The 72089-nt window shown below is 35.1% G+C and overlaps 1 protein-coding gene and 4 non-coding genes across 5 annotated transcripts in view; 1 reads left to right on the forward strand and 4 right to left on the reverse strand.

Annotated features, from left to right (window-relative positions):
* Positions 1-6534: 6534 nt before the first annotated feature.
* Positions 6535-6641, reverse strand: LOC121228346 (small nucleolar RNA R71). The gene has a single exon (XR_005925922.1). It is a non-coding gene; the product is annotated as a small nucleolar RNA R71 (small nucleolar RNA).
* An 11469-nt stretch (positions 6642-18110) lies between these two features.
* LOC121228770 (small nucleolar RNA R71) lies at positions 18111-18216 on the reverse strand. The gene has a single exon (XR_005926345.1). It is a non-coding gene; the product is annotated as a small nucleolar RNA R71 (small nucleolar RNA).
* A 13713-nt stretch (positions 18217-31929) lies between these two features.
* On the reverse strand, positions 31930-32036 carry LOC121228375 (small nucleolar RNA R71). The gene has a single exon (XR_005925951.1). It is a non-coding gene; the product is annotated as a small nucleolar RNA R71 (small nucleolar RNA).
* Positions 32037-41202: 9166 nt separating this feature from the next.
* LOC121228736 (small nucleolar RNA R71) lies at positions 41203-41308 on the reverse strand. The gene has a single exon (XR_005926311.1). It is a non-coding gene; the product is annotated as a small nucleolar RNA R71 (small nucleolar RNA).
* A 30177-nt stretch (positions 41309-71485) lies between these two features.
* The window catches only part of LOC107948915 (NADPH-dependent aldo-keto reductase, chloroplastic), a 1950-nt gene continuing 1346 nt past the window's right edge, over positions 71486-72089 (forward strand). The window contains exons 1-3 of the mRNA XM_016883578.2: positions 71486-71730; positions 71842-71889; positions 72083-72089. The exon at positions 72083-72089 is cut by the window's right edge and continues 70 nt beyond it. Of these exons, the coding sequence (XP_016739067.1) occupies positions 71602-71730; positions 71842-71889; positions 72083-72089 (184 nt within the window). The 5' untranslated portion in view covers positions 71486-71601. The remainder of the gene's footprint in view (positions 71731-71841; positions 71890-72082) is intronic.

Consider the following 72089-nt stretch of genomic DNA (forward strand, 5'->3'; position numbering starts at 1 on the left):
TTTGGCAAGAGAGTTGGTGATAAATAGATATGTATCAGTACAGGTTTGTACTGAAAACTATACATGTAACGAGATAGAAGAAGTTGAGCATTTATGAGTTAGAATATGGTTAAACTTTATGTTAGCTCATTGATTGATGCTTTAAATGTTAATTATGTTATCCATTTTGAAATGTTAATGAATGTTGTGATTATTTCATATTTACATACGAACTTACTAAGCTTTATAGCTTACTTTGCTTTATTTTTGATGTTTTATAGTTTTACGAAGCTAGCTCGGATCTATGGATCGTCAAAGACTTCATCACACTATCAGACATCTATTTGGTACTTTTGAGTTGTGTAAATATGGTATATCGCATGTATAGGCTTGCGTCATTTTGGTATGTTTGATGGACATGTATTTAGTCATTTGAGTTGGCATAAGATGATGAACTTGATGATGTTTATATATGTACAAATGGTTTTATATTGTGTGATTGAAGTTGATAATTTGGGAAGTTATACGATTTTGAATTGGTGGTTGATAATGTATGTTTGGAATGGTTTAACTAAATGAAATATATATGTGAATTATGTATAGTAAGGCAAGTTGAATTAATTGGTATTTGACTAGGTAAATGGCATTGAATTGGGTATTAATTGGTTGAAATGAATATAGTATGATTGTATATTGGTTGATGAATTTTGGTTGTATATTTGTGTCTTAAAATGGTACCAATTGATCTTGTATAGGTAAGTGCAAAATGGGTGGCAAAATGGCTTGGTAAATGGCATATTGTTTTCCACACAGGCATGTGTCTTAGTCGTGTGTGGCACACAGTCATGTTGCACGGCCGTGTGTCCCCTGGTGTTGAAATTGAATTGAAGTCAGTGTGTTCCACACGGTCTCACATACGAGCGTGTGACTGGCCGTATGGTACAAGTCAGTATACTCCCTAATTGGCTCATGGCCTTGCACACGAGCATGTGACTTGGCCGTGTTGCATAAGTCAGTATACCCTACAGTTTTGACACGGCCTTGCACACGGGCGTGTATGGCCTTTTCGAAGGGTGCATGGGCTAGACACATGGGCGTGTGGTTGGCCATGTGACCCAAGTCAGTATGTGTGCCCTGTTTCCACACGGCCTGAGACACAGACGTGCCTAGAGCCATGTGAGGCACAAGGCCTGTTCACACGGGCGCGTGACCCCTTTATGGTTGAAATTTTTCTAAGTTTTCAAAATTTTCATATGTTATCGGTTTAGTCCCGAACTACTTCTAAAGCATGTTTTAGGCCTCGTAGGCTCGTATAAGGGATAAATAGATTGAATTTGAATGATGATTATATGAAATGAATGAATGTAAGAGAAAAGAATGATTATATCTTTTGTAAGTTCGATAATTCTTCAAAACCTTATTTCGATGTTGAATACGGGTGAAGAGTGTTACACTCTTCCTAATAATCATTGGCAAGTGCCCCATGGATCCATCACTTTTCTCAACCCAGTCACAGTTTCTCCATTAATAGACAACCCTTGCTGGATTACTACGTCTTGCAGCGTGATTGTTACCTCTCCACAGGGGAGATGGAACGTGTGTGTCTCCGAACGTCGTCGTTTAACTAATGCTAATATTAAACCGACCCGTAGATCAACAATCTGAATGTATGCAGCTACCCCAACCCTACAACATTAAAGTACGGCATAACTCTCTAATCCAAAAAATATCTCGGATCATAGAGTCGTGGTCTAACAATCCGGTATTGTTCCTGCAAAAATAGTAAAAATAATAAGTTTTAATTATCGTTTAAAAACAAGATATTATCAATTAGTGAATATTTGTTTTAAGGCCAATTAGTGACTATTTGACCGTATTGTGAACAAATTTAGCAATGTGATTGTCATGCTTTAAAAAAGAATTATCATCCATTCCGATATCTGCATAAAAATGAAAGAAATTATCACGAACAATATAAATAATGAAGAAATTACTAGAAAACATTCAAAATTTGAAAAAGGTTGCATAAACTTTCAATTTTTAAAATTGTAGGAAAAAATGAGGGAAAAAAACCGATTACTGGTGTTGGTCGACGGTGGTCGACGACGACATACAGTGATTGACAGTGAAATTTGCACTGGTGAGACAGTTGATGGCTCACATAGGAAATTTATAGAGGAGGGACAATTAGAAAAGAAAAAAATTAAGAAAAAAAGAAAAAAATTAACTTGAAAAGTCATGTAACCCGTGACTGATGGGTCACATCCGTGCATGCCTGAAGCCGGCAACCAAGTGCTCAGTTACCCATTGACAATGATACAAGCCAGACACTTAGGCTTGAAGCTGGGCATTGCATAGCCATGGCCTGACACACATAGGCCTGCTTCTAGGGCCTAACACACATCGCCTGAAGTCAGCCACTTACTTCACGGGCCTGACACACACTATTTCATTACTTTATTAATTTTAACTTTTATACTATTAATTATTTTATTTATTTTACACAATTTCATTTATCCTTTAAGTTATCATTTATTTCATTTATACTTTTAACTTTTACTTTAATTCATTACTCTAATTTCATTTATCTTTTAATTAAACTCTTATAATTTTATTTTTTAGTTTTAAATTAGTTCATTACTTTATTTATTTTACACTATTTCAATTTTTCTTTTTAACCTTATTACTTCACCGGCCATTTTTGGCATGTTCCATCAATTATTTATTACTTTTTCTTTTTAATTTTTATTACTTTATTTATTTTTTTAACTTTTAACTCATTTTTTTTAACTTTTAACTTCACTACTTTATATAATTTATGCTTTTGAAATATATAATAAGGGTGTGGGTAAATAAAATATAAAAACTCCTTTAATTACAAGTTTTTATAATAATCATGAAATAATAAAAAAATTACTTATCTTATGTAACAGCTAGATTTTAGCCCTAGTCGGAATAGTAGTTTTGAAACCACTATTTTGGGGCTAGGGAAATTATTTCTAATGTTATTTTATGCTTTATATCATGATTATATGAGTGCATGACAATTTTGGTGAAATAATTTTAGCGATTCCATGCTTAATTGCGAAAAAAGACTGAATCGCATAAAGGGCAAAATTTTGTTTTGCTAGCTAAATATGTTAAATAGCTAAAGAACCAAAATTTGGGGTGTTTAAAGTGCAAATAGACCCCAAAAAAGGTGCTTGGACGGACATAGAGAGGAAGAAAGTAGAAAAGTCAAAATTTGGTGTGGTTGGTAACTTAATTTTGACTAGAAATAGAAAAAAATAAAACGAAAAGTATCATCTTTTTATCTTTCTTCTTCCCCACATAAAATGGCAGCAAACAAGGGGGTTTTAAGAGCTTAATCTTTCAGCCACTTAGTTCTCTTGCAAGCAAGTGATTTTGATGACTTTTCTTGATGATTTTTACACTTTTGGGACTCTTATAGCATGAGCTAGCTAATGGGGGGACTATTTTACAAAATGGTTGAAAGTATAGGGTTTTTTGATGAGAGCATTGATGTTGTTTTCTGAATTTTTATGAAAGAAAATGAGTCTTGGTTGTGTAACAAACAACTTTTGTGAAAGAAGTTTGCATGAAAACACCTAAAAAGGGGCTATTTTGTAAAGTTATAAAATAAGTTGTAAATATGTGAAATAATTGAAATTGTGAGTTGCTATAGTTATAAAAAGGATTTGGCTAGGCTGGGTAAATGAGGAAATTCAATAAAATTCGATTTACGAGCCTAAGGGAAAAATCGTAATTTTTGTAAAGTCTAAGGGCAAAATGGTCATTTTGCCAAATTGTGAATTATAGTATGTTTTAATTAATGTAAAGATTAAATGAATGAATTTCATCATGTTAGATCAAGAAAATCAAGATTTGGGCTTAAATCGAAAAGTACGAGGTTGTGGACTAAAATGGAGTAATTAGCCGGAATTGCATTCGAGGTAAGTCCGTGTGACTAAATAAGTATGTTATCCATATTGTTGTTAATATACTTGAAATCTATTTTGTTATAATTGTATTGAATTATAAGTTGACGGAGTTATGTATGAGAAAGTGATGCCAAAAGTTAATAACACTCATATGATGATAGAATACATTATAAATTTGATGAAGTATGATACTCCATTAAAATGAGTAAGTTGTACGTAAATAATGCAAATATAATGTTACCATGTATTGAATGATTAGTATGGCTGAATTGTTGACTTGCGTTGTGAATGTAAATTATGAGAATTTACGTAGCAATAACTCCCGGTTGAACCTTAGGAATAGATTGTGATATTCATGCCATGACATTGGGTGATATGTGTGCTAGTCTAAGACATGTCCGGGACATGCATCGGCTACATTATGAGAGCCAGTGTAAGACATGTCTGGGACATGCATCGGCATTGAGACGAGAGCTAGTGTAAGACATGTCTGGGACATGCATCGGCCTCGAGATATACAAGCTAGTGTAAGACCTGTCTGGAACATGGCGTCTGATAAACCATAATATATACATATTTTTTACCCCATGTTTAACATATTTATGGATGATTTTTCCTTAGTTTCATTGAATTCGATTCTCCTAATCCTTTAATTTCATGTTTTATACTCAGGAGAGCTTAGGATAGCAAAAAGAGCATGAAACGGGCCAAAAACGGACAAATTGGGCCTAATTCAATGTTTCACAAGACCTAGGCATTTTCACACAGGTAAACCATACGCCCGTGTGTGACACACGGGTAGGCCACACACCTGTGTGTCATGGCCGTGTCGACATTAAACCAAGTCAAAATTGCACACGACCTGAGCACCTGCACACGGGTGAGGCACACGGCCGTGTCCCTATCGAGCCAAAGTCTAATTCTATTCGGAAAAGGGTAATTTTAGGCAATTTTGGGCATTCCAAGGTCTATAAAAACACCCAAGAAAAGGATTAAATGGGAGACGCAGAGTAGAAGGCAGAAAATAATCAAGGATAGCCATCAGAATCAGCTTAAAAGCAGGATCTACTTCAAGACTAAAGATCTCCATTCAATTTCCTTAGAAGTTCTTTGGGTTCTTTATGTTTTGTTATTTTCTCAATTTTGAGATGTTTTCCATTATTATGAACTAAACTCCCTAAATACCTAAGGGAGATGAAACTTAAGACAGATCTTATTACTATTTGAATTGTATGATAAATACTTGCTCTTATTCTTAATTGTGAGTTTTAATTCTTGTTTTGATATTTCGGGATACTAATTCAAGTTTTTGATGTGCTTATTCAGTGGAACAAAAGTCCCTATTTAAGAGTAGATCATTCATAATTAAGCGGAGTTGCATGCAATCCTAGAGATAGGACGACATAAATCTGCCGGATTAGAGTCAAATCTAATAAGGGAATCCATAGATCGAGTTAATGCTACAATAGGGATTTTAATTAGAAAGAGATTTCGATTAATCAACCTAGAGTCAGTTGTTTTTAGTCTCGAGAGAGATAATAACATAAACTAGGGATTTCTACAGATTAAGTCAAATGAATAAATCGTCTAATTCAGAAGTAATAAGTGAAGTCTAGGTGGATTCTTCCTTGGGTATTGTCTTCTCCATCGGTCTTCCAAAAAGTATTTTCCTACTTTAATCTCTGTCGTAATCTTAGTTAATTAGATAATTAGTTTTAGTTTAAAACATCCTTTAATTCTTAGGTTAGATAATAAAAAGATAGTAATTACTAGTACTTTTAGTCCTTGTGGATACGATATTCCGGTCTCACCATTATTATACTACTGTTCGATAGGTGCGCTTGCCTTAGTCGAATTTTTGGTTAGTTTCACGACCATCAAGTTTTTGGCGCCGTTGCTAGGGAACTAAGATATTAGGAACGCTTAATTTTTATTACTTTAGCCATTCTTTATTTTTATTGCAATCTAATTTTGTTTTTGTTTTTAATTACTAAATTTTCTTTTATTTACTTCTGGCAAGTTTTTGTAGTTTATAACTAGAAGAAACCCGTCAAGACCTTTGCTTTTTAATAGTAAGATCCAAAGCACAACTTGCAGAAATCTAAGGGAAATAAGGCGAAGTCTACAATACATAGAGGAAGAGCAAGAGGATGATATCCATACTAATACCAAGGAGATGGCTAAAAATCAAAATAATCTGCTACCTCCTGTGGTTGCTGCAAATCCAGTAGATCAGAATCTCGCTCCTCGTACTATCTATGATTATGCTAAACCTACTTTCACAAGAATTGAATCGAGTATAGTTAGACCTGCTATTGCTACAAATAATTTTGAACTGAAACCTAACACAATTCAAATGATACAACAGTTTGTTCAGTTTGATGGTTTGCAGGACAAGGATCCAAACACTCATTTAGCAAATTTTTTGGAATTCTGTGACACTTTTAAGATTAATGGTGTTTTTGACGATGTCATTTGCCTTCGCTTATTTCCCTTTTCATTGAGGAATAAGGATAAACAGTGGTTGAACCCGTTACCACGAGGGTCAATCACCACTTGGGAACAAATGACCGAAAAATTTTTACTTAAATATTTTTCGCCTGCTAAAATGTCTAAATTGAGGAATGATATCTCTTCTTTTGTACAGATGGAGCTAAAAACTCTTTATGATGCATGAGAGAGATACAAGGACTTATTGAGAAGGTGCCCTCACCATTGGTTACCTCTATGGCTACAGGTTCAAACTTTTTACAACGGTGTGAATCCTTCAACAAGGCAACTGATCGATATAGCCGCTGGTGGAATTTTAAACAATAAAACACCTAAAGAGTCTTACGAATTTATTGAAGAGATGTCGCTGAATAACTATCAGTGGCAAGTCATGAGAATGAAGCCAAACAAGGTAGCTGGTGTTTTCAACCTCGACGCGGTCACTATGCTATCTAACCAGGTAGAACTTTTAAATAAAAAGAGTGATGGTTTGTATGGTTCTTCTCAGGTACATCCAATGATGAGGTGTGATTCAAATGGAGGAGGAGTGCACAACACAGACTATCCATCCTTCAACCCTAGCATCGAGAAGGAATAAGTCCACTATATGGTAATAATTCTAGATCTCAAAATAATCCGTATAATAACACGTATAATGCAGGTTGGAGGAACCATCCCAATTTCTCGTGGGGTGGTCAAGGAAATCAAAGACCACAACATCCTCCTGACTTTCAACAACCACCTTACCAACAAGAGAAGAAATCAAACCTTGAAGAGATGCTCACAAAATTCATCTCGATGTCAAAAACTCATTTTCAGAATACTGAAACAGCACTTAAGAATCAGCAAGCGTCAATTCAAGGGCTCGAAACTCAAATAGGACAGCTTGCTAAGTTACTTTCTGAACGACCACAAGGTAGCATGCCCAGTAACATAGAAACTAACCCAAGGGAGCAACTCCATGCCATCACTGTGTGCGACGAAGAAGGGTTAGTTAAATCTAAATTTGAAATGAGGCATGAGGCTGTGGTAAGTAATGGTAAGGATGTTATGAATCATGGTACAAAGGAGCCGGTAAGTAAAGAGTATAAACCTCGTGTGCCAAACCCTAAGGCGACAAGAAAGACCTCAAGAACGAACAATTAGGTAAATTCCTTAAATTATTAAAAAAATTACATATTAACTTACCGTTTATTGAAGCTCTTTCGCAGATGCCAAACGCAGTGAAATTTTTAAAGGAGCTCTTAGCTAATAAACAAAAGTTAGATGATGCGTCGCATGTGTAATTAAACACAGTTTGCTCAACCATTCTACAGAATAAGCTACCCAATAAGTTGAAAGATCAAGGGAGTTTTATGATTCCTTGCTTAATTGGTAGTTTAAATATTAATAATGTGTTGGTTGATCTAGGGGCGACCATTAATGTTATGCCCTATAAAATGTTTAAACAACTACGTCTTGGGAAACCAAAACAAACTAGGATGAGCATTCAACTGGCAGATGAAAAATTAGGTTTTCTAGAGGTATCATTGAATATGTGCTAGTCAAAATTGATAAATTTATATTCCCAATTGATTATGTTGTTCTAGACATGGAAAGGGATAGTGATGTGCCTTTGATTTTAGGACGACCTTTTTTAGCAACTGCTAGGACTATCATTGATGTTGGCACAGGAGAACTAATACTTCGTGTAGGAGATGACACGATTACTCTCCGAGCTCGTGATTCGACTAAATTATCTAGTAAGCGAGATGGCTATACAAGTTCTGTTGATATGAATAACATTATGGCTCAAACTTCTTTTCAAGAAACCCCTAGGAAGAACGTGATGGTCACATTCTAATCTATATGACAAAAATAGAGCGACTCACGAAGAACGAAGGCTTCAGATCAATGAACTAGACGAATGGCGAACAAATGTCAAGGAGAAACCAAAAGTACACGATGAATCAAAGTGACGCCATGATGAGCGTAGGGATGATCAAATCAATTTAAGGTCGGGGATAAAGTATTGTTAGATGAAAAGGACCCCCTGAATTACTACTTCAAAGCTTAATACAAACAGAGCGATTCCTTTCACGGTACTGAATGTTTTCTCATACGGTACAGTCGAGGTAAATCATTCTCAATTCGGCACGTTTAAGGTAAATATTACTCGACTTAGACTTTATCTGGATAATAGAATTGATAGTGAGAAAAAGGAATCTCGACTCCATAATCCTCCGTGACCATGCGAATGAGAGGTAAGTTGAGCTTAGACTCTAAATAAGCGCTTATCGGGAGGTAACCCAAGCACTAATGCCACTAACTAGTTTATTTTAGCTATTTTTAGTATTTTAATGCAGGAACAGTGTCCCACACGGCCTGGACAAACGGGCGTGTCCTTGGCCGTGTGGAAATAGGGTTAAAAATCCCCAAATGTTAAGCCACACAGCCTGCGATAAAGCTACACGGGCGTGCAACACAGCCGTGTGGACCACATTGCTTGGACACACGGGTGTGTCCTAGGCCGTGTGAAACCTAGAGCTTACTTTTTTGTATTGTAAACAGGTCAGAGAGTTACATGGGTAAGGCACATGGCCATGTGTTCGAACACACGGGCGTGTGAGATACCACACGAGCATGGGAGAAGCGAACAACGTAGCACACAGCCGTACGATACGGTAGTGTGGACCACACGGCCTGGACACATGGGCGAGTCCTGGGTCGTGTGACGAATGGTCATTAAACTCTTAGGGCGTACACAGGTAATATTCGAGCCACACGGGCGTGTGACACGGCCGTGTGGCCCAACACAGGCCTCACACGACCTTTTCCCTTTTAATCCTCCTAACCCTAACATTTTTTTTAACTTCTTTTTCTCAAATTCCCCCCCAAACCAGCCGCCACCGCTTCTCCCTATTCTGACCACATGTCCCCATCGTTCCACCATCGCCCCACTCCTCCTTCCTTCACCCCTTCTTTCCCTTTCTTTTCCTCTTCTTCCTCTACCCCAAACCCCCACTCCCTCCCCTTCCACCTTTGCGCCGACCAGCCACCGAACAGTCCACACCCGTACCCCTCTCTCGCTCACCACCGTCGCCTGAACCAGCTTCAACCGCGCCCCTCTGACAACCAAAAACCACCATTGGTTACCCTCTTTTTATTCTACCGCTTACATTTATTTATGTTATTGTTATTATTTTTATTTTTATTATTACTATGATTATTATGAGTATTTTCCTCCATTTTCTTTTAGGTTTAGTTATGCTTATTAATAAGTTTATCGACCACTGAGATTGTGAATTTTTTTGGGTATTGAACATTAATTCTATTTACATTGATGATATCCTGATTATTCTTGGTTATTATATTCGATTCGTCTTTCTTTTTATTTTTTCCTTATTATCCTTCTAACTATTCTAGTCTAGTTACTTCACTATTAGGTGCATTTGGCTGGTCCATAGTAGTTTAGTAGGCTACTCCTTTTTGATATTTTTACTAATTCATTTCATATGTTGTCAGTTTTTGCATATTGGGTTCAAGTGCATATAGGAATAAATTATTACATCTTAGCCATTTTCTTCACATTAGAGTCGTTCAAAGGCATATCTTCGTCTTCTTCACATGTTCTTCATAAGAATCCTCAATGTGTGTTGGTTGGTGATATTATTATTCCTACTTTTACTGATGTTTGAATATTTTACTTTTGCAGGTACACCATGACAAACACACGAGGCAAGAAGACTGTCATCCCCGCTTCAAAAAAGAGGAAGATCCTGCCACAACCTCCTCGAGCGCCTTGACCAAAGCTCGTCACCCTCTACTTCGATTCTCATCAGGCCCATAGGATGACTTGTTTCAATTTTTGCGCGTGCAACTGCTAGGAGTGGGCTGCTGCATAGATTGGACTACATTGGAATAGGTCAGACTAGCTGATGAGGTTCGTGCTTTCATTACCACTGCCCCATGGGATCAGTTCTTTGCGATTATCGAGTCCACCTATTCAGAGCTTACCTTGGAGTTTTGCACTACTTTCCATCTACAACATGTCATGAATACCCATGATGAGGCCGGTACTATCACTTTTCGACTTGGTGGCTTGGTGCGATATATGAGCGTACCTGAGTTTGGCGCAGCTTTGGGTATCTACACCGATGAGTTTATAGATGCTGATAACTTTCTTCAACTCCACCATCACATCCATTACTCACCTTTATGCTATTGGACCGATCTAATAGCTAGTCAGATCTGTTATGACGGGAGTCGCTCGAAGGTGACATCTCTTTATCTGGCTCTACGATACATCCACGCCTTATTAGCTCACACATTGATTGGCAAGAGAGAGAGCACAAGAGTTGTCAGCACTACAGACGCATACTATCTTTGGAGCATGGCAACTGGTCATGTATTTGATTTAGCATACTTTATAGCACTTGCTTTTCACCATCAGACGGACCGCCATAGGAGGGGTCCCATCTGTCTTGGTCCTTACGTGACTCGCCTCGCTCGACACTTCGGACTCTTCGACACTCTAGAGATGTCATCGACACTCACATTAGTAGGCTAGATGGCTCATCAGGGAATTTCTAATTTGATCCACATGAGGATGATAGAGCAACATCGTGGATTTTACCCCCTCAATAAGACTCGTTCACTCTGATGATCAGGATGAGCCCGAGGACATTACTGATGATGTCCCTCCCCTTCATGAAGACCCATCTCCACCACCATCACAGAGTCATAGCCCCACTACTGCCACTTTGACAGATATATCCTAACAAGTCACTCACTTTGAACAGTAGTGTTTGGAGCAATTCGACAACATCGATGCCACTCTTCGATAGATTTGCCACCACTTTCACATCTCTCCTTCGGCACCGTCAACCCACGAGGCATCCGATGATGAGGATATTTGAGTTCATTTATTTTATTATTATTTTTTTTCTTTTATTTATTTTTGAAGACTTATATTTTATATTTTGAACTCTGTTTATCTTTATAGTTATTATTTACTACTCCCTTAATTCTCTTCCACAGTTGTGTTTATTTCCTTATTAGTAACTCAGAATCATGCCTTTCATTGGCCTTATCTACAATTCTAGCTTTCATTATTCCAAGGATTTCATCCAAAAATTCAGGGCAATTTTGCTTCTCTCTATCTCTTCTGATATTATGCTTATATTGTTATTATCTATCTTCGTACATTGAGGACAATTTACACCTTAAGTGTGGGGAGGTTATTTATATGTTTACTAGAAAATCCCTGAATTTTTATCTTGTTCTCAAATAATTTTCTGATATTGTTATTAGAGTGAATTCTGATTGATTTACGATTTTTATTAATATGTTTTGAATTTAATCATAGGGAATTATGCATTGATTGTTTAAACTTTAAAGGCATTAAGAATCAAGCATGATATGTTGACTTTTGAGAATTAAAATTGCTAGTTGTTTCCCTGAATTGAGGTATTATCTTGAAGTTTTGAATTTATAGGATTGACATCAAATACCCATAACTGTCGTGAGATTTTGAGCCTTTTAGAGCATATATCTTTCTTGCTTATAGATTTTTTTTATGAGTGTGTCAACATTGATTAGCTATTCTAGAACTTGCATCGATTATACATGTCGAGACTACACATTTGATTTGATATACTAAAATGATAAAGGCACTTAGATTTTAAACCATTTACTCCATAAATAGCCTACCCACATAATTGATCCCTAGTGAACCCCTTTGAGCTTTAACTATTGTTTCTTGATTTTCCCCTTAATATTAACCCACAACTTAACCCTTTCTGATTCATTAAGAATTTCTCCCTTTTCATTGACTCCTTTTTATCGAGATTTGATTTGGTTAGTTACCTAACTATGTTCGTTCATTTTAGTTCCTGAATTATTTCTTATTATGTACTTTCCATTATTGTACTTGTTCTAAAAAAACGTATATTTATATTCATTCAGTTACATATTGTTCTAAAGAGCTTGGATAAGTTAAAATCATTATATTGAGAGAAAAGCTCACTTCATTAGTTTTGGAAAGTCTTAATTTTGGCAATTATTTTTTTTCTTTAATTTAGTAATTAGCTTTATTATTCTAAGTTTTGTAACTTATTAAATTAATCTCGATTCTAACCCTCTCTTTTTAGCCTTTATCCACACCTTTAAACCAAGCCCCCTTACAACCCTCTTAAAGACCTTTTGATTTGTGTATCATCTCATTTATAATGGTGGAGATTTGATTTTCATGCAAGCCTATGGTAATAACTTTTCATGCTTGAATGTTGAGGGCTAATTAATAAACCTTAAACACTTTGAGTGATTTGAGTTAATCTTTAGTGAGGATATCAACCCTCGTCGATTTGGAATTAAAGGTAATTACTTAGATAAAGGGGGATACCTATGATTTTATGATTAAAATGCTCAACTTGGATTGTGTGAAACTTTGATGTTCATTTAGTTAGACTCTCAATATATGATTACTTGTGGTTTACTTTGGTACATTACTAATGAGAATTATAAGTTGAGAAGAATTTATTTTAATTGAGAGTTGATGATTTTGCTTGAGGAAAAGCAAATACTTAAGTGTGGGGATATTTGATAAACCATAATATATACATATTTTTTACCCCATGTTTAACATATTTATGGATTATTTTTCCTAAGTTTCATTGAATTCGATGCTCCTAATCCTTTAGTTTCATGTTTTATACTCAAGAGAGCTAAGGATAGCAAAAAGAGCATGAAACGGGCCAAAAATGGACAAATTAGGCCTAATTCAGTGTTTCACAAGGCCTAGGAATTTTCACAGGGTAAACCACACGCCCGTGTGTGACACACAGGCAGGCCACACGCCCGTGTGTCATGGCCGTGTCTACATTAAACCAAGTCAGAATTGCACACGGCTTGAGCACCTGCACAAGGGCATGGCACACGGCCGTGTCCCTGTCGAGACAAAGTCTCATTCTATTTGAAAAAAAGGTAATTTTAGGCTATTTTGGGCATTCCAAGGTCTATAAAAACACCCTAGAAGAGGATTAAAGGGAAGACCCAGAGTAAAAGGCAGAAAATACTCAAGGACAGCCATCGGAATCAGCTTAGAAGCAGGATCTACTTCAAGGCTAAAGATCTCCATTCAATTTCCTTAGAAGTTCTTTGGGTTCTTTATGTTTTGTTATTTTCCCAATTTTGAGATGTTTTCCATTATTATGAACTAAACTCCCTAAATACCTAAGGGAGATGAAACTTAAGACAGATCTTATTACTATTTGAATTATATGATAAATACTTGCTCTTATTCTTAATTGTGAGTTTTAATTCTTGTTTTGATATTTCAGGATACTAATTCAGGTTTTTGATGTGCTTATTCAGTGGAGCGAAAATCCCTGTTTAAGAGTAGATCATTCATAATTAAGCAGAGTTGCATACAATCCTAGAGATAGAACGACATAAATCTGCTAGATTAGAGTCAAATCTAATAAGGGAATCCATAGATCAAGTTAATGTGACAATAGGGGTTTTAATTAGAAAGAGATTTCGATTAATCAACCTAGAGTCAATTGTTTTTAGTCTCGAGAGAGATAATAACATAAACTAGGCATTTCTACTGATTAAGTTAAGTGAATAAATCGTCTAATTCAAAAGTAATAAGTGAAGTCTAGGTGGATTCTTCCTTGGGTATTGTCTTCTCCATCGGTCTTCTAAAAAGTATTTTCCAACTTTAATCTCTGTCGTAATCTTAGTTAATTAGATAATTAGTTTTAGTTTAATAACATCCTTTAATTCTTAGGTTAGATAATAAAAAGATAGTAATTACTAGTACTTTTAGTCCTCGTGGATACGATATTCGTGGTCTCACTATAACTATACTACTATTCGATAGGTGCGCTTGCCTTAGTCGGATTTTTAGTTAGTTTCACGACCATCAACGTCAGCTTGTTGTGTGTTAGTGTAAAACCCGCCTGGGACATGGCATCAACACTGATAGATAAGAGCTAGTGTAAGACTTGTCTGGGATACGGCATCGGCCTCGATATATGAAAGTCAATGTAAGACCTGCCTGGGACATGGCATCGACTTGGATGTGCTAGCCAATGTAAGACCTTGTCTAGGACATGGCGTTGGCATCTTATCCCATGTTTGGGGGTATTGAATATCCTATAGTATTCCAAATGGTTCAACAGGAGATTTATGGTACATATAGAAATGAGAGAACTTATGACCATGTTGTGAGTGGTACAGGTACTTACATGAAATTGATGAGATGTGAATTCAATTCATGTTGTATGATTAATAAAGAGTGAATATGAGTAAGTATATGAGCATGTTGAGTAACTCAGGTATGTATGCCAAATTCACAAGAAATGATTTCGGTTTATGATGTACATTTGGTAAGGATGTAAATAGGTAAGTCATGCCTATAAGAATGATTTTGTGATGACCTTGTGATTTTAGGTCTATACTTATGATGTATAAACATGTATTTTTACCAATGTGGTGAAAATGAATCAATAAGGGTGATAAACTTAGTATCATAACTTTACACTAAAACAGTTTTGGATAGTAGTAGCAATCCGACTTTGAAAATCCACCAAAAATTGTGAAAATTGAGTTAAAGGGTGAATAAAATATGAAATTAAAGCTTAATGAGTCTAGTTTCACATAGAAGAAACTATGTAAGTAAAGGAGTTTCATACTATGAAATATTTAAATTGCTGTGAGACAGAGTCAGAATGATTTTGAAATCCCCTATTCTAATTTGATAAAACCATTGGAAATTTTTAAAAAATATTTATGGGTTATAATTTATATGATTAGAATTATTAATGAGTCTATTTTCAATAGAAATAGACGGGAACATCATCCAAGTCTCGTATTATGAGATAATTGATTTTTAGTGAAGAGGGGTTGGAACTATTACAAACAAAAAGGGGTAACTTTAAGGAATAAACTGTACTTATTGGCTAGACCAAAAATTCTAAAAATTTTATGGTAAGAAGATATTGAATCTAGTTTTAGGAAAAAATTAGCAGATCTTAATTTGGAGTTCTGTAGATCCAGATATAAATAATTTAGTGATCATGACTTGAGAAAATAGCTTGACTGGAACATAAGTAAAAATGCAAATAGGGTTGTATTACCTTGAGAAGCAAGTTGATAAATTGCTTATTATTTTCATACGGTCTTACTAAGCTATAAAGTTTACCCTTTCTTTTCCATTTATTTAGTGTTGTTAGGTTAGCTCGGGGTTGGAGATCGTCGGAGGCAGCATTACACTATCAAGCCATCACCTTTGGAGTATTGACATATGTGTATTAAGCACCTTCAAGTGAGTGGCATGTATTAAGCACCTTCAAGTTATGATTAGCCAAATGTATTGGCTTATATTGATTAATTGTATATATCCATGAGATGTGACTTATAATGATTGTGGCTTGTAAGCCTAGTTATTCAGATAAGTTCTAATGCTTGCGATGCGATAATGTTTTTATGTTTGTGGGACATGCATGATTGGTGTTAAGACATGTGTGTATGATAAATGCTTCATGACCAATCAAAATGGTTATAGCCATGAAATAATTGTATGGTATTGAGATATGACGATGATGATTGAACATGAATGCTTAATGTTTAAATAAGTGATAAACCGTAAATTATACATATTTTAATCCCATGCTTAGCACATTTATGGATGATTTCTCCCTAGATTTGGTGAATTTGATGCTTCTAATCCTTTAATACCATGTTTTATACTTAGGTGAGCATAGGAGAGTAAAAAGAGCGAGAAACGGGCCAAAAACGGAGAAAATGGACCCATGTGAGAAATCAACACGGCTTGGACTTTCTCACACGGGCGTGTCACACGGTCGTGTCCCTTTGGTAGGATCGAAGCACGACTTACACGGGTAGACTACATGCCCGTGCCTGTTCAACAGCCTTGACCACAGGCTGGAGTAATCGCACACGGGCGTGTCCCTGCCAAACGTAAATATAACCCTATTCAGAAAAGGCCAATTTTAGGGGCTCTTAGGCATTCTAAAGCCTATTTAAACACCTGAGAAGGCACTTAGGAGGGGGACGCAGAGTAGGAAGCAAGGAATTACTCAAGGAAAACCGATTGATCCATCTCAGAAGCCGAGTTCATCATCAAGACTGAAGATCTCCCTTCAAATTCCCTCAGGAGTTTTGGGTTTTCTTATGTTTTGTTATCTTTATGCTTTTGAGATGTTTTCTTTTACAATTATGAACTAAACCCCCTATATACCTAAGGGGAATGAAACCTTAGACAGATCTTGTTATTATTATCTGAATTGTATGATAAATATTAGATTTGTTCTTAATTATGTGTTCTTAATTCTTGTTTTAATATTCTAGGATATTGATTCAAGTTAACGCTCTTATTTAGAGAAGGAATAGACTCTGTCTAAGAGTAAATTTGTCGTAATTAAGCGGAGTTGATTGCGCGCCTAGAGATAAGTTGACAAGATTTTGCTGGATTAGGGTGAAACCTAATAAGGAAATCCATAAATCGAGTTAATGCAATTCTAGGGTGTTAATTAGAAAGAGATTTCAATTATTCAACCTAGGGTTAGACGTTATTAGTCTCGAGAGAGATAATAATATAACTTAGGGATTTCTACGAATCAAGTCAAATGAATAAATCGACTGATTCAAAGTCAAATAACAAGTGAAGTCTAGGTGGATTTTTCCTTAAGTATTGTCCCAATCAATCAAAATTTCCCAAAAGTATTTTCCCAAGTTTTCTTTCTGTGCATTCTTAGTTAGGAATTAGTTTAGATAACCAAACCTCTTAATTTTTAGGCTAGATAATAAAAAGGAAGTAAATACTAGTACTCATAGTTCCTTTAGGTTCGAAAATCCAACCTTGCTGAACTATACTACTATTCAATAGGTACACTTGCCTTAATCGTGATAATAAGTTAGCCTCAAGAACGATTCATTTATAAATTTTTAAAACCTGTTACGAATATCACGCATCAAGTTTTTGGCGCCGTTGCCGGGGAACTAGGATATTAGGAACACTCGATTTTTATTACTTTAGCCATTTTACTTTTATTGCAATTTAAATTTTTATTTTCTTTTCTAATTCTTCATTTATTTTCTTCTGACAGGTTTTTCTAGTTTATGACCAGAAGAAACCCGTCAGGACCACTACTTTTTGACGGTGAGATCAACCGCACAGTTCGCAAAAACTAAAGAGAAATAAGGCGAAGCTTACAATACACAGAGGAAGAGTAAGAGGACGATACTTCAACCACAACCGAGGAGATGGCTGAAAACCAAGAAAATCCGCTACCTCCTGCGATTGTTGCTAATCAGAATCTAGCTCCACGTACTATGTATGATTATGCTAAACCTTCTTTAACAGGGGCTGAATCAAGCATAGTTAGGCCTGCTGTTGGTGTAAATAATTTTGAACTGAAACCTAACACCATTCAAATGACCCAACAGTTTGTTCAGTTTGATGGTCTATAGGACGAGGATCCCAACGCTCACTTGGTGAATTTCTTAGAATTTTGTGACACTTTTAAAAGCAATGGCATTTCTGATAATGCCATTCACCTTCGGTTATTCCCCTTTTTTTTAGGAATAAGGCTAAAAAGTGGTTGAAGTCGTTGCCACGAGGATTAATCACTACTTGGGAATAAATGACCGAAAATTTTTTATTAAAATATTTTTCACAGGCTAAAACAGCTAAATTACGTAATTATATCTCCTCTTTTGTGCAGATAGATTTAGAAACACTCTACGATGTATAGGAAAGATACAAGGACCTTTTGTGAAGATGCCCTCACCATGGATTACCACTCTGGCTACAAGTTCAAACGTTTCACAACGGCCTGGATCCTTCGACTCGGCAGATGATTAACGCAGCCGCTGGTGGAACTATCAATAATAAGATACCTGAGATGACTTACAAATTTATTGAGAAGATGTCATTGAATAACTATAAGTGGCAAGTTATGACAACAAAGCCGACGAAAGCAGCCAGTGTTTTCAACCTCGACGCGGTTACTATGCTATCTGACCAAGTAGAACTCTTAAATAAAAAAGACTGACGGTTTGTGTGGTTCTACTCAGGTACATCCAGTGATGAGGTGCGATATCAACCCTTTAACCCTAGCATTGAGGAGGAACAAGTTCAATATATGGGTAACAATAACTCTAGACCCAAAAATAACCCATATAGTAACACTTATAATGCAGGTTGGAGGAACTATCCTAATTTCTCGTGGGGCGGTCAAGGAAATCAAAGGCCACAACATCCTCCGGGTTTTCAACAACCACCTTACCAGCAAGAAGAGAAGCCGAACATTGAGAAGTGATCGTGTGATTCATAACAAGTAATAAATATTTATAATAAAGATCAAACCTAGACTAACTATTATCGCGATGTAGGCAAGTGTACCTATCGAATAGTAGTATAGTTTTAGCAAGACCGGATTGTCGAACCCAAATGAACTAAAAGTACTAGTAATAACTGTCTTTTTATTATCTAGCCTAAGAATAAAAAGGTTTGTTTTAATTAACTAGTTATCTAAACTAAGAATGCACAGGGAAAAGAATTGGGGAATTGCTTTTCGGAAAATCGATTGACTTGAGACAATACCTCAGGAAAAATCCACCTAGACTTTACTTGTTATTCTGGCTCCGAATCGGACGATTTATTCATTAAATTTGTTCCGTAGAGATCCCTAAGTTATGTTATTATCCTTATTCAAGACTAATAACGTCAAATCCCTAGATTGAATAATCGAGACTTTTCTCTAATTAACACTCTAGGGTTGCATTAACTCGATCTATAGATCCTCTTATTAGGTTTCACCCTAATCGGGAAAAATCTTGTCACCCTATTTCTAGGCGCCCAATCAACTCTACTTAATTTTGACAAATGTACTCTTAGACAGGGTCTATTCATCCTCTGAATAAGAGCATGTCTTGAATCAGTATCCTGGGATATCAAAACAAGAATTAAGAACACATAATTAAGAACAAGTTAAATATTTATCATACGATTCAGAAAATAATAACAAGATTCGTCTTAGGTTTCATCCCCCTTAGGTATTTAGGGGTTTAGTTCATAACTAAATAAGAAAACATCTCAGAAGAATAAAGAATACAAAACATAAAGAAAACCCAAAACTCCTGAAGGGAAATTGAGGAGAGATCTTCAGTCTTGATGATGAATCCGGCTTCTAAGATGGATCAATTGGCTTCCTTAGGGTAATTCCTTATCCCCCTTCTCCGTCTCCCTTTTCTTCCTCCTCTAGGGTGTATTTATTGGCTTTGGAACGCCTAGAAGCCCTCAAAATTGGCCTTTTTTGAATTGGACTTAACTTGGGCTTGGCAGGGACACGCCCGTGTGACACACCCGTGTGCGATTACTTCAGGTCGTGTTTGAGCCTATTAGAATGACACGGCCATGTGCTATGCTCGTGTGAGTTGTGCTCCAATTCTGCCAGATTGACACGGCCGTGTGGTCTGCCCGTGTGAGGAGATCTAGGCCATGTTGATTTCATACTTTGGCCCATTTTCTCTGTTTTTGGCCCGTTTCTCGTTCCTTTCGCTCTCCTATGCTCTCCTAAGTGTAAAACATGAAATTAAAGCATTAGGAGCATCGAATTCACCAATTATAATGGAAAATCATCCATAAAATGCATTAAACATGGGGTAAAAATATGTATAATTTACGGTTTATCAAGGAGATGTTAACAAAATTCATCTCGGTGTCAGAAACTCGTTTCCAGAATACCGAGACAGCCTTTAAGAATCAACAAGCGTCAATCAAGGGCTCAAAACTCAGATAGGTCAGCTCGCTAAATTGATATCTGAATGACCACAAGGTAGCCTTCCGAGTAACACTGAACACAACCCGAAAGAGCACATGAAAGCAGTTACACTAAGGAGTGGGAAAGTGTTAGCTGAATATGAAAAGAAGCCACCACAAGAAGCTGATAGAAAGGAGGTCAAACCCAAAAACAATCACAATCTAAGGCCAAAAGAATATAGACCACCAATCCCATACCCATCAAAGTTGAAGAAAGACTGCATGGATGAACAATTTGGTAAATTTCTTGAACTTTTTAAACAAGTGCATATTAACTTACCTTTTGTTAAAGCTATATCATAGATGCCTACATATGCAAAATTTTTAAAAGAGCTTCTGAAAAACAAAAGGAAGTTTGAAAACTTATCTACAGTGGAACTTAATGAAGAATGCTCAGCCTTACTCCAGAATAAACTGCCAACCAAACTGAAAGATCTAGGAAGTTTTACTATTCCCTGCTTAATTGGTAGTTTGAATGTTGATAAAGCACTAGCTGATTTAGGCGCCAGCATTAATTTGATGCCATATAAAATGTTTAAATAACTTGGTCTTGGGGAACCTAAACCCACTAGGATGAGTATTCAATTAGCTGGTAGATCTGTTAAATATACTAGGGGAATTATAGAGGAAGTACTTGTAAAAGTAGATAAATTTATATTCCCTGTTTATTTCATTGTGCTTGACATGGATGAATATGTTGCATGCCTTTAATCTTAGGTCGGCCATTTTTAGCCACTGTTAGGGCTATAATTGATGTGGGTGATGGTAAGTTGGTACTTAGAATAGGTGACGAAGAGATTATTTTTAAAAATTATGATGCCATGAGATTTTTTAGAGAACAGGATGACTCATGTTATTTTATCAACTCTATTGATCATGCTACTCAAGATTCTTTTCAGGAAATTGTACACAAGGACACGCTAGAACTGTGTCTCGCCCAAGGAGAGGGGATGGATGATGATTCTGAAATAGGAACTGAAGTAAACTCCAATGAAACCTCCTCAAAACTAGTAGAATATGAGGAAATTAAGGTCAAAGATGAACTTAAGCAAAAACCCTCTATTAACGAACCTCTGAAACTGGAACTTAAGCAATTGCCGAATCACTTGGAATATGCATTCCTTGGAAATTATTACACATTACCAGTAATTATTGCATCCAACTTGCAACCCAAGGAGAAAGAGGAATTACTCCAGGTATTAAGAGAGCATAAAAGGGCCATAGCTTGGAAAATTTTTGACATTAAAGGGATCAGCCATTCTTTTTGTACCCACAAAATTCAAATGGAAGATGAATATAAACCATGCATGCAAGCCCAAAGACGATTGAACCCCAACATGAAGAAAGTTTTTAAAGCTGAGGTAATTAAACTCCTAGATGCTGAAATTATTTATCCTATTTCTGACAGTCCTTGGGTGAGTCCAGTGCAGGTTGTTCCTAAGAAAGGAGGCATGATTGTTGTGGCTAATGAGAAGAATGAATTAATCCCAACAAGGACTGTCACAGGTTGGAGAGTGTGCATTGATTATAGGAAGCTAAATGATGTCACGAGAAAAGACCACTTTCCCCTCCTATTTATTGACCAAATGTTGGAAAGATTGTCAGGACACATGTACTACTGCTTTTTAGACGGACTCTCTGGCTATTTCTAAATCCCAATAGCTCCTGAAGATCAAGAAAAGATGACATTTACATGTCCATACGATATGTTTGCTTATCATAGAATGCCTTTTGGATTATGTAATGATCCTGCTACTTTTCAACGCTACATGATGGCCATTTTTGACGAACTCGTAGAAGACGTCATGGAAGTATTTATGGATGATTTTTCAATTTTCGGTAACTCTTTCCATCTTTGCCTCAAAAATGTAAAACGAGTGTTAATTAGATGTGAGGAAACAAACCTTGTGCTTAACTGGGAAAAATGTCACTTTATGGTTCAAGAAGGTATTGTGTTAGGACATAAAATTTCTAGTAGAGGGATTGAGGTTGATAAATCTAAAATTGAAACCATTGAAAAACTACCTCCTCCTAATTCGGTTTAGGCTATTAGAAGCTTCTTAGGACATGCTGAGTTTTATAGAAGATTTACTAAAGAATTTTCTAAAATAGCTAAGCCTTTGACTAAATTACTAGAAAAATATGTGCCTTTTAATTTCGATCAGGAGTGTTTAGAAGCATTTGATACTTTAAAGGATAAGCTGACTAAAGCTCCAATTATAATTGCACCTGATTGGAATTCACCTTTTGAACTAATGTGCGATGCGAGTGATTTTGCAGTAGGTGCAGTTTTGGGATAGTGAAGAGGTAAACATTTTCAACCTATCTATTATGCTAGCAGGACTTTGACAGCCGCACAAGAAAACTACACCACCACGGAGAAAGAGCTGCTACCTGTGGTTTTTGCATTCGATAAATTTAGGTTATATTTAATATTGTCTAAAGTTGTCGTTTATACTGACCATTCCGCTCTTTGCCACCTTTTGACTAAAACTGATGCAAAACCTTGGCTCATTCGATGGATCTTATTAATGCAGGAATTTGACTTGGAGATAAAGGATAATAAAGGAGCTGAAAATCTTACAGCTGACCATCTCTCTAGGCTTGAAAACTTAAGTACCAAAGAACCAGATGACATTGAAATAAATGATTCATTCCCTGAAGAATAATTTTTTGCTATATCTGATTCTGAGGTACCTTGGTTTGCAGATATTACAAATTTTTTAGCCGCTAACATTATCCCAAAAGGGTTGACACATCAGCAAAAGAAGTGATTCTTCGCTGATGTGAAAAACTACTTTTGGGAAGACCCTTTCCTTTTCCGTAAATGTGCAGATCAAATCATAAGGAGATGCATTACAAGGACAGAAGTATTGAAAATCTTGGAACATTGCCACTTAGGACCGACTGGAGGACATTACGGTGGAAATAAGACCGGACATAAAATCCTCGAATCAGGTTTTTATTGTCCCACTCTATTCAAAGACGCCAACAAGTATGTTACTTCTTGTGACAAATGTCAAAGGACAGGTAATATATCCAAACGTGATGAAATGCCTCAGACATATATGCTCTCATGTGAAATATTTTACGTTTGGGGTATCGACTTCATGGGTCCATTCCCTAGTTTATTCGGGAATAAATACATCTTAGTAGCTGTTGACTATATGTCCAAATGGGTTGAAGCCCAAGCTTTACCTACTAATGATGCTAGAGTAGTAGTATGATTCCTTAAGAAACTTTTCTCTCGATTTGATACACCTAGAGCAATTATCAGTGATAGGGGTACTCATTTTTGTAATGCCTAATTCTAAAAGATCCTTAAGAAATACAGAGTTCATCACAGAACAGCTACCCTTTATCACCCTCAAACTAGTGGCGAAGTCAAAGTAGCGAACCGAGAGCTTAAACGTATCCTAGAAAAGACAGTAGAATTAAACAGGAAGGATTGGGTGATAAAAGTAGATGGTGCTTTATAGGCTTATAGCACTGCTTTTAAGACTCCCATAGGAATATCACCTTACAGACTTGTTTATGGGAAAAGTTGTCACCTACCAGTTGAGTTAGAACACAAGGCATTCTGGGCAATTAAAATTTCTAAACCTTGACCCCAAACTTGCAGGTAAAAACAGGTTGATGCAGTTGAACGAGTTAGATGAGTGGCGAACCAATGCATATGAAAATTTGCGCCTATATAAGGAAGCAACGAAGCACCGCAATGACGCCCGTTTGAAGCAACGAAGGCAATTTGAAGTTGGAGATCTTGTCCTGTTATATAACTCGAGGCTCAAATTATTTCCTGGAAAGCTTCAATCACGATGGTCAGGTCCTTTTGTAGTTCAAACTGTGTTTCCATATGGCACAATAGAGGTAAGTCATCCATCACAAGGCACTTTTAAGGTAAATGAACATCGTCTCAAAATTTATAACGGTGAGAATTTCAAAGACGATAAAGAGGAGCTATGGCTCCACGAAATTACCGAAATATACCCACAAGGTAGAGTCGAGCTTAGACTATAAACAAGCGCTTCTCGGGAGGCACCCTGAGCACTAATGGTGTTAACTTCTTTAAATTTTAGTCTCTAACATTTAATTCACTAACTGAGTCACTGAACACAGGATTTCCAGAACCATACAGTCAGGAACACGGGTGTACCATAGGCCGTGCACATACCACAGGATGCAACATGGCCGTGCGATACGGTTCTGTGAAAATAAAGCAAAAATATTTCCCCAACATGGGATCCGATAAAGTTGCCACGGCCGTGCGACGTGGCCGTGGACAATCCTACCAAAGTAACACAGGCAATCGACACGACCGTGCCCACCAACCGTGGTCGAGCTTGTCAAAATAACACAAGCATTTGTCTGCATACACGGGCGTGAGAGAAGCGAATGGAGATCGACACAGTCATGCAACATGGCCGTGTACACCAATGCGCCCAATTTCGAAAACCACGAAACACACGGGTTGAGATGAGAGCACATGGGCGTGCCCCACGACCGCATGCCCCAATTTCTCTATAAACACCTATTATTTATTTTCTTTTTATCTCTATATTTTGAAATTATTATTTTTTATTTCCTTCTAATACTATTTTACCCTGAGTTTTTACAATTTTTATTTTTCGGCTATTTCATTACAAGTAATTATGCTTCAGTATATCTCCTAAAGAGTTCTTGATTTTATCACAGTCATAAAATGCTCCAAAGCTCATCATCAAATAGGAACTAAAAACTCCAAGGGCAAAGGACTTATGGATTAATGAACCTCTACCACCGCCAGAGTATTCTCCTCCACCCTCATCATTGCTTTGGCGGATTATTCTCCATAACTCCAATTCAAGGAGTTCATTCATCATTCAGGAAGTTTCACTTCTCTTCCTATCTTATGATTATTTATCTATATTTTTTAATATATATCTATCTTTATACATTGAGGGCAATGTACATCTTAAGTGTGGGGGGTCTTTTATATCATAATCCCTGAATTGTGTCTTATTCTCACATGAATCACTCATATCACTATTAGAATGAATGTTAATTAATTTATGATTTTTATTGATATGTCTTGAATTAAAACATAGGCATTTATGCATTGATTGTTTAAACTTTAAGAAATTAGAGAATCAAGCATGATAAGTTGATTTTTGAAGAATTAAAAAACTTTTAGGTTGTTTCCATAAGTTTAAGTATTATCTTGAGTTGAAATTCACAAGTTTGAACATAAAAAAGCCATAATTTTTGTGAGGTCTTAAGCCTTTAGAGCATATTTTACTACTTTCATGCTCACTTTTATTATGAGTGCATCAGTATTGATTTGTTATTCTAGAACTTGCTTGATTATACATGTCAACACCACCCCATTTGATTTGACATGTCAAGATGATAAAGGCACTTAGGTTTAACCCACTCACTCCACAAAAGCCTACCTTAATAATTAACCCTTAGTGAACCCCTTTGAGCCTAACAAGCCATTAATTGATTTACCCTCAATATTAACCCATAACCCATTATTGTTGAAACCCCCTAATTTGATCCCTAGTTTTGTCGAGATTTGATTTGAACTAATTGCTTAGCTATGTTTTGCTGTTCTATGTATTTGATTTGTTCTTAACAAAAAAAAAGTTTACTTCAATACATATTAGTTGTAATTTTTCATTTTTGAGCTTAAGTGTCAATTCCATTTTCTGAGAAGAAGCTCACTTGTATTCAACTGATGACTTGTCATTTTTCTAGCTAGGTAATTTTTTAATTCAATCTCGATTCTAACATTTTCTTTCAGCTTGTGACCACACCCCCTAACCAAAGCCACGTTACAACCCTCTAAAAAGACCTTTTTGACTGATGTATCAGCTCAATATATAGTGGTGGAGATTTGATTTTCAAGCAAGCCTATGGTAATAACTTTTCATATTGACTAATGAGTGCCTTTAATTGATGTCCTTAAACACCTTGAGTGATTTGAGTGAATCTTTAGTGAGGATGTTAAACTCTGTGATATTTTGATCAAAGGCAATCACTTAGATAATGGGGAGACACCTATGTTTTCGTGATAAAATGCTCAACTTGGAATGTTTGAACCTCTGATGTACTTTTAGTTGAATTTTCAATGTATGAATACTTATGGATTATTTTGAGATATTTTTGATAGGGATTATAAATTGAGAAGAATTTATTTTGATTGTGAGTTGAGGATTTTGCTTGAGGACAAGCAAATGCTTAAGTGTGGGGGAATTTGATAAACCGTAAATTATACATATTTTTATCCCATGCTTAGCACATTTATGTATGATTTCTCCCTAGATTTGGTGAATTCAATGCTCCTAATCCTTTAATTCCATGTTTTATACTTAGGTGAGTATAGGAGAGTAAAAAGAGTGAGAAACGGGCTGAAAACAGAGAAAATGGACCCACGTGGGAAATCAACACGGCCTGGACTTTCTCACACGGGCGTGTCACACGGCCGTGTCCCTTTGGTAGGATCGAAGCACGACTTACACGGGTAGACTATATGCCCGTGCCTGTTCAACAGCCTTGACCACAGGCTGGAGTAATCTCACACGGGCGTGTCCCTGCCGAGCCCAAACATAACCCTATTCGAAAAAGGCCAATTTTTGGGGCTCTTAGGCATTTAAAGCCTATTTAAGCACCTGAGAAGGCACTTAGGGGGACGTAGAGTAGGAAGCAAGGAATTACTCAAAGAAAGCCGATTGATTCATCTCAGAAGCTGGATTCATCATCAAGACTGAAGATTTCCCTTCAAATTCCCTCAGGAGTTTTGGGTTTTCTTATGTTTTGTTATCTTTATGCTTTTGAGATGTTTTCTTTTACAATTATGAACTAAACCCCCTAAATACCTAGGGGGAATGAAACCTAAGACAGATCTTGTTATTATTATCTGAATTGTATGATAAATATTTGATTTTTCTTAATTATGTATTCTTAATTCTTGTTTTAATATTTCGGGATATTGATTCAAGTTAACGCTCTTATTCAGAGAAGGAATAGACCCTGATAAACCGTAATTTATACATATTTTTACACCGTGCCTAACGCATTTATGGATGGTTTCTCTTTAGATTTAGTGAATTCGATGCTCCTAATCCTTTAATTTTATATTTTATACTTAGAAGAGAATAGAAGAGTAAAAAGAGCGAGAAACGAGTCGAAAATGGATAAAATAGACCTACATGGGAAAACAACACGGCCTGGACTTCCTCACATGGGTGTGTCACACGGCCGTGTCAATTTGGCAGGATTGAAGCACGACTTACACGGGTAGATCACACGCTCGTACCCATTTAACAGCCTTGACCACGGCCTTCAGTAATCGCATACGGGTGTGTCACACGGGCGTGTCCTTGCCGAACCCAAGTTTAATGCAATTCGGAAAAGGCCAATTTTGAGGGCTCTTAGGCATTCCAAAGCCTATCTAAACACTTGATGAGGCACTTAGGAAGGGGGATGCAGATGAGGAAGCAATGAATTACTCAAGGAAAGCTGATTGATCCATCTCAAGAGCCGGATTCATCATCAAGACTGGAGATCTCCCTTTAAGTTCCTTCAGGAGTTTTGGGTTTTCTTCTGTTTTGTTATCTTTATGCTTTTAAGATGTTTTCTTTCATAAGTATGAACTAAACCCCTAAATGCCTAAGGGGAATGAAACCTAAGACAGATCTTATTATTATTATCTGAATTGTATGATAAATATTTGACTTGTTCTTAATTATGTGTTCTTAATTCTTGTTTTGATATTCCAGGATATTGATTCAAGTTAAGCTCTTATTTAGATGAGGAATAGACCCTTTCTAAGAGTAAATTTGTCATAATTAAGCGGAGTTGATTGCGCGCCTAGAGATAGGGTGACAAGATTTTACCGGATTAGGGTGAAACCTAATAAGGGAATCCATAGATCGAGTTAATGCAATTCTAGGGTGTTAATTAGAAAGAGATTTCAATTATTCAACCTAGGGTTAGATGTTATTAGTCTCGAGAGAGATAATAATATAACTTAGGGATTTCTATGGATCAAGTCAAATGAATAAATCGTTTGATTCAAAGTCAAATAACAAGTGAAGTCTAGGTGGATCTGTCCTTAGGTATTGTCTCAATCAATCGAATTTTCCCAAAAGTATTTTCCCAAGTTTTTCTTTCTGTGCATTCTTAGTTAGTAATTAGTTTAGACAACCAAAACTCTTAAATTTTAGGCTAGATAATAAAAAGGAAGTAAGTACTTATAGTTCCTTTGGGTTTGGCAATCCGGTCTTGCTGAACTATACTACTGTTCGATAGGTACACTTACATTAATCGTGAGAATAAGTTAGTCTCAAGAATGTTTCATTTATAAATCTTTAAAACCTGTTATGAATACCACGCATCAGACCCTGTCTAAGAGTAAATTTGTCATAATTGAGTGGAGTTGATTGCGCGCCTAGAGATAGGGTGACAATATTTTGCTGGATTAGGGTGAAACCTAATAGGGGAATCCATAGATCGAGTTAATGCAATTCTAGGGTGTTAATTAGAAAGAGATTTCAATTATTCAACCTAGGATTAGACATTATTAGTCTCGAGAGAGATAATAATATAACTTAGGGATTTCTACGGATCAAGTCAAATGAATAAATTGTTTGATTCAGAGTCAAATAACAAGTGAAGTCTAGGTGGATTTTTCCTTATGTCTCAATCAATCAAATTTTCCCAAAAGTATTTTCCCAAGTTTTCTTTCTGGACATTCTTAGTTAGTAATTAGTTCAGATAACCAAACCTCTTAATTTTTAGGCTAGATAATAAAAAGGAAGTAAATACTAGTACTCATAGTTCCTTTGGGTTCAACAATCCGGTCTTGCTAAACTATACTACTATTCGATAGGTTCACTTGCCTTAATCGTGATAATAAGTTAGTCTCAAGAAAAATTCATGTATAAATTTTTAAAACCTGTTACGAATATCACGCATCAATAAGGTCACTTGACAAGGTCAACGAATATGGATTAATGTGTCTAGACTTGATATTATATGAGTATGTGAAACTTGTGAATGATAGCATGTTAAAGTTAAGAATACACCTTAGTGAAGTCTGCTAAATCATTAAAATGATGCCATGATGTATAACTTTGATGTTTGTAAAGATGTGAGAGATTAATGGTAACAAAAGGCTTGGAAAATAGCCCAAGTGTTAGCCACACGGGCAGAGACACGGCCGTGTGTCTCAGCCGTATGGATGACATGGCCTAGTACACTGGTGTGTGGTTTGGTCGTGTGGTTAAATTTTGTTTGCTGACGTCATAGCCAAAGAGTTACATGGCCTGAGGACACAAGCGTGTCCTGGGCACACGGGCATGTCCCTATGTCAACACGGGCCTTTGACCCTATTTCATGGAAAAAAAATTTCTAAGTTTTCTCAAAACTTTTTAAGGTTCTCTTTTTTGTCCCTAACTACTTTCAATGCATGTGTATGAAAAGTTTTAAATTAAAAAAGAAATTTTATGGCTCGGTTTTTGCATGTATGTGAATGTTTAAGTCCGGTAATGCCTAATACCTTATCCTCTAGCGTCGGACACGGGTAAAGGGTGTTATATCCTATTCGTTGTCTTCCAATCTGGCAGTACAGGTGATAAACCATAATTCATACATATTTTTATCCCATGCTTAGCACATTTTATGGATGATTTTTCCTTAAAATTGGTGAATTCGATGCTTCTAATGGCTTAATTTCATGTTTTATACTTAGGTGAGCATAGGAGAGTGAAAAGAACAAGAAACGGGCTAAAAACGGAAAAAATGGGCCAACGTACGAAATCAACATGGCCTGGACCTCCTTACACGGGCAGACCACACGGCCGTGTCAATTTGGAAAAATCGAAACACGACTCACACGAGTGGACCACATGCCCATGCCTATTTAATAGGCTTGACCACGGCCTTAAGCAATTATACACGGGCGTGTTCCTGGCAAGCCCAAGTTTAGTCCAATTCGAAAAAGGCCAATTTTGAGGGTTCTTAGGAATTTTAAAGCCTATAAATACACCCTAGAGGAGGAGGAAAAAGACACACACAAAGGAGGAACCAGGGAACTGCTCAAGGAAAGTCGATTGATCAACCTCAGAAGCTGAATTCATCATCAAGACTGAAGATCTCCCCTCAATTTCCCTTCAAGAGTTTTGGGTTTTTCTTTATGTTTTGTATTCATTATTCTTCTGAGATGTTTACCTTTTTAGTTATGAACTAAAACCTCTAAATACCGAAGGGGAATGAAACCTAAGACAGATTTTGTTATTATTATCTAAATTGTATCATAAATATTTGACCTGTTCTTAATTATGTGTTCTTAATTCTTGTTCTGATATTCCAGGATATTGATTCAAGTTAAGCTCTTATTCAGAGGAGGAATAGACCCTGTCTAAGAGTACATTTGTCATAATTAAGTGGAGTTGGTTGCGCGCCTAGAGAAAAGGTGACAAGATTTTGCTGGATTAGGGTGAAACCTAATAAAGGGGTCCATAGATCGAGTTAATGCAACCCTAGGGAGTTAATTAGAAAGAGATTTCAATTATTCAACCTAGGGTTAGACGTTGTTAGTCTTGAGAGAGATAATAATATAACTTAGGGATTTCTACAGATCAAGTCAAATGAATAAACCGTCCGATTCAGAGTCAAATAACGAGTGAAGTCTAGGTGGATTTTTCCTTAGGTATTGTCCCAATCAATCGAGTTTTCCAAAAGTAATTCCCCAATTCTATTTTCTGTGAATTCTTAGTTTAGTTAATTAGTTAGTTAAAACAAACCCCATTATTCTTAGGCTAGATAATAAAAAGACAGTCATTACTAGTACTTTTAGTTCCTTTGGGTTTGTCAATCCGATCTTGCTAATGCTATACTACGGTTCGATAGGTACACTTGCCTTCATCGTGATATTAGTTAGTTTCAAGAACGATTCATTATAAATATTTAAAACATGTCACGAATATCACGTATCAAGTTTTTGGCGCCGTTGCTGAGGAACTAAGATATTAGGAACACTCGATTTTTATTACTTTTGCAATTTAAATTTTATTCTAATTTTTATTACTAATTCTTCTTTTTCCCTTTTTCTGGCAGGTTCTTATAGTTTATGACTACAAGAAACCCGTCAGGACCATTACTTTTTGACAGTGAGATCGATCGCACAGTTCACAGAAACCAAAGAGAAAAAAAGTGAAGCTTAAAATACACAGCAAACGAGAAAGAGGACGATATTCAAACCACAACCGAGGAGATCGCTGATAACCAAGAAAATCCGCTACCTCCTACAATTGCTGTTAATCAAAATCCTGCTCCGCGCACTATGTATGATTATGCTAAACCTAATTTATCAGGAACTGAGTCAAGTATAGTTAGACCTACTATTGCTGCAAATAATTTTGAACTAAAACCTAACACAATTCAAATGATACAATAATTTGTTCAGTTTGATGGTTTGCAGGACGAGGATCCCAACGCTCACTTGGAAAATTTCCTAGAATTTTGCGATACCTTCAAAATTGATGGAGTTTATGATGACGCCACTCTCCTTCAGTTGTTTCCTTTTTTGTTAAAGAATAAGGCTAAAAAATGGTTGAACTCGTTACCACAAGGTCAATCACTACTTGGGAACAAATGACCGAAAATTTTTTATTAAAATATTTTCCATCGGCTAAAATAGCCAAATTACGTAATGATATCTCTTCTTTTGTGCAGATGGATTTAGAAACACTCTACGATGCATGGGAGAGATACAAGGACTTTTTAAAAAGGTGCCCTCACCATGGGTTACCGCTTTGGCTACAGGTTTAAACGTTCCATAATGGCCTGAATCCTTCGACTCGACAGATGATTTATGCAGCGGCTGGAGGAACTATCAATAATAAGACACCTGAGGCGGCTTACGAATTTATTGAGGAGATGTCACTGAATAACTATCAGTGGCAAGTTATGAGAACAAAGCTGACAAAAGCAGCCAGTGTTTTCAACCTCGACGCAGTTACTATGCTATCTAACCAAGTAGAACTCTTAAATAAAAAGATTGACGGTTTTCTGTGGTTCTACTCAGGTACATCTAGTGATGAGGTGCGATTCGAACAGAGCATGTACAGAATATCAACCTTTCGACCCTAGCATCAAGGAGGAACAAGTCCAATATATGGTAACAATAACTGTAGATCCCAAAATAACCCATATAGCAATACTTACAATGCAGGTTGGAGGAACCACCCAAATTTTTCATGGGGAGGCCAAGGAAATCAGAGACCACCTCCAGAGAAATCAGAGACCACCTCCAGGCTACCAACAACCACCCTACTAATAGGAAAAGAAGCCGAACCTTGAAGAGATGCTCTCAAAGTTTATATCGGTGTCAGAAACTCATTTTCAGAATACCGTGATAGCATTTAAGAATCAACAAGCATCGATATAATGGCTCAAAACTCAAATTGGATAGCTTGCCAAGTTGATCTCTGAACGACCATAAGGTAGCTTGCCAAGCAGCACAGAATCTAACCCAAATAAGCAACTCAACGTGATTACTAGTCAAGATGAGGAAGGGTTAGTCACACCTGAACCAGAACCAAGGCAAGAAACTGAGATAAGCAAAGATAAATGTGAGGTAGACCACAATGAGCAGAAACTAGTAAGTGCAGAATACAAATCTCGTGTGCCATTCCCTAATGCAACAAGAAAAGACTGCTCAGATGAAAAATTTAGTAAATTCCTTAAACTCTTAAAAGAATTACATATTAACTTACCGTTTATTGAAGCTCTATCGCAGATGCCAAAAGCAATAAAATTTTTAAAGGAGCTTTTAGCAAATAAGCGGAAGTTGGATGAGGCTTCGCATGTCAAGCTAAACGCACTTTGTTCAGCTATTCTACAGAATAAACTACCCAACAAACTAAAAGATCTAGGGAGTTTTACGATTCCTTGCTTAATTGGTAGTTTAGATGTTAATAATGCATTAGCTGATTTAGGGGCTAGTATTAACGTCATGCCTTACAAAATGTTTAAACAACTAGGTCTTGGAAAACCCAAACAGACTAGGATGAGCATTCAATTAGCAGATAAAACTATAAGATTTCCTAGGGGTATTATTGAAGATGTGCTAGTTAAAATCGATAAATTTATATTTCCCATTGACTTCATTGTTCTAGACATAGAGGAGGATAGCATCACTCCTTTGATTTTAGGAAGGCCCTTTTTAGCAACTGCTAGAACGATTATTGATGTTGGCACAGGTGAGCTCACACTTTGTGTGGGAGATGAAACAATCACCCTTCAAGCTCGCAATTCCGGCAACACATCCAAAATTAAAGGTGATTGTCTAAACCATTCTACTAAAACTGACAATATGGTGCAACCTACTTTGCAGGAAATGAGTTTGCAGGAAGTACATGATCCATTTTCAAGCAATAGTAGAGGACGTATTCATGATGAACGAAAGCTACAAATCGAGGAACTAGATGAATGGTGGACACATAAATCGAGAACACATGATAAACCAAAACTACGCCAGAACAAGCTCAATACCTTTCCAAATCAACTTAAGGTTGGAGATAAAGTTTTATTAGATGCCGCAGATCCTCACATTGTCACTGCCAAACTGAATGAAGAAATTCCTCTTACGGTACTTAGCATTTTCCCATTCGGTACAGTCGAGGTAAGTCATCCCAAGTTCGACACTTTTAAGGTAAACAATACCCGCCTAAAACCTTATTTTGATGAGATTCATAACAGGAATGAGGAGTATAAACTCCTCGAACCACCATGACCATTCAATGGAGAGGTAAGTCGAGCTTAGACTATAAATAAGAGCTTCTCGGGAGGCAACCCGAGCACTAACAATATTACTTTCTTTAAATTTTAGTTTTTAAAATCTAACATACTAACCAAATCATTGAATACAGGCTTTTCAGAACCACACGGCCAGGCACACGGGCGTGTCGTAGGCCATGCACACACCACAAGATGCAACACGGCCGTGCGATACGGCCGTGTGAAAACAGGGCAAAAATTTCTTCCCCAACATAAGATGCGATAAGTAGCCACGGACATGTGACATGGCCATGGGCGAAACTGCCAAAATAACACGGGCGTGCAACACACCCGTGTTTTGAAACCATGGGTAAACCTATCAATTTAACACGGGCGTGCGCCTGCATGGGCATGGGAGAAGCGAATGGCGATCGACACGGCCGTCCAACATGACCGTGTACACCAATGCGCCTAATTTCAAAAATTACAAAACGCACAGGCTGAGCTTAGAACACACGGGCGTGCCCCATGACCGTGTGCCCCAATTTCTCTTTAAACACCTATTATTTATTTTATTTTATTTTATTTTTGAAATTATTTTTTATTTTCTTTTAATACTATTTTATCCTGATCTTTTCAAATTTTTATTCTTTGGCTATTTCATTACAAGTAATTATGCTTCAGTATACCTCTTAAAGAGTTCTTGATTCTATCACAGTTATAACGAGCTCCAAAGCTCACTATTACTCAGGAACTTGAACTCCACTGGGAAAGGTTCTCCATGACTGCCATGTCCTGCTCGACCACGACCATAGCCAACTTGAGCTATACTATTCTTTTGGCAAAGCATTTGTGGAACCCAACCTCTACCACCACCGGAGTATCCTCCTCCACTCTCATGCCGACTATTCTCCAGAACACCAATTCAAGGAGTTCATTCAGCATTCAGGAAGTTTCACTTCTCTCCCTATCTTATGATTATAAATCTATCTTTTTCAAAATATCTACCTTTGTACATAGAGGGCAATGTACATCTTAAGTGTGGGGGGTCTTTTATATCATCATTAGAAATCCCTGAATTTTGTCTTATTCTCATGTGATCTTATCATGCCATGATTAGAATGGATTTTGATTAATTTATGAATTTTATTGATATATCTTGAATTAAAACATAGGCATTTATGCATTGATGGTTTAAACTTTAAGACATTAGGGAATCAAGCATGATAAGTTGATTTTTGAAGAATTAAAAACTTTTAGGTTGTTTCCCCAAGTTTAGGTATTACCTTGAGTTGGAATTCACAAGTTTAAACATCAAAAAGCCATAATTTTTGTGAGATCTTGAGCCTTTAAAGCATCTATTATTTCTTTCATGCTCACTTTCATTATGAGTGCGTCAGTATTGAATTGTTATTCTAGAACTTGCTTGATTATGCATGTCAAGACCACACCATTTGATTTGATATGTCAAAATGAGAAAGGCACTTAGGTTTAACCCATGCATTCCATAAAAGCCTACCTTCACAATTAACCCTTAGTGAACCCCCTTGAGCCTAACAACTCATTCATTAATTTACCCTCAATATTAACCCATAACTCATTATTATTGAAATCCCCTAAATTAATTTGATCCCTATTTTTGTCGAGATTTGAGTTGGAATAATTGCTTATCTATGTTTTATTCTATTTTGTAATTTGACTTGTTCTGAAAAAAAATACATGTATACATATTAGTAGTAATGATTTTATGAACTAAAGAAGTTAAATTCCATAATCTGAGAAAAAGCTATGTTGTACGCAATTGATGACTAGTCATTTTTCTGGTTAAGCAATTTTTCAATTCAATCTCAATTCTAACCTTTTCTTTCAGTTTGTGACCACACCTTCTAACCAAAGCCACGTTACAACCCTCTAAAGACCTTTTGATTGATGTTTCATCTTAATTTATAGTGGTGGAGATTTGATTTTCGTGCAAGCCTATGGTAATGACTCTTCATTATTGACTATTGAGTGCTTCATTTATTGTCCTTAAACACCTCAAGTGATTTGAGTGAATCTTTAGAGAGGATGTGAAACTCTATGATATTTTGAATCAAAGGTAATTACTTAAATGAGGGGAGACACCTATGTTTTCATGATAAAATGCTCAATTTGGAATGTTTGAAACTTTGATGTTTTTTCATTTGAATTTTCAATATATAATTACCTATGGATTATTTTGAGATATTATCGATAGAAATTATAAGTTGAGAAGAATTTATTTTTATTATGAGTTTAGGATTTTGCTTGAGGACAAGCAAATGCTTAAGTGTAGGGGTATTTGATAAACCGTAATTTATACATATTTTTATCCCATGCTTAGCACATTTTATGGATGATTTTTCCTTAAAATTGGTGAATTTGATGCTCCTAATGCCTTAATTTCATGTTTTATACTTAGGTGAGCATAAGAGAGTGAAAGGAATGAGAAACAGACCAAAAATAGAGAAAATGGGCCAACGTACGAAATCAACACAGCCTGGACCTCTTCACACGGGTAGACCACACGGCCATGTCAATTTGGCAGAATCGAAGCTCGACTCACACGGGTGGACCACACGCTCGTGCCTATTTAACAGGCTTGACCACGGCCTTAAGCAATCGCTCACGGGCGTGTTCCTGCCGAGCCCAAGTTTAGTCTAATTTGGAAAAGGCTAATTTTGAGGGATCTTAGGCATTCTAAAGCCTATAAATACACCCTAGAGGTGGAGGAAAAGGACACACACAGAGAAGGAAGCAGGGAACTACTCAAGGAAAGCCGATTGATCCATCTCAGAAGCCGGATTCATCATCAAGACTGAAGATCTTCCCTCAATTTCCCTTCAAGAGTTTTGGGTTTTTCTTTATGTTTTGTATTCATTATTCTTCTGATATGTTTACCTTTTTAGTTATGAACTAAAAACCCTAAATACCTAAGGGGAATGAAACCTAAGATAGATTTTGTTATTATTATCTGAATTGTATGATAAATATTTGACTTGTTCTTGGTTATGTGTTCTTAATTCCTATTTTAATATTCCAAGATATTGATTCAAGTTAAGCTCTTATTTAGAGGAGGAATAGACCCTGTCTAAGAGTACATTTTTCATAATTAAGCGGAGTTGGTTGCCTGCCTAGAGATAGGGTAACAAGATTTTGCTGGATTAGGGTGAAACCTAATAAGAGGATCTATAGATCGAGTTAATGCAACCCTAGGGAGTTAATTAGAAAGAGACTTCAATTATTCAACCTAGGGTTAGACGTTGTTAGTCTCGAGAGAGATAATAATATAACTTAGGGATTTCGATGGATCAAGTCAAATGAATAAATCGTCCGATTCAGAGTCAAATAACAAGTGAAGTCTAGGTGGATTTTTCTTTAGGTATTGTCTCAATCAATCGATTTTTCCAAAAGTAATTCCCCAATTCTATTTTCTGTGAATTCTTAGTTTAGTTAATTAGTTAGTTAAAACAAACCCCATTATTCTTAGGCTAGATAATAAAAAGACAGTCATTACTAGTACTTTTAGTTCCTTTGGGTTCGACAATCCGGTCTTGCTAAAGCTATACTACTGTTCGATAGGTACACTTGCCTTCATCGTGATAATAGTTAGTTTCAAGAACGATTCATTATAAATATTTAAAACCTGTCACAATCAACAGGAAGATTAACCGCAAACATAAACACGATGTGGGCAAGTTGATTGGTTGTGGCCGAATTTTTGACAGACCGTGCACTGTTTGGCTTCACCCGTCTCCCTGATATCCATATCGTTTCGAATCCTCATCGACTGTGGTCGACCTTTAGGATGTCTATAGAGACTACGGTCCAGCAGTATCTCAAAAGAAAGTGGCGAAACTTCCTAGTTAGAGACATCTGACATTACGGGAAATTTGTTCCCCCAAATATGTAATGTGCGTTTTAGCATGTAGACCTTGTCTATGAATTGTTCGACATCTAGCTTGTGATGCACACACTGCATGAACATGCGCACATGGATATTGAAGAGTCTGGAACCTCATGCACTCGTAACGCTTATTTCACAGATCAACAATGTACGACTTGGGTGGAATACCTGACCGACAACTTACGTACTCTTGAACTCGAAATGTCTCCAAGTCGTGTAAATACAGATCTGTTTTCATCCTCCGCGTCCTATTCGCATTTAATTTCATTTCCTTTTGGGCACCTTCAATGTACATGTGCTTGACCTCTATCTGCTTTACTTATTTCAGCTCCATCTTTGGCATTCACGTGGCCAGTCTATAGAATGTTGCCGAGAAAACAGCAGAAATTGGTAGATGAAGTGTACGTCTTAAGAACGAGTTAACCACCTCGACGAGATTGATCGTTATCTAACAATATCGGAACCCATCATCGTAACTTTGAACCCACTGCCAGTCCTCCATTTTACCCAACCACGGACGGAGGCAGCGATTTTTGGGCAATGATGTCATTTGAGCTTCAAGCCTCGAGAACCTTTGTCTGAATCTTTGCAATTCTAGCTCGTGCCCTGTGTATGCAATTTCAAACTAATATTTTAATACAATTACGTAGTTAGAAATTTAGAAAAAGAATTTAAAAATACAATCTGATAAAATATGATCAGATTTAAAAAAATATACAAATAGATTCAAAAAATAAAATATGATCAGATCAATTTTGGAACAGTGTTTTTTACCCATTTTCACAATTTCTCTGCGCTATTCTTTGTTATTATACTCTCTTTGGAAGTCTGACACGATGTGTCGGATGAAATAAACGGACCTCCACAAAACCCCCGAATGTCTTATCGCAGTAAGTAGTCTCTTCGATCTGTCCGAGATGAGGCAAATGTTCTCTTACCTAACAATGTGCCTCTGCAGATTTGATAAGAAATATTCCCAAGATTCGAAGTTCTCACTTTCCATGATAGCAAAAGTGATAGGAAATACCTTCTAGTTGTCATCTTGTGCAACAGCAATCAGGAGTATTTGCGTGTATCTGTCGTAGAGCTAGTTTCGTCCACCTGCACCATTGGTTTGCAATAAGGGAAGGCCCTAACACATAGCTCAAATGTCCAAAACAATCAATGGAAAACTCATTTCCCCAGTTCTATCTCACTACCTGGGCCTTTATGCAGTAGTGTTTGCAAATCAGTTGTCGTACCCGACACATACTCCTGCATCGCGACTACCTACCCTTGAAGTTCGTTGTACGATGAACCGAAGTCACTGATAAGCTATAAAAGAAACATATTTTAATCCTATTCTTAATGCATTTATGGATTATTAACTATGCAAATTAGTGAATTTGATGTTCCTAATCTTTTAAATTCATAGTTTTATACTTAGGAGAGCATTAAGGAGTGAAGGAGGAAAAAGCGAGCCAAAATCAGATAAAAAGAGCTATTTTCAGGATCCACACGGGGTGGGCACACACCCTGTGACCCACACGGGTTAGACATACGCCTTTGTGCTAGCCCATGTCAATTTCACACCCTACTTCTCAAATACACGAAAAAAAACCCAATTTTTAAGCTTTTTGAGTAGTCTAAAGTCTATAAATACCAATTAGAATAAGACATAATGGGGCAATCAGAGAAGATCAAAGAAAACACTCGAAAAACACCATCGGAGCCAACTTGGAAGTTGATCTCCATCAAGATTGAAGATCTCCTTTTAATTTCTTTCAAAGTTTTATTAAGTTTCTTTATATCTTGTGGTTTTTCTGACTTTGAGATGTTTTCATTCAGGATTATGAACTAATCCCCTATATACTATGAGAGATGAAACCTAGATGAATCCTATTATTTAATTTATGTTTTACGTGATAAATACTTGATTCTTGTTCTCAATTATGTACGCTTATTAATATTTTCAGGATATTAATTCATATTTAATGTGCTTTTCAGTGGAGCAAAAGTCTCTGTTTAATAGTCCCCTATATAATTGAGTGGAGTTGCATGCAATCCTAGAAGTAAAATGACATAAATCTACTAGATTAGAGTCAAATCTAATAGGGGGATCCATATATCGAGTTAATACGACAATAGGGGTTTTAATTACAAAAAAGATTTCAATTAATCAACCTAAAGTCAGTTGTTCTTACTCTCAAAAGAGATATTGACATAATTTAGGGATTTCTACGGATCAAGAAACAAGTGAATAAATTGTTTAATTCAGATTCATAATAAAATGTAAAGTTTAGGTGGATTCTTTCCTGGTATTGTCTATCTCATTGGTTAATATTTGATTATTTCTCTGATTCATTCTCTATCACATTATTAGTTAAATTAGTTTAGTAATTTTTAGATTAAAACACAATCACTCCAATTTATTGGCTAAATAATAAGAAGACGGTAATTACTAGTACTTTTAGTCCTTATGGATACAATATTCCCTTCTTACCATAGCTATACTATTATTCGATAGGTGCACTTGTCTTTATCGTATTTATAGTTAATTTAGTGACCATCAAGTTTTTGGCACTATTGTCGGGGACTAAAATATTAGAAACACTCGATTTTTATTAATTGAGCCATTTTTATTTGTTCTATATTTTTGTTTTTAGTTTAATTTTTACATTCTAATTTTTCTTTTATTTGCTTCTAGTAGGTTCCTTTAGTTTATGACTAGAAGAAACCTATTGGGATCATTGTTATTTGATAGTGAAATTGAAAGTACAACTCGTAGAAACTGTAGAGAAGTAAGACAGAGTAGAGAAATTTTAGTAGACGAATAAGAGGACATTATTATTACTGAGGAGATAGGTGATAACCAGAATAATTTGCTACCCCCTGCAGTTGTTGCAGATCCAGATCATGTCCCTAGTATTATGTACAATTATGCCAAGCCCACTCTAACTGGGGCTGAATCGAGTATTGTGAGACCCACCATTGCTGCAAATAATTTCGAACTGAAGTTGAACACTATTTAGATGATACAATAATTTGTTCAATTTGATGGTTTGCAAGACAAAGATCCAAATACTCATTTGGCCAATTTCCTGGAGATCTGTGATACTTTCAAGATTAATAGCATCACTGACGATGCCATTCGCTTACGGTTATTCCCTTTCTTGTTGAGGAACAAAACGAAGTACTGGTTGAACTCTTTACCACGAGGTTCTATTACCACATGGGTTCAAATGACCAAGAAGTTCCTTCTAAAGTACTTTCCACCGGCTAAGACAACCAAGTTGAGGAATGATATCTCTTCCTTCATGTAGATTGATTTAGAATGTTATATGATGCATGGGAAAGGTATAAGGACTTATTGAGATGGTGCCTTTACCATGGAATACCCTTATGGCTACAAGTTCAAACTTTCTATAATGGTTTGAACCCTTCAACGAAGCAATTGATTGACATAGTAGCCAGTGGCACACTTAAAAATAAAACACTAAAAGTGGCTTATGAATTTATTGTGGAGATAGCACTGAATAATTATCAGTGGCAAGTCATGAGAAAAAAGTTGATGAAAGTAGCCGGTGTTTTCAACTTAGATGCAGTCACCATGTTATCAAATTAGGTAGATCAATTAAATAAGAAAATTGATGGTTTATATGTTTCTACGCAATTACATCCAGTGATGCAATGTGATAGGAATGGAGGAGGAATGAATAATCCAGAATGTTTACCCTTCACACCTAGCACAGAGAATGAAGAAATCAATTCTATGGGTAATAATTCTAGGCCTCAAAATAACCCTTATAGTAACTACTATAATGCAGGTTGGAAGAACCCTCCCAATTTCTCTTGGGGTGGTAAAGGAAATCAAAGAGTACAACCCCTTATAGGTTTCCATCAACAACCTTACTAGCAAGAGAAAAAGTCGAACATAAAGGAGGTTGACAAAGTTTATCTTAGTGTTAGAAACCCGCTTTCAAAACACTAAAGTAGAATTGAAGAATCAACAAGCATCAATTTAGGGGCTCGAGAACCAAATAGGTCAGCTAGCTAAACTAATCTCTAGAAGACCACAAGGTAGTTTGCTAGCAATACTGAAACTAACCCAATGGAAAAACTTCATGCAATTACTGTGCTAGATGAAGAAAGGTTAGTTGAATCTGAACAAGAATCGATGCAAGAAATTGTGGTAAATAACGATAAGGTTGAGGTAAGCCAGAAAGAGCAAAAACCAATTGTTAAGGAATAAACATCGAGTGCCATATCCTAATGCGACAAAGAGAGACCACACGAATGAAAAATTTCATAAATTTCTAAAAATCTTAAAGAAATTACACATTACCTTACCGTTTGTTGAAGCTCTTTCGTAGATTCAAATTATGTCAAATTTTTAAAGGAGCTTTTGGAAAATAAAAACAAGTTAGATGAGTCGTCGGCTGTGGAACTAAATGCAATTTGCTTGGCCATATTTCAAAATGAAGTACCCAACAAACTGAAAGATCCAGGGAGTTTTACTATTCCTTGTTTAATTGGTAGTTTAAATATTGATAATGCTTTGGCTAATTTAAGGGTTAGTATCAATGTCATGCCCTACAAAATGTTTAAAGAGCTAGGTCTTGAGAAACCCAAAAAAACTAGGATGGACATTCAATTAGCAGATAGAACCATTAGATATCCTAGGGGTGTTATTGAAGATGTGTTTGTTAAAATAGATAAATTCATATTCCTCGTTGACTTTGTTGTGTTAGACATGGATGAGGACAGTGAGGTACCTTTAATTTTAGGACGACCTTTTTTAGCAACTGCTAGAACTATAATTGATGTTGCTACAGGTGAGCTAGTACTTCATGTAGGTGACGAAACGATTACTCTCCAAGCTTAGGATCTTATTTGAACATATAGTGATTAAGATGATTTTAAATATTCTGTTAATGTTAGTGACCATGTAGCTCAAACTTTTCTGTAGGAAACTCTTCGAAAAAATGTAATGGAGCCATGTTTCAGTCAATGTGACAGAAACATAACAATTTATGATGAATGAATGTTACAATTTGATGACATAAAAATTTATGATGAACAAATGTTACAAATTGATGAACTAGATGAATGACGAACACATGTCAAGGAGAAATCGATAATACATGATGAAGAGACAAAGCAATGCCATGATGAGCATATGAACATGATGAACCAATTTAAGATTGGGGACAAGGTACGACTAGATAAAACGGATCCATGAATTGCCCCTTTGGAGCTTGATGCAAACGGATCAAGCCTATTTACGGTATTAAACATCTTCCCCTGTAGTAAAGTCGAGGTAACTCATTCTAAATTTGGCACATTTAGGGTAAACAATAGTTGACTTAAACCTTATTTTGATAATAGAATTGATAGCGAGAAAGAGGAGCCTCGGCTCCGTGAACCACCGTAATCGCGCGAATTCAAGGTAAGTCGAGCTTAGACTTTAAATAAGCGCTTCTCTAGAGGCAACCCGAATGTTAACACTACTAATTCTTTTAATTTTATTTCACGTTATTTTTTAAAACTAATCAATTTTCAAAAAAAAATTGACCCACACGGCCTGACCACACATGCGTGTCCCAAGCTGTGTGCACTATAAGGGGTTCAACAGTGAGTTACACGGCCTGGCGACATGGCCATGTGACCCACATGGCCTGGACACACAACTTGAACACACGGGTGTGTTCGAGGCCGTGTGAACACTGGGCTTAATTTTTAATTGCACACGGGCTGAAAACACCTTACACGGTCATAAGACATGATTATGTGGCCCAAACTCTAAAATTTCTTTCTCAATTTGTCTTTTTCTTCTTCCCCGCACAAGCCACCCCCTTTCCTCCAATTACCCACCTCCTCTTCCTTCTCCCCATAGTCAACCAACCCCACCCCCACCCACGCACGACACTGTCACCCACATGCAACCCCCCGTCGTAACTCTGGCCACCGTCTTCCGTCGGTCTTTCCCTTTTACCCTTTATTTTATTATTTATTTATTTATTTATTTTTATATTATTTATATATATTTGATTTGTTTTCTTATTATTTTATTTTATTTTTATTTATGCTTAGATTTTAATTTTATTTTAATTCTATTATTTTTAGTTTTTTTTACCATTATTCTTACTATTACCTTTCATTTTATTGGTATCATTGAGTTAATTTCTTTTCTTTTTTCTTTTTCTTTTTCTTTTGTTTTTTTAGTTGCTTTATTTTTATTTTCTTAGACTTATTTCATTTATTATCTTTTGAACTATGTTTGTATTTTTATTTTTATGGTTGTTTCTAATTGAGTTGTACCCTTTTAATTTTCTTCACTATTTGTGTTTATTTTCTTATTAATTTGCTCAGAATCATGCACTACATCTAGATTTGTCTACAATTCCACTTTATACCATTCTGACAATTTCATCCAATATTTAGGGCAGTTTTAGTTTTCTCTCTCTTATGATATTCTGCTTATACTGTGATTATATCTATTTGTACATTGAGGACAATGTACGTCTTAAGTGTGGGGAGGTTATTTACATAATTATTAGAAAATCCCTGAATTATGTCTTGGATTTAAGTAATTTTCTCATACTTCCATCAGAATGAATTTTTGTCTGTTTGGAATTTTTGTTGATATTTTTTAGACTAATTTGTAGATAATTGTGTGTTGGTTGATTTAAAATTGAAGACATGAGAGGATCAAGAATGATAAGTTATTTTTCAGAATTAAAAATTTTTATGTTGTTTCTCTAAATTGAAGTATTATCTTGAAGTTTGAGATTTGCAAGATTGACATTAACCATGATTTTTTGTGAGATTTTGAGCTTTTAGAGCATACATTTTTCTTGTTCATTTTATTATTAGTTATGAGTGTGTCAACCTGATTTGTTATTCTAGAACTTGCTTCAATTATGCATGTTGAGACCACACCTTTGATTTGATATACTAAGATGATAAAGACACTTAGGTCTTGACCCACTTACCTCATAAAAAGCCTACATTTTAATTAACTCTTAGTGAACCTCGTTAAGCCTAACACGTCGTTTCTTTATTTACCCATTAATGTTAACCCATAACTCATCTCTTCGTTTAGACTTTTTCTCGTTTTATTGACTCCCTTTTTGTCAAGATTTGATTTGGTTAGTTGTTTAATTATGCTCTTCTGTTTGATTTACTGAATTATGAAATCTAAAATCTATAAATACCAATTAGAATAAGACATAAGAGGGAAAATCAAAGAAGATAGAAGAAAACACTCGAAGAACACCATCGGAGCCAACTCAGAAGCGGATCTCCATCAAGATTGAAGATCTCCTTTTAATTTCTTTCGAAGTTTTATTGAATTTCTTTATGTCTTCTGATTTTTTTGACTTTAAGATGTTTTCATTCAGGATTATGAACTAATCTCTTAGATACCTAGGGGAGATGAAACCTATAATGAATCCTATTATTTAATTTATGTTTTACGCGATAAATACTTGATTCTTGTTCTCAATTATGTATGCTTATTTCTTGTTTTAATATCTTTGGGGTATTAATTCATGTTTAATGTGCTTATTTCAGTGGAGAAAAAGTCCTTGTTTAATAGTAGATCTAGCATAATTGAGTGGAGTTGCATAATTAGAGTCAAATCTAATAGGGGAATCCATAAATCGAATTAATACGACAATAAGGGTTTTAATTAGAAAGAGATTTCAATTAATCAACCTAGAGTCAATTGTTCTTACTCTCGAAAAGATATTGACATAATTTAGGGATTTCTACGGATCAAGACACAAGTGAATAAATTGTTTAATTCAGATTCATAATAAAAGGTGAAGTCTAGGTGGAATCTTTCCTGGGTATTGTCTATCTCATTGGTTAATATTCAATTATTTCTTTGATTCATTCTCTTTCGAGTTCTTAGTTAAATTAGTTTAGTAATTTTTAGATTAAAACACAATCACTCCAATTTGTCGGCTAAATAATAAGAAGACGATAATTACTAGCACTTTACATACGATATTCCCTTCTCACCATAGCTATACTTTTGCTCGATAGGTGCACTTGCCTATGTCGTATTTATAGTTAATTTAGTTACCATCAGTCACTATACAACTATTACATCGCCATTTGCTTCATCCATAATGCCTTCCTGTAGGAAACCTTGTACTTGAATCGAGTTTATATGTCACAATAAGCGTAGATACAGGGATGGTGGGCGAGTCTTTCATCAATAGGATGATGCAGTTGCATATGATTTTTACATCCAACTTTCGATGGTCTTGCAACATATGAACAACCGTTTATGTTTTTTGCATCCAACTTTCGATGGTCTTGCGACATATGAACAACCGTACATGTGTGAGGACATTCTATATTCCTTATTGTCCACATTTGTGTCCGCTGCATTAATTTAGCTTGAACACGCCACTTACAACCACTTGATGATTTCCAGCATTATTTGACATATAAAGACTGCGTTGACTTCGTGACTTTGTACTCGACAGACAGCTTCAAGCTATACTGCTTTGTTGCATGTAAATAGTCTTTGTTGCATATAAATATTCTTTCTTGTTATCAAATTGTTGTCTTACAAACAACTCTTCAGCTTCTAGTTCTTCATCTAGTAGGTGAGCTGGCACTATATCTGGATATTTAGAGAACTCACGTTCAAGCACTGCATTAGAATCTACATCAGTCATAAAAGCCCCTGGATTATTACGGATAACTATATCGAATCCCATGTACCCGGCCGAATGGGCATGTATATTTTCATCGTCCATCGAGCCTTCATCGTCTATGCCTTTAGGGATGTCATCCTAATCGGGGTCACTCAAATCTTCACAACCATGGTAGTACTGCTTTTCGTTATCGACCCCTTCATCACCATCTTTTATGGTGGCCAATACCTCTGGATGAATCTCTAGATGATGACACGGGATTGGGACATTGTACGAATATCCACAGTAGTTTTGGTTTTCGGGAGTTTGTACTAACCTTCCATATCCCGATTGATCTTCCAGCGGACATTAAGATCAATATCAATTCCAAAACTTTGACTTACTGGAATTACAACTTGAACAGGTTCCGGTTCAGCTATCTCTGCAAACAACTCAACCGGGCTGGGATTATCCATATCATAGGGGCAATAAATTGCTATCATTGTCCCTAGATCATTATCATCTACAGTATCCATTATTGTGAACTTGAGCGGATCTGTTGAAATCAGAAATTTGTAAAATAGCCTCAACATTTTCTTCTTGCAACGAGTATCTATCTTCTGTACGGATCTTCTATTTCAAATCTGCCAACAAAACACGCTTGTTGAATCTAATTCCGATTTTTTGTCGACTTTGAAAGACACAACCTTCTTCAGCTGTATTTATCATTTCTCCATCGAAATTAATATAAACAAATAGAATTGTAAAAGGACTCATCTTCAACAATTTCTGCTTCCTCCTCAACAAAAAAATTGATATTTTTAATATTGATTTTCAATTGATAAAACAAACAAAAAGCTCAAATGGAAGACAAAACAACTCTATATATTAAAAAGGTGCCGACCATTAGTGTTCCAGCACCTAACTTGTTTTTCTAAAATTTGGTACAAAGGTGTCTGCCATTAGTGTGCCAGCACCTAAAATTTTTTTTTGAGTCTCGAAAAAAGTGGTGCCGGCCATCTACAGCCCCTGACCAAAATTTTTTTATCTGATGTAACGACCCGAATTTTACTGTTATCGAAAAATATATTTTCGGGTCTCTTTTTCTGAAAAATGAATTTGTAAATATTTATTAAAAATATTTATAAAGTTAATTGAGTGGTTAATTAGGCTTTAATTAAGTGAATTTAGCTTAAATTAAGGTTAATTAGGTATAATGATTAAATTGAACAAAGTTTGGAAGCTTAATTATAAATTAAAGAAAAGTTAAAGGGACTAAATAGGTAAATCTACCAAGTCCCATAAATGAGGCAGCATAAGTATGATAAAATCTTAGTTTTTTTATGTTTTAAATATATTATTTAATTATAAAATATATTATATTATATTATATTATATTATATTATATTATATTATATTATATTATATTATATTATATTATATTATATTATATTATATTATATTATATTATATTATATTATATTATATTATATTATATTATATTATATTATTATGTAATATTTAACTAAATCTTAACAAATGTATGGTAAAATTTGTGATATGTGTAATAGTAGTATACATACATTTGTAAAATACATATATGCTTACTTATTATATAACTGTATTATTAAATTATATTATTGTAATATTATTATAAAACAAATGAAACAAATGAAATAAAAAGAAATAAAGAAATAGAAAAGAAACAAAGTAACAAAATATGAAACGAAAACAGAGAAGAAAAGAAGGAAAGAAAGTGGAAAGAAAGAAAAAGGGAGAAATTAGGTTTTGAAGCTTTAAACTTTAATGGGTAAGTCAATTTAAACCTTTTTACTTAATTTTAATATTTTAGAAGCCTTGGAATAAAGTTTTGGTGAAATTAAGTTGATATTTTGAAAGATATTAGATTTCTAAATATGGTTCATATTGAATAAATTGAAGAATTAAGGGTTAAATTGATAGAATTTCAAGTTAGAAGTGAAGTAAGGATTGAATTACAAAGAAAATTATAAGTTTTGAATAGTAAGGACTAAATTGAAAGAATTTTGAAATTATGGTTTTATGGTGAAATTAGAGAGTTGAAGTTAGTTTAAAGTGGGAATTGAATGAAAGTATTGAGTTAAATGTGAAGAATAAAAGTTAGTTTCGGTTTAGTGAATAAATTGGAATTTAGACAAAAGTTGAATAAAAAAATTGAAATATTCAATGTGAAATTAAATAGTAGTGTATTGATAATTTTTAATTGATTTCCGTAGCTAACATTATGCTGGAAACCTCGGCTAAACAAGGAAAAAGGCAAAGTCGACGAGGGTTAGCTCGAAAATTACGATTTATATTTCTATAATCCAAATTTAATTATTAATTGTTAAATTTTAATTTAAATGTTTATGGTAAGAAAATTAAGGTAAGTGTAGTATATTTGATATTGAATTGAGTATTTATAAAATTAAGGTAAGTGTAGTATATTTGATATTGAATTGAGTATTTATGAAATTATAATTTATATGATATTTGAGCATTGGTATTGAATTTAAATTGAATTGGTAATTAATCTGAACTTTAATTACTAACTGTTATATTCTAATTTATATGTTATTGTAAGAAATTTAAGGTAAGTATTTGTAATTGTTATTGAATTGAATTTATATGGATATATGTGGTTGATATGAAAATTGAATATTGGATGTATGTTATATTTGAAAAATATATTGATTGGGAATGTGATGAAATTAATTATGAATATGTGATTATTGTGAAATGTAAATATTTGTTATTGAAAAGTAAAGTGAATTGTATTGATTTGAGAATATATGTGATTAATTGAAATGTATATTGGCTAAAAAAATTGAAAGTGAAATTGAAAACCCTATTAACAGTATTCGGGCTAAGTCGGATATAGTTAGCATGCCATATGATTGGAAGTGTTCAGGGATACTTCGACCTTGAGTCGACGAGGCACTATAAGTGCCGTACTATTACTTCGACTTCAAGTCGATGAGGCACATTGTGTGTCGTACTGTTACTATTACTTCGGATTATTTCGATGAGGTACTCTGTACCGTACTGTTACTGTTTACTTCAACTTGGCCGATGAGGCACTATGTGCCGTACTGTACTGGTGTGATGGTTGGATCCATGTATCCGTCAGTGTCCGAGTCATGTTAATAGGGGTAAATAAAAGTACTGAATGACTGACTGTTACTGAATAATTGATTGTTACTGAATAACTGATTGCTACTGAGAAAATGATTGCTACTGAATAACTAATTGCTACTGAATAATTGAATGTTACTAAATGAAACTGATAAATTGAATGACATTGAAAAATATTGACTGATATTGAGCTTGGATTATACAGGCTACTGAATGAAATGTAATAGTTGAATATTATTTACTGAAATTGAATAGTGAACAGAAGTGTAAGTGAGACATATGAATGGAAAATATTATTGTTTTAAATGATTTGTGAATTTATTTTGAAAAGCTAATCGGGTTAATAGATGATAAAGATTGAATGAGTTATAAAGAATTTATCCATGAAATGAATAATTGAATATTTATGATTATTATATGATTTTAAGTGTATGTTATCTTATTAAGTGTTCAGATTATAGAAATACTACTGAGTTCATACTTAGTTTACGGTTTGTTTCCGTGCGCAGGATAAGTTAAAAAGTCAGATCGTTGAATCAACATCCCAAGTCGATCCCAAACTGTAAGTGGAGATTTATGTAAATTATTTGTAATGGCATGTACCTAGGATGTCAAAGTTGTCATTTTAGAAAAACTATTGTAAATGTTGTTATAAATGATAATGGTTGAGCACGTAGCTTAATTAAGTTTGGTATAAAGATGCAAATTTGGGAATAATTATAAATAGGTTTGATTAGTAAATGACCGCTAGGTTTTGTTGATAAATTTTGTGGTACCAATGAAGGTACATTGGTTAGACACTTAAGATGGTCGATTTAATATGTTTTAGATGTGTTTGATCGTAATTTGAGTAAGTTAAAAGATCAGAAATTATGTTGTTTGTGGTTTATGATTTGCAAGGTTGGTAAACTTGAATTGTAAGACTCATTCTGAGTTCACACGGCCTGGCACACGGGCGTGTGTCTTGGCCGTGTAAAACTAATTTGTTCATAAGTAATAAGTCAGAGAGTTACACGGGTAAAGGACACGAGCGTGTCCCCTAGACCACACGGGCGTGTGGGTACTGTTCGATAGGAAAATTTTGAAAATTTGAGAAAAATTCGTAGTGATTTTAAATTAGTCTCGAATTGATTTTACTGTTCATATTAGACTTCGAAGGCCCATTAAAGGGACAATACATTAAATTTAGGATAAATGTAAACAATTATATTAATTAATGTCTGTAATTAAACTGTATTGACTGGTAATGCCCCGTAATCCTGTTTCGGGGACGGATAAGGATTAGGAGGTGTTACATCTAATAAAGTGGGTGTCAACGATTAGTGTCCCAGCACCCAATTTTTTTAAAAAAAAAATCTTGTACAAGGGTGCCGGCCATTAGTGTGCCAGCACCCAAAAAAAAAACTTCGAGTCCCGAAAGAAGTGGTGCCGGCCATCTATAACCCCTGACCATATTTTTTATCTGATAAAGTAGGTGCTGGTCATCAATGTCCCAACACCCAAAAAATATTTTTTTTATTTCAAAAAGTGGCGTCGACCACTTCTCTCCCCCGATCCATTTTTTAAAATACATGTATTAATGCATACCAATATGTTACATTTTGAAAAGAAAATACATAGGTGCCAACCACTTATGTCCCCTAACACCAAAAAATATTTTTTTAAAGTCTGACACAACCAGCAACAATGATTAAGCCAAAATATAAGGTGGTACCTGTAATATCCTGAATTAGGGCTTAATTGGAATAGTAGTTTAGTGACCACAAATCCGAGATAGAAATAATTATTTTATAATTATTTTGATGATTATGATATGATTGCATGATTGTGTGAAAATTTCGTGATGAAATTCTATGCCTAAAGTGCTTAAATTGAAAGTAGGGACTAAATCGAATAAGTTGCAAAACTTGCATTCTAGAAGTTTTTAGTATGAAATTGTTTTGGAGTATTAATGAGGAGGTCTTAAATAGCAATTTGACCAATTTTAAGTTCATGGACAAAATTAGGACATGGAAGGAATTTTTGGAAAGTTTAGTAGTAAGGGTATTTTGGTCATTTAGTTATTAAAATGAATTAAAAACAAAATTAAAAGCCAATTTTTGTCCATCTTCTTCATTAGGCCAAAATTTCAAGGGTTCTCCATAGCTAGGGTTTGTTTCAAGCTTCCAAGCTCCATAGTAAGTGATTCCAAGCCCCGGTTTTAATGTTCTTTACGTTTTTGGAATCCCAAAAGCTCGATTAAGCTTATGCTAGCAATAATTCAACCTAGGGTTTATATTTGGAAAAATACCCATAGGTGAAATTTGTGTATTTTGATGTTTTATGATAGAATATGGGGTTTTAAATTATGTTAGACAACTTGTGCTGCTCGGTTTTTAGTGAAAACGAGTAAAAGGGCTTAATCGGCAAAAATACCTAATAGTCACAAGTATATGTTAGAGAGAGAATTTGATGTTGCCATAGAAGGGAAAAGTGATCAGCATGTTATAAAACATAAGAATAAGGAATAAAGTTTAATTCCCGAGCCTAGGGGCAAAAGTGTAATTATGCAAAAGTTTAGGGGCAAAAGTGTAATTTTTTAAAGTTCGTATTAAATGTTGTTTTGATGAATGTATGTATTAAATAAGATTAATTTGGTATTATAGATCAAGAAAAACGAGATTCAAGTCGTGATCGAGGAAAAGAAAAGATTGTGGACTAAATTGCAAAATCTTTATATTTTGGTACCAAGGTAAGTTCATGTGTAAATAATGTAGCATAATGGTTATTTTTAAGTTATTGATGTTAATTATATGTTATGCTAAATTTTATTATGAAATGTATGCTTTGTGGTTAATTTCAAATAATATGTAAATTATGTGAACTACTTGTTAAATATAATTGTTACCGAGTATTGATTTCGGCATTCTACGGAAGACGGCAAGGATAAGTGTTCGAGGAAAAAGCCCGTTTGAACCTTAGGAATAGATTAGGATACAACTGACATGTCACTAGGATGATTGAGCATCCGAACTCGTTGAGTTGAGTCCGAGTTCACTTATGGATGCGAATGTCCGAACTCGTTGAGTTGAGTCCGAGTTCGTGAGATGTAACTAGGCATCCGAACTCATTGAGTTGAGTCCGAGTTCACTTATGGATGCGAACGCCTGAGCTCGTTGAGTTGAGTCCGAGTTCTCTTATGGGCGGGTTACATGATTGCTTGATTGCATATATGGCACTTATGTGCAAGTTATCCATGTATCCGAATTATATTCCGATGTGTTCAACGGGTAAAGTTCTACTCAATGGAGGAATATTCGAGATGTAAAGAGATGTATTGGTGAGTGATGTGAAATGGATATTTTGGACAGGTATGTATTTAACCCTCGGGTTGAGTATTGATACAACCATTATAAGGTAATAAGATGATGAAAAATGATCAGAAATGTGATATGTGTTTTAGTGATGTATGCTAATGTTGATTGGTATAATTGTTTGTTATGTTACTTATTATTTGCATATGAACTTACTAAGCATTTATGCTTACTCCCTCCTTCTTACTCATTGTAGTTTTGGACAAACCAGCTCAGGAGTCGGGATAGGTCGAAGGCTCAGTCACACTATCCAGAAGACTTTTGGTAAATAGCTTGTAAATTTAAGTATGGCATGTATAGCAATATACCTATTTTGTGTAAATGATCTTATGGTATGGTTGTGAAATGGTTGAGGAAATGCTTGATAATGATAAATTATGAAAATGGTTAGTTTAGATTATGTTTGATGTTAACGAAAACTATTAAGATACTTAGTGCATAAAAACTCATAAAAAGGATGAAATTTACCATAAACAGAATACCGCAGCAACACTAATGCGAGTTTGAAAATTTACTAAAAATCATAGAAATTGAATTTGGTAATGAATTACATATAAAATTGAATCTTATTATGTCTAGTTTCACATGAAACAAATGAAACAAGTAAAGGAATTATATGTTAGAAGATATTTGAATTTTAGTGAAACAGAGTCATAGCAGTTTCTGAATCCCCTGTTCCTACTTTAGAAATTCACCATAAATTGTAAAGATATAATTAGGTGGTTTCTTTTATATCCTCAGAATCCTTATTGAGTCTAGTTTTAGTAGAAACAAATCTCATAGTCATATGAAATTTTTACAGATAGAAATATGGTTCGTAATAAATAGAGGTCAGACCAGTCGAGTCCTGAAACAGGGGTAACTTTAACTAATAAACTGTACTAATTGGCCCAACCAAAAATTCTAGAAACAAATTAGTATATAGGTATATGAGTCTAGATTCAGGAAAAATTTACGGATCTTAATTTCGAGTTTTTTAACTCGAGATATGATTTTTCTTGTGACTGTGACGCAAGTAGCTTAAAAGCTGTGAATGTAGAAACAAATAATCCAAAGTTCTAAAAATGTTAAACTAAGCTTAGTAATACCTCATACTCGACTCCTGCGACGGTCTCGGGCGTGGGGGCGTTACATTTAATGGTATCAGAGCAGGTTTAGTCGGTTCTCGGACTACGTGTTGTACGTACGGATTTTGCTATACATGCCATATGTATAAATTGTGATAGTGTGACGACTTCTGACCTTTTTAAATGATTTTTTTTATAGTAAATGGATCCCGATCCAGCTGTGGCAGATGAAGTAGAGAGTAATGCGCCAGCTCCGGCTGAAGGAGCAGCGCCGACTGAAAATCCACCTCCTACTGTTGGTCAGGGAGGAGGAGAAAGGGGTCGGGAAGCCTTTCTCCAAATGATGAGTGCATGGTACACTGAGTTCGTTCGTACGAACCCAAATGTACAACCTCCCCCACCTCCCCCAATTCCTCAACCTGTACCCCCGATGCCTCAAGGTATGGATCTGATGAAATTTCACAGAACTCCAGTTGATAGAATTCGCAAGCAAGGGGCCGAAGAATTTAAAGCAAATATTGATGATGATGCCGAGAGAGCAGAGTTCTGGCTTGAAAATTCAATCCGGGTATTTGACGAATTATCTTGTACACCTGAAGAATGTTTGAAATGCGCTATATCTTTGTTGAGGGATTCAGCTTATAATTGGTGGAAGACTTTGATTTCGGTGGTACCGAAAGAGAAAATAACCTAGGAATTCTTTCAAGAAGAGTTTCGGAAGAAATATATTAGTGAAAGATTTATTGATCAGAAGCGTAAAGAATTTCTTGAGCTGAAGCAAGGTAATATAACGGTTACAGAATATGAAAGAGAGTTTGTTCGATTAAGTAAGTATGCCAGAGAGTATGTTCCTACAGAGGCCAAGATGTGCCGACGATTTGAAGACGGGCTCAACGAAGACATCAAGTTATTTCTTGGAATTCTTGAATTAAAAGAAATGGTAGTATTGGTTGATCGAGCTTGTAAGGCCGAAGAATTACTTAAAGAAAAGAAAAAGGTAGAGGCTGAGACTAGAAATTGGAAGAAAAGATCGATGAGCGGTTCATTTTCACAGCAACCTGGAAAGTCAAGGAATATGAATCCTCGTTCCCAAGCTTCAGCTGGGCAATCATATGGGAATTATAGGAAGCAAAATGTGGGTCCTAAATCCCAGACTACTTCGGCAGCCAGTGTAGGGAACTCGAGATTTGTTAAACCTGAGTGCCAGCGGTGTGGTAGAAATCATTTTGGTCCGTATAGAGCAAATGAATGTTTTCGATGTGGTTCTCCGGATCATTTTATTAGAGACTGCCCAAAGAGAGCTGAAAAAGAAAAATTTCAGAATACAAAAACAAGTGGGGCGGATTCGAGAGGAAGATATCCAAGAAAAGCTGGGAGCGAAGCAAGCAGTAAGAATGAAGCCAGGGATGCACCAGTTAGACCTGGAGGAAGGGCTCCGGCTAGAACTTATGCTATTAAAGCACGTGAAGATGCTTCATCACCTGATGTGATTACCGGTACATTTTCCCTCTATAATGTTAATGTTATTGCTTTGATTGATCCCGGTTCTACTCATTCATATGTATGCATGAAACTGGTGTCTAGTATGACTATACCTGTTGAGAACACAGAATTTATGATTAGAGTGTCGAACCCGTTAGGCAAATGCGTGATAGTTGATAAAGTAAGCAAGAAATGCCCTTTAATGATTCGGGGTCATTACTTTCCGGCCGACTTGATGTTGTTACCGTTTGATGAATTTGATGTTATTTTGGGTATGGATTGGTTGACATTGCATGATGCTATAATAAATTGCAAAGAAAAGGTTATAGAATTAAAGTGTAGAAATGGTGAAACTCTGCGGGTTGAATCGGATAAATCAGAGGCATTGCCTAGTGTGATTTCTTCAATGTCGGCTCAAAGATATCTGAGAAAGGGTTATGAAGCTTATTTGGCGTATGTAATTAATACAAAAGAAGTTGAAAAGAAAGTTGAATCAGTGCCGGTTGTGTGTGAATTTGCGGACGTATTTCCAGAAGAATTGCCGGGTTTGCCTCCAGTCAGGGAAGTAGAATTTGGTATTGATTTGATGCCGGGAACAGCTCCGATTTCGATTGCTCCGTATAGAATGGAACCAGCAGAGTTGAAGGAATTAAAGTCGCAGTTGCAAGAGTTGACTGATAAAGGTTTTGTGAGACCGAGTTTTTCACCTTGGGGTGCTCCCGTGTTATTTGTGAAAAAGAAGGATGGTTCTATGAGGTTGTGTGTTAATTATCGGCAGTTAAACAAGGTGACAATCAAAAACAAGTATCCGTTGCCAAGAATTGATGATTTGTTTGATCAGCTAAAAGGAGCGACATGGTTTTCAAAGATTGACTTGAGATCTGGGTATTACCAACTGCGGGTAAAAGAGTCGGATGTGCCTAAAATTGCTTTTAGAACAAGGTATGGTCATTATGAATTTTTAGTTATGCCATTCGGATTGACAAATGCTCCTGCTGTGTTTATGGATTTAATGAATCGCATATTTCGGCCATAATTGGACAAATTTGTTGTAGTGTTTATAGATGATATTTTAATTTATTCAAAAGATGATACAGAGCATGCTGAGCATTTGAGGATAGTTTTGCAAACTTTGAGAAATAAGCAGCTGTATGCTAAGTTTAGTAAAAGTGAATTTTGGCTTCGAGAAGTTGGATTTTTGGGTCATATTGTTTCAGGTGATGGTATACAGGTTGATCCTAGTAAAATTTCAGCCATTGTTGATTGGAAACCACTGAAAAACGTAACCGAAGTTAGAAGTTTCTTGGGGCTAGCTGGGTATTATCGGCGGTTTGTAAATGGATTTTCTATAATTGTTGCTCCTATAACTAGATTACTCCGAAAGGATGTTAAATTTGAATGGACGGAAGAATGTCAACAGAGTTTTGAAGAATTGAAAAAGTTATTAACAGAGGCACCAGTGTTAGTACAGCCCAAATCAGGTAAAGAATTTGTGGTGTATAGTGATGCTTCTATAAATGGTTTGGGGTGTGTGCTCATGCAAGAAGGAAAAGTGGTGGCATATGCTTCGAGGCAGTTAAAACCTCATGAGAGGAATTATCCTACTCACGATTTGGAATTGGCTGTGGTGGTGTTTGCTTTGAAAATTTGGCGACATTATTTGTATGGTGAAAAATGTCGGGTATATACCGACCACAAAAGTCTTAAGTACTTGATGTCACAAAAAGACTTGAATTTGAGACAGCGAAGATGGTTAGAGTTATTGAAAGATTACGAGCTTGTTATTGATTTTCATCCGGGAAAAGCGAATGTGGTTGCCGATGCTTTAAGCAGAAAGTTGTTGTTTGCTTTGAGAGTTATGAACGCTCAGTTGAAAATTTCAGATGACGGTTCGATTCTAGCAGAGTTAAGAGCAAGACCGATGTTTTTCCAAGATATTTCTGAAGCTCAAAAAAATTGATCAAGATTTGCTAGCCAAAAGAAAACATTATGAAGCTGATACGGGATCAGATTTAAGAATCGGTTCTGATGGTTGTTTGATGTTTAAAAATCAGATTTGTGTACCGAAAAATGATGAGTTGATTCAAAAGATTTTGCATGAAGCACATAATAGTTGTTTGGCGGTTCATCCGGGCAGTACGAAGATGTATAATGACTTAAAGAAAATGTACTGGTGGAGTGGAATGAAAAGAGATATTTCCGAGTTTGTATCAAAGTGCTTAGTTTGTCAACAAGTGAAAGCTGAACACCAAGTACCTTCGGGATTACTCCAGCCTATTATGGTTCCTGAATGGAAATAGGATCGGGTTACTATGGATTTTGTTTCAGGATTACCATTGACTCCAGGAAAGAAAGATGCCATCTGGAAATAGTTGACAAATTAACTAAGTCGGCTCATTTTATCCCAGTACGTACGGATTATTCTCTTAACAAGTTGGCTGAACTATATATTAGAGAAATTGTTAGATTACACGGAATACCATTGTCGATTATTTCAAATAGAGATCCAAGGTTTACCTCGCGGTTTTGGAAAAAGTTGCAAGACGCGTTAGGTACAAAGTTAATTTCAGTACTGCTTTTCATCCACAAACTGATGGACAATCAGAGAGAGTAATTCAGATTCTTGAAGACATGCTCAGATGTTGTGTATTGGAATTTCAAGGAAGTTGGGAAAGATATTTGCCGTTGGTAGAATTTGCTTACAACAATAGTTATCAGACGAGCTTGAAAATGGCACCTTATGAAGCATTGTATGGTCGTAAGTGTCGAACGCCTTTGTATTGGACTGAACTCAAGGAAAATGAGATTTACGGAGTTGATCTAATAAAAGAAACTGAAGAAAAAGTGAAAGTAATTCGAGATTGTTTGAAAGATGCTTCAGATAGACAGAAATCTTATGCAGATCTAAAACGAAAGGACATTGAATTTCAAGTTGGTGATACAGTATTTTTAAAGGTGTCTCCATGGAAGAAAGTCCTTAGATTTGGACGAAAGGGCAAGTTAAGTCCACGTTTTATTGGACCGTATGAAATAATTGAAAAAGTTGGACCGGTAGCATATCGGCGAGCGTTACCACCCGAATTAGAGAAGATTCATGATGTGTTTCACGTATCTATGTTACGCCGGTATCGTTCGGATCCTTCACATATAATTTCACCGACAGAAATTGAACTGCGACCGGATATGACTTATGAAGAAGAACCGATTAAGATTTTAGTCGAGAAGTCAAACAACTAAGAAATAAAAGTGTTGCACTTGTGAAAGTGTTGTGGCAAAAGCATGGGGCAGAAGAGACTACATTGGAACCTGAAGAAACTATGAGAAACCAATATCCACACCTGTTTACCGGTAAAATTTTCGAGGACGAAAATCCTTAAATGGGGGGAGAGTTGTAATATCCTGAATTAGGGCTTAATCGGAATAGTGGTTTAGTGACCACAAATCCGAGATAGAAATAATCATTTTATAATTATTTTGATGATTATGATATGATTGCATGATTGTGTGAAAATTTCGTGATGAAATTCTATGCCTAAAGTGCTTAAATTGAAAGTAGGGACTAAATCGAATAAGTTGCAAAACTTGCATTCTAGAAGTTTTTAGTATGAAATTGTTTTGGAATATTAATGAGGAGGTCTTAAATAGCAATTTGACCAATTTTAAGTTCATGGACAAAATTAGGACATGGAAGGAATTTTTGGAAAGTTTAGTAGTAAGGGTATTTTGGTCATTTAGTTATTAAAATGAATTAAAAACAAAATTAAAAGCCAATTTTTGTCCATCTTCTTCATTAGGCCGAAATTTCAAGGGTTCTCCATAGCTAGGGTTTGTTTCAAGCTTCCAAGCTCCATAGTAAGTGATTCCAAGCCCCGTTTTTAATGTTCTTTACGTTTTTAGAATCCCAAAAGCTCGATTAAGCTTATGCTAGCAATAATTCAACCTAGGGTTTATATTTGGAAAAATACCCATAGGTGAAATTTGTGTATTTTGATGTTTTATGATAGAATATGGGGTTTTAAATTATGTTAGACAACTTGTGCTGCTCGGTTTTTAGTGAAAACGAGTAAAAGGGCTTAATCGGTAAAAATACCTAATAGTCACAAGTATATGTTAGAGAGAGAATTTGATGTTGCCATAGAAGGGAAAGGTGATCAGCATGTTATAAAACATAAGAATAAGGAATAAAGTTTAATTCCCGAGCCTAGGGGCAAAAGTGTAATTATGCAAAAGTTTAGGGGCAAAAGTGTAATTTTTTAAAGTTCGTATTAAATGCTGTTTTGATGAATGTATGTATTAAATAAGATTAATTTGGTATTATAGATCAAGAAAAACGAGATTCAAGTCGTGATCGAGGAAAAGAAAAGATTGTGGACTAAATTGCAAAATCTTTATATTTTGGTACCAAGGTAAGTTCATGTGTAAATAATGTAGCATAATGGTTATTTTTAAGTTATTGATGTTAATTATATGTTATGCTAAATTTTATTATGAAATGTATGCTTTGTGGTTAATTTCAAATAATATGTAAATTATGTGAACTACTTGTTAAATATAATTGTTACCGAGTATTGATTTCGGCATTCTACGGAAGACGGCAAGGATAAGTGTTCGAGGAAAAAGCCCGTTTGAACCTTAGGAATAGATTAGGATACAACTGACATGTCACTAGGATGATTGAGCATCCGAACTCGTTGAGTTGAGTCCGAGTTCACTTATGGATGCGAATGTCCGAACTCGTTGAGTTGAGTCCGAGTTCACTTATGGATGCGAACGCCTGAGCTCGTTGAGTTGAGTCCGAGTTCTCTTATGGGCGGGTTACATGATTGCTTGATTGCATATATGGCACTTATGTGCAAGTTATCCATGTATCCGAATTATATTCCGATGTGTTCAACGGGTAAAGTTCTACTCAATGGAGGAATATTCGAGATGTAAAGAGATGTATTGGTGAGTGATGTGAAATGGATATTTTGGATAGGTATGTTGTGACAGCCCAAAATTGACCCTAGTCGGGAAGTGGTTTCGGGACCACAAAACCGAGTCTTATAAATAATTAAAGATTATATTCTGTGTTTATGATGTGCGTAAATGCTTGTGTGATAGTTCCATACTTTAATTTGGTCAGTGTATGTGGAATTTATTAGTAGGGACTTATGTGAGACAATTTAGAAATATGCTAGGCAAGTGTTCAAGTGGCCCATTAATATATGTGGGAAAGTGTTTGTCCTTGCATGTCAAATTAGCCAAATTAAAGCATAGTGGCTGGCCATGCTATGGGTGGAAACATGTCACCAACATGTTATGCTAGTGATGTATGCTAAGAAAAATAAAATAAAGAGCATGGTAATTAAACAATGAAAAGGAAGGGTGATGAAAAAAAAATGGTCTCATCCATACCCCCCTTGTTGCCGTGAGTTGAGGAAAGAAAACAAAAAAAAAATGTGTTCATTCTTGAACACCTTTGGCCGAATAGAGGAAAGAAAGGAAGGGGAAGAGCTTGAGAAAATCGGCTATGGTGGTTTGCTAGACTAAGGTATGTTTGATGTTGTTCTTGAGATGCATGCATGTTTTAGTAGTTGACTTGAGTTCTAAAAACCCATGGTTCAATTTTGTGGATTGATGATGATTTTGTGTTTTGCCATTGATGAGTGCTTGAGCTTTTTGATAGTTGTTGATGAAAAGTGAAAGATATGTTAAAGATTAATATGTTAAATTAAGGCTTGGTAAGCTAGCTATTAAGGTGAAATGCTAATGTTAGTATTTGATTTGGTAATAATCTGTTTGGGGACAGCAGCAGTAAGGTGATTTTGGAAAATCGCCATAATTTGTAGGAGTTGAATTAGAAGCTGAGTGAATTATGCCATTAAAGCTTGAAGAGTCTATTTTATTACAAAAGAAACTATAAAAACAAAAGAGTTACCGATCTTGAGATATTTGAAGTATTGTGGGGCTGAGTCAAAATGACTACTAGATTCCCTGTTCTGTTTTTAGGAAATCATTATAAATTGTACAAAAATGATTATAAGATAAAATTTATATGCTTAGACTCCTTAATGAGTCTAGTTTCAAATGAGATCAAATACAACACATTTTGAATTCTGTAAAATGAGAAATTTGATTCGTAGTGAAGAGTGGTCAGAATAGTCAAACAGTGAAACAGGGGAAACTTTAAGAAAAATCTGGTATTGATTGGCCAAGCCAAAAATTCTGAAAATTTTATGGATGGAAGATATACGAGTCTATATTCAGGGAAAATTAACGGCTAGTGATTTGGAGTTTTGTAGCTCCAGTTATAAACAATTTAGCGACTACTGCTCAGGAAAACAGCTCGTAGTGAATATGTGATTTTGTTGTAAACATTAATGAAAATTTGCCAATGAGTTATTTATTGACTATTATAAAGCTTACTATAATCTATGTGTGTGAAGGTCAAATCAATATATATATTATTCTGAAAGTAATACTTGAATAGTCGATTAATGACTATTTTAAATTTTGTTGAACTTAAGCTCAAGAGCAAAAGGGAACTAGATCCGATAAAGGCAAAGAAAAGATCACTGAGTAGTCGAGTTGGAACCGTCTTACCCAACACAAGGTAAGTCATTAAGCATGTAGTTGGTATTATTTCAAATGGTCATAATGTTTATGTATTGATGCTGAATGGAATGAATAAATATACATATATATATGCATGTACGTATGTGATGATGAAATTGTTGAATGAAAAGAAAAGAGGTAAGATGTACTGAGTTGTTGATCTCGGCACTAAACGTGCGGGTATAACCATTTATGACCATGAGATTGGCGCTAAGTGCGCGGGATTAAATTGTACAGCACTAAGTGTGCGATTTGACTATGTTGCACTAAGTGTGCGAAATGAATATGATGCACTAAGTGTGCGAATTGACCATGCGGCACTAAGTGTGCGAGTTTGACTATGTAGCACTAAGTGTGCGATTTGATTACGTAGCACTAAGTGTGCGAGTTGATTATATAGCACTGAGTGTGCGGACTCAATATGCATTCGTGAATCATTATGGACACCATGTGTGCGACACTATTGAGTCGATCGCGGACAGCGGATCGGGTAAGTGTCTTGAGTACATGGCTAATAGGTGCTATGCTTATACTTGGTGTTGAGCTCGGTAAGTTGAACCTATGTGACAACTATACTTGAAGTCACGTACATAAAATTTATCGTAGGATGGGTGAAAGGCCGTTTAGTCGTTTGATTGTAACGAAAATAAATTGATTTATGAAAATGCTTCAATGTCCTATTGATGAGTATATGGAATGTGAATGCATGAATTGATATGAAATTGAATCGATAGGTTGGAGGAACTATGGTATGGTTCGGAATGGATGGAGTAATTAGCCTCGTTCCATTTTGTTTTCTCTTGTGATAATGTTATTGATGGATGGTAGTGCATAGCTTATGACTTACTGAGTTATAAACTCACTCGGTGTTTCCTTGTCACCTATTCTAGGTTTCTTGGACACATCTCTTTTTGCGTGATCGGGCCGTCATCGAAGTCATCACACCGGATAGCAAGTTTTGGTACTTTCTTCTTAGTTGGCTTAGAAGAACATTTTGGCATGTATAAGCTATTACGTTGTGTTTGAACTTTGGCATGTAAACTTTAAGCCATGCGAAAATGGCACGAATGTTCGATTGAGTTGGATCAAGGGTAGGCATGAAATGGACCTAGTTACTTTCGTAACAGATGCTGGCAGCAGCAGTGTCATGAGATTGAAAAATCACTAAAAATAGTAGGAGTGGAATTAATTGATGAATAAATTATGTAATCGAAGCTCGATGAGTCTTTTTTCATGAGGAAGTAACGAAAAGATCATATGGGCAGTATATTAAGAGATAATCAGATTTTTGTGGGACAGGGCCAGAACGGTTTCTGGATTCCCTGCTCCGACTTTGGAAATTCATTATAAATTAACCAGAGATAATTAGGGGTCGTACCATATATGTATAGATTCCTCTCTGAGTCTAGTTTTCAAAGAAACAAACGGCATCAGTATTGAAGCCCCGTGCAGGGAGATATCCAAGTCGTAATGGGCAAAGGTCAGTGTAGTCGACCCCTGCAACATGGGAGACTTTGACTAATAAACTGTACTAATTGGCCCAACCAAAAATTCTAGAAAAAAATAAATAGATGGGCACATGAGTCTAGTTTCTGGGAAAAATTACGAAACTGATTTTCGAGTTACGAAACTCAAGATATGATTTTTAAAACGACTAGTACACAGATTGGGCAGTGTCTGGAAAATAAATTTTATAAGGGGTAAAGTCAGTTAACACCTCGTGTTCGACTCCGGTGTCGGTTTCGGGTTCGGGGTGTTACATATGTATTTAACCCTCGGGTTGAGTATTGATACAACCATTATAAGGTAATAAGATGATGAAAAATGATCAGAAATGTGATATGTGTTTTAGTGATGTATGCTAATGTTGATTGGTATAATTGTTTGTTATGTTACTTATTATTTGCATATGAACTTACTAAGCATTTATGCTTACTCCCTCCTTCTTACTCATTGTAGTTTTGGATAAGCCAGCTCAGGAGTCGGGATAGGTCGAAGGCTCAGTCACACTATCCAGAAGACTTTTGGTAAATAGCTTGTAAATTTAAGTATGGCATGTATAGCAATATACCTATTTTGTGTAAATGATCTTATGGTATGGTTGTGAAATGGTTGAGGAAATGCTTGATAATGATAAATTATAAAAATGGTTAGTTTAGATTATGTTTGATGTTAAGGAAAACTATTAAGATACTTAGTGCATAAAAACTCATAAAAAGGATGAAATTTACCATAAACAGAATACCGCAGCAACACTAACGCGAGTTTGAAAATTTACTAAAAATCATAGAAATTGAATTTGGTAATGAATTACATATAAAATTGAATCTTATTATGTCTAGTTTCACATGAAACAAATGAAACAAGTAAAGGAATTATATGTTAGAAGATATTTGAATTTTAGTGAAACAGAGTCATAGCAGTTTCTGAATCCCCTGTTCCTACTTTAGAAATTCACCATAAATTGTAAAGATATAATTAGGTGGTGTATTTTATATCCTCCGAATCCTTATTGAGTCTAGTTTTAGTAGAAACAAATCTCATAGTCATATGAATTTTGTACAGAGATAAATATGGTTCGTAATAAACAGAGGTCAGACCAGTTGAGTCCTGAAACAGGGGTAACTTTAACTAATAAACTGTACTAATTGGCCCAACCAAAAATTTTAGAAAAAAATTAGTAGATAGGTATATGAGTCTAGATTTAGAGAAAATTTACGGATCTTAATTTTGAGTTTTGTAACTCGAGATATGACTTTTCTTGTGACTGTGACGCAAGTAGCTTAAAAGCTGTGAATGTAGAAACAAATAATCCAAAGTTCTAAAAATGTTAAACTAAGCTTAGTAACACCTCATACTCGACTCCTGCGACGGTCTCGGGCGTGGGAGCATTACAGTGCCGGTCATTGGAGTCCCCCAGCCCCATTTTACTATTCATTTCAGGTCATTTGGGTGATTCTTTTTAAACATGGGTCATTTCTGTAATTGTTTATTTTTTTCAAGTCATTTAAGTAAAATAAATTGTACATTGCTTTGAAATTTTCAAACAAATAATTAACTACAAAAATAACACAGGTTAAAAAATAATCATCAGAATGACCTAAAATGAACAGTAAACTTAGGTTGGGAAACTTAATGGCCGGCAGCACTTAAAATTCTAACACAATCATTGTCTAATGATTGTATCAATGGTTAAAAAAATATTTTTGGACTGCTGGGCACTAGATGGCCTGCACCCATATATTTTTTTCAAACAATAGTATACTGGTATATATTTATACTAGCATTTCAAAAAAAAAAATTGGCTGTTGGACAATAAATGGCCGGCACCACTTTTTTCCTATAATTTTTTTTTGTTAGGGGAAGTAAATAGCCGGTACCCACTTTGTTGGGAACCAAAAATTTTTGTTGGGTGCTAGGACAGTAATTAAAATAAAATAATTACTTAAAGGATAAATTATATTTAAAACAATAAATTTGAATTAAAAATAATTAATTAAATGATAAATTATATTTAAAAAATAAATTTTAATTAAAATAAAATAATTTAAATAAAAATAATTAAGTATAGGATAAATTATATTTAAAGCAATAAATTTAAATTAAAAATAATTAATCTATTTATTTTTTGGTTCAATCGATCTAATCGGTTGACCCAAACTGATTTAAACAAACATGATTTTAATTACTTATTTTTAATTATTTTTTTAAATTAGACTTATGATTACCAACTTAGCCTTGTAATTTTTTTTTTAAAAGCTCTAGTTTTATTTTAAACAAGCATTAGCTAGTTTTGTTGGAACAAATTTGAACATTGAATGGAACTTATGAAAAGTTTTTCATTTTTGTCTTAGGTGAAATCCAGAAATTTCAAAGGTGAGATCATGTGAATTTCAATCACTTGGTAATATTTGTAACACTCTTAACTCGTATCCGTCGCTAGAATAGGGTTACGGAGCATTACCAGACTTATTTCATAAATAATCATACAATTCACATACAATTTCCATTTCCAAATATAAATCATTCACAATCAATCATACAGTCCCTAATACGAGCTTATGAGGCCCAAATCATGTATTAGAAGTAGTTCAGGACTAAACTGATAACTCAATAAATTTTTGGAACTTAGAAAAATTTTCAAAATACAAGGGACACACGCCTGTATTGCCTGGCCATGTGAGACACACGCCCGTGTCACAGGCCATGTCCCAGCCCATGTCCGACCCCGTGTAACTCCTTGACTTGGGTCACACGACCAACCACACACCCGTGTGACTAGCCTCTATACCCTTCGAAATGACCTCACACGCTCGTGTGCTAGGCCATGCCAAAACTATAGGGTATACTGACTTATACCACACGGCCAAGTCACACGGACGTGTGACTTGGCCGTGTGGAGCATACTGACTTGGTTTCTAATTAAACACCAGGGGACACACGGCCGTGTCACTTGACCGTGTGTCACACACGGCTGAGACACACGCTTGTGTGGACAAAAATAGGCTATTTACTAAGCTAACTTTCTCACCCAAACTTTCAATCACCTACACAAATCAAATGGCAATAACATGGCATAAATAGGCATTCCAACCAATCTCAACCAAGCCTAATTTATGCTATTTCCATACCAAGAACTATACGACTCATCACATCATATTTTGCCTATTCAAATCATACTAAATTCACATTCACAAATCACTTAACTAGTTAACTTCATATATACACTTTCTTACCTCAAATCACATGCATACCAAATCTCAAAATTTCAACCATATGATACTCAAAATATCAATCCACAACAAGCATTACATCGCCATTATGAACCACATAAAAAAGGCCATATGCACATATATATACACATCACCAAGCATGCCAAAGTAAGCCAAATTACATGGCTAAACACATAACCAGCCATACATCATTTACAAGCCAAATCAAATGGCTAAATCCATTACTAACATATATACCAAAATGACCATAACTCCTATACATGCCATATAACCAAATACATAAGTTCAAAAGTACCATATGATAGCTTGATAGTGTGATGAGATCTTCGACGACACCCAAATCCAAGCAAGCTTTGATAATCACTATAAAACATGAAAAAATAAACAAAGCTATAAAGCTTAGTAAGTTCGTATAGCAATAAACTCAACTTACCATACATACACAATTTAAGTAATTAAACATATCATAATATAATTCATATTGATCCACAAACCTATCACATATTCATTCACAAGGTTAGATATGAAATTCACAAGTTTCTTTGATTTAAAGCTTGTACTGTTCATGTACATACCTGTATCAACTCGTATCAATCTCATACTCATCCATATCTTTGATATACCCGTTGAACCATTTGGAACATTGGGTCTCTTGGTTCTTTTTTGTAACACCCCCAACTTGTATCCGTCGCCGGACTAGGGTCATGAGGCATTACCGAATAAAAAGCACAAATCCGAACATTTAATATTCACTCAAGTCAAACTCATTTGTAATTAAAAATATATACATATCACAATTCAGAACATACATTGATTTATATCTTACATAAACAAGTCACAACCAAATTCAACGTATTGCCTACTGCATATAATGCATTTATATACACAGCATTAACTATTACAAACATGATCAAACATACTTCTATTACCACCATTGTAATTATGTACAGCCACTAAATCACATACACATTTTTATAACTTAATAATCCATAATACATATCTTAAACCACATACATATGCGGCTTAGGTCATAGTCAATTTGAACTTGCATGCTTTACAGTTTAAATACTAATCGAAACATTCAAATGACATATAAACATGTCTTAACTTAATTCATAAATGAACACCAAAATTTCTATCACTCATGTATCTTTCTCTTTACCTATTAATTCAATTACAAGACCAAACATTTACATACAACCTAATCAATATAAATATGTACATATGCATGATATGCTTTTACCCTAAAGCCGAAACCACACTTTACATTTGAGCACCAAAAGTATGTATACCAAACAGACAACCAAAATATTCAAGAAACACATGCATTATTTACCATATAATCACCAAATTAATCAAATTAAATCATAAACACCTATCACTTAAATTATAATCCAATCCATATTATCCATCACAACTAATTAACACACCAAAAACATATTATAATATTTTACTTTCATAGCCAAATCTTGCTACCTAAAATCACATACATATTCCAAAACTTTCATCATCAAGTACCAATGAACATGTTCATTAAACGTTTTTACTAAGAACTTTCAAGATCAAATTTAAACATAATAAGCAAGCCATTTTCAAACATATAGTGTTTAATACATATTTTATACATTCATGGCACATAGCATATTAATCAAAATGGACTTGAAACATTATCATACTAGAACCGAATTCAAGCTTAGAATTAAGCCATTTTCGTATGGCTTTTATACAAAACCAACATTCAGCATTTTTAAATTATGTTCCAACCTATACATTCCATAATTCCATAATGCATTATATCAAATACTGAAAACGGCCGATAGTCTGATAGACTTTGCTGACGATCCCCGAGCTTGTAACTTGAATCCAAAATCTATAAAACAAAGATAAATATATATACACAAAGTAAGCTAACTTAGCTTAGTAAGCCTTAAGCAAATTAAACAATTAAGGTACACCAACATCTCAATATTAAATCATTTCAATCAAATAATTCAAATTATACATTTGTAATCACATTCAACCTCAAATTTTTAATTCCATTCATATATAACTTATACTTTCATAGAATATTTTCTCCTTGGCTGAATGCTCTTATAATCAAAGCAACTAATTATCATTCAACCTTCAAATTTTCATTTTACGCGATTAAGACCTTTTATTTAATCGGACACTCAAACGACAAAATTAAATTACGAAAATTTCACAGGCATAAACTTACACAAAATAAACACAAAAAATAATTTTAAAATATTTTTCTGACTAGGATTTGTGGTCCCGAAACCATCGTTTCGATTAGGGTCTAAATCGGGCTGTTACATTTTCCTAATAGTTTGAGGCATCAAATTGGAAAGATGTACATTATCATCATCATCATCAAGGGCAAAGCCAGAACAATCTTTTAGGGGGGCCAAATGAAATTTTAATTTTTTATAGTCTATATCTTTATAATTTTTAAAGGATTAAATCAAATTTTTATAATTTTAGGGGGGAAAGTACAATTTTACCTTTACTAATTTAAAATTTTAAAAAAAATAAGGACTTAAATAACAATTTTACATTTTAAGGGGGCCAGGGCCTATGCCAACCCCCTCTAGATTCGCCACTGATCATCAACATGTGCTTTTCCTTTACCCTTATCAGAAACTTTCTTCTTTTCATTAGCTCCTTCAATAACCTTAATTAGTAATAGCAACCAAAGTTACATGTTAAGATGTAATACCGTCCCATCTCTCTCTTTGTCACCATATGAAAATCCTTGAAACTTTGGATCACTATTAGTAATTCCAATCACTATATAAACTCTTACTGATGTGGTCAACGGCCAAATCTTAAACATTTTGGGGTTCTTTCTTTATCAACCTATCTATCTCCTCTATAGTCTTTCTATTCATTTCCTTTAAGGATTCTAGGGCATTAAATGCCACATATTAATCCTCAATTTCATCTTAAGACTTTGATTGAGTGAAAATTTTTAATTAAGGCTTAATTGATTTTTTAAAATTATTTTAGGTCTTTTTTAGCATTTAAGCCTACTTTTTACAAATAATTCATGACTTAAACTATAGTTTAAGGGGCACTTATGGCATTCACTTAAAAACTAAGTTTGATTTAGAATTTGTTTTATATAATTGTAGGTTAAAGTAAATTTAGATTATTTTTGAACTTCTTGATTAGCAAACTTTAAAAATTTCGAGTTTAAGTTATATCAAATGTTAATATTTTCAATTTTATAAATTGTTTATACCTTTATTTTTAATATTTAGCAATTTCTAAGTTCAAACTAAAGTTTAGGTAATCTTTTTTTCTTCTCTATATTGAAGTTATTGAAAGGAGGACAACTCCATCAAGAGAAGCCTACAAAGCGTCATTTGCCAGAAACCAACGAACCCCTTAATGGGTTGGAGTACCCCCGGTGGGGGCTTGGTCTCCCAACTTTGTTGAGAATTTGAGTGTCTAAAGAGGCAATAACTTCATAGGGAGGGAACGCTACGGGTGCTTGAGAAGGTGAAGTTCAAGTGGTAGCATATTTACCCAACAATGCCCTATATGCTATAGGGTATGACGTTTCTTTGGAGGGTGACCATGCATAACACGCATAGTTTGTCTTCTCAAGCACTTGACGAGATGCTTCCACTTTGTGAATCTGCCATCCCTTTGAGCACTTAAACTCTTAGCAGAGTTGTAAAACAAAACTCCAATGGGGAGAAAACCAATTCATTGAGCAGTCCTCAACAAAATTGTTTTAGGTTTAAACTCAATCGGCTACAACTTAAGTTTAGACAATAAAGAGTTCTTAGTTATTTAATTTCTATATTTTTAAAAAATAATTTTAGCCTTCGATTTAATTTGTCACTTTTTTTTAACCCTTAAACTTGCTTTTTTTATCAAATCACTCCAAAATTGATAGAAAATTTAACATTTGTATACAAGTGGATTGCCACATGAATGCCAAATCAACAATTAATTAATATTTAAAAATTTAAAAATATAAAAAAAATTAATTTGTTTTAGAAAATTAAAAATTATTAAAAATATTTTTAAATTAAAAAAATTAATTAATTGCCAACGTTAATGTGTATGTCATGTTAGCAAAGTTAACTAATGATAACTTTTCCATCCATTTTGGAGTAATTTAACAAACAATACAAGTTTAAGTGTTAAAAGAGATAAAAATTAAATGAATGACTAAAATGACTTTTTTAGAGAAAAAAATTATTAGGCCTCATTTTTTTTAATAAATAACTTGAAAATTTAAGTAAATTTTTTTTTACTGTATCAATTTTCTTTGGGACGAAAATAATAAGAAAATGATTTTTTAAATTATGAATATGAACACCCTGAAATTCTTTTGTTCGTAAAAGAAGACACTTAAGTTTGAGATATTTTTCCTTGAAAACAAAATGGTCGTGACTTGATTCTTTAAATTCTTTTCTTGATAAATAGTGTCACTTGATAGCATAGGATAGGCACACGCGTCAAATGATGCCATTTTTAGTACCATTAAAGCTAGATACAATGTTAATAGACGTACCAAAATAGGCAATTATCAACCCCGTTACGTTTCTGATACTAGAACATGTTTTTTCTCCTTTACTGATCATTTCCGCAGCTCTCTTTTACTTTAAACAACAGTCCATTCATCGGTTCTCTATGAACAAAATGGCTCAGGCAATCCGATACTTTGAGCTGAACACCGGAGCTAAGATCCCCTCTGTAGGACTCGGAACCTGGCAGGCTTCTCCTGGCGTAGTTGGCGCTGCTGTTGCTGCTGCTATCAAGGTATTTTTATTTATTATATATATATATATATTTTTTTTTCTGGATAATTTTGTAGGAACTGAAGCTGTGGTGTCTTTTTTAGGTTGACTGCTTATTTTTCTGTATATGCAGATCGGGTATCGGCATATTGATTGTGCTCAAGCTGACAATGAAAAAGAGGTAATGACCTTTGCTGCAATTCCTTTTCCGGGTTGAATTTTCAACTTCTTTTAATAGTCAAATTCGTATAATTCATTTATTTGTATCTTTTGCTGTAGAATTTATGTTCGGCATGCTTTTGATGCTTTGATTTCGATGATGATTATAATAAGAAAGGAATTTACTGATATCCCCATAATTTTGGTTGATCTAGATTGGTT

The sequence above is a fragment of the Gossypium hirsutum genome, chromosome A04 (genome assembly GCF_007990345.1).
Source record: "Gossypium hirsutum isolate 1008001.06 chromosome A04, Gossypium_hirsutum_v2.1, whole genome shotgun sequence".
NCBI lineage: Eukaryota > Viridiplantae > Streptophyta > Magnoliopsida > Malvales > Malvaceae > Gossypium > Gossypium hirsutum.